Source organism: Entelurus aequoreus, linkage group LG14 (assembly GCF_033978785.1).
Source record: "Entelurus aequoreus isolate RoL-2023_Sb linkage group LG14, RoL_Eaeq_v1.1, whole genome shotgun sequence".
NCBI lineage: Eukaryota > Metazoa > Chordata > Actinopteri > Syngnathiformes > Syngnathidae > Entelurus > Entelurus aequoreus.
The window spans coordinates 57,168,738-57,240,826 of NC_084744.1; the positions used below are offsets into that span (position 1 = coordinate 57,168,738).

The window sequence follows — 72,089 nt, forward strand, 5'->3', positions numbered from 1 at the left end:
AACATGCTTTTGACAACGTTTATTCAATGTCAGATTGTACCGTTGATCTGACCATTGAACTTTGGACATTTTCCAACCAATATTCCACAACACAAATACAACATTGAAACAACATGCTTTTTGACAACGTTTAATCAATGTTGGGTTCTGACGTGGATTTGACCATTGAAATTTGGTCATTTTCCAAACACTATTTTACAACACAAATACAACGTCGAAACAACATGCTTTTTGACGTTTATTCAACGTCAGGTTGTGACGTTGATTTGACCATTGAATTTTGGTCATTTCCCAACCAATATTCTACAACACAAATACAACGTTGAAACAACATGCTTTTTGACAACGTTTAATCAATGTTGGGTTCTGACATGGATTTGACCATTGAAATTTGGTCATTTCCCAACCAATATTCTACAACACAAATACAACGTTGAAACATGCTTTTTAACGACGTTTATTGAACGTTAGGTTCTGACGTTGATCTGACCATTGACTTTTGGTCATTTTCTAACCGTTATTCTACAACACAAATACAACGTTGAAACAACATGCTTTTTAACGTTTATTCAACGTCAGGTTGTGACGTTGATCTGACCATTGAATTCTGGTAATTTCCCAACCAATATTCTACAACACAAATACAACGTTGAAACATGCTTTTTAACGTTTATTCAACGTCAGGTTGACCATTGAAATTTGGTCATTTTCCAAACACTGTTTTACAACACAAATACAACGTTGAAACAACGTGCTTTTTGGCGACGTTTACTCAATTTCAGGTTGTAACGTTGAGTTGACCGTTGAATTCTGGTCATTTTCCAACCAGTATTCTACAACTCAAATACAACGTTGAAACAACATGCTTTTTGACGACGTTGAATCAATGTTGTGTTGTGACGTGGATGTGACCATTGAAATGTGGTCATTTTCCAACCAATATTCTACAACACAAATACAACGTTGAAACAACATGCTTTTTAACGACATTTATTCAACGTCAGGTTGTGACGTTGATTTGACCATTGAGTTCTGGTCATTTTCTAACCAATATTCTACAACACAAATACAACGTTGAAACAACATGCTTTTTAACGTTTATTCAATGTCAGGTTGTGACGTTGATTTGACCATTGAGTTCTGGTCATTTCCCAACCAATATTCTACAACACAAATACAACGTTGAAACACGCTTTTTAACATTTATTCAACATCAGGTTGACCATTGAAATTTGGTCATTTTCCAAACACTGTTTTACAACACAAATACAACGTTGAAACAACATGCTTTTTGGCGACGTTTACTCAATGTCAGGTTGTGACGTTGAGTTGACCGTTGAATTCTGGTCATTTTCCAACCAATATTCTACAACACAAATACAACGTTGAAACAACATGCTTTCTAACGACGTTTAATCAATGTTGGATTCTGACGTTGATTTGACCATTGAATTTTGGTCATTCCCCAACCAATATTCTACAACACAAATACAACGTTGAAACAACATGCTTTTTGACGACGTTTATTCAATGTCAGGTTGCGACGTTGATTTGACCATTGAAATTTGGTAATTTTCCAACCAATACAACACAAATACAACGTTGAAACAACATGCTTTTTGACGACGTTTATTCAACGTCAGGTTGTGACGTTTATTTGACCATTGAAATTTGGTCATTTTCCAACCAATATTCTACAACACAAATACAACGTTGAAACAACATGCTTTTTAACGTTTATTCAACGTCAGGTTGACCATTGAAATTTGGTCATTTTCCAAACACTGTTTTACAACACAAATACAACGTTGAAACAACATGCTTTTTGACGACGTTGAATCAATGTTGGGTTGTGACATGGATCTGACCATTGAATTTTGGTCATTTTCCAACCAATATTCTACTACACAAATACAACGTTGAAACAACATTCTTTTTAACGTTTAGTCAACGTCAGGTTGTGACATTGATTCACCATCAAATTCTGGTAATTTTCCAACCGATGTTCCACAACATAAATACAACGTTGAAATAACATGCTTAATAACATTTGTTCAACGTCAGGTTTTGATGTTGATTTGACCATTGAATTTTGGTCATTTTTCAACCAATATTCTACAACACAAATACAACGTTGAAACAACATGCTTTTTACCGTTTATTCAACGTCAGGTTGTGACGTTGATTTGACCATTTAATTTTGGTCATTTTCCAACCAATACAACACAAATACAACGTTGAAACAACATGCTTTTTGACGACGTTGAATCAATGTGTTGTGACATGGATTTGACCATTGAATTTTGGTCATTTCCCAACCAATATTCTACAACACAAATACAACGTTGAAACAACATGCTTTTAATTGTTTATTCAACGTCAAGTTGTGACGTTGATTTGACCATTGAGTTCTGGTAATTTCCCAACCAATATTCTACAACACAAATACAACGTTGAAACAACATGCTTTTTGACAACATTTAATCAATGTTGGGTTCTGACGTGGCTTTGACCATTGAATTTTGGTCATTTTCCAACACAAATACAACGTTGAAACATGCTTTTTAACGTTTATTCAACGTCAGGTTGACCATTGAAATTTGGTCATTTTCCAAACACTATTCTACAACACAAATACAACGTTGAAACAACATGCTTTTTAACGACGTTTATTCAACGTCAGGTTCTGACGTTGCTTGGACCATCGAAATTCGGTCATTTCCCAACCAACTACCTGGTCTCAATTTAGAAACACAACTATTTTGCAACATTGTTTCAAAGTCAGTTTTAAATAACACATAATCAACGTTGTATCAATGTCTGGGATACGCCCCACTCTTTGGGAAAATTGCAGTCTCCAAACCAACCTAAGATTCTGATCCGGACTGAGATTTGGAACCCAGAACCAGGTGGTAGTGCGGTACACATGCCCCACCTAGCAAGACCTTGGACAACGATCTGTTTGGAGAACTAAGACAAGCAGTAGTCACTAAGTAGAGTGATGATGCAGTGATGATGTGGGGGCGATGCCGTGACATTGTTTCAAAGCACGCGGCCTTCCTCTAATATCTCCATCATTCTTACCATAGGGCGTGATGTGTGCACTTAAAACCTCATTCTCATTATTTCAACTCGGCAGCTGGAATCTTGCAGAGTTCGTGTACAACCGAGGTAATTGTAGTTCCTCGTTGATGTTGCCGGTTGTAATGTTTGCTTCCGACTTTGAAACTGAGTTGGCCAAACTCTCTCCGTACACAGCTGGGGTTTATGGTGCGTTTTGTCGTCTGTTGCGCCCTAAAAAGTGTTAATACTATAAATATTGTAGTTATTGCACAGCAGCTGTTTGATTCTAGAATACATCTGAGTTGTAGTTTTCATTAACACAGTCGCGATCAAAAGTTTACATACACTTGTAAAGAAGTTCCCAATCATTTCTACAACTCTTGTTTTTTTTGTGATAGAGTGATTGGAGCACATACTTGTTGGTCATGAAAAACATTCATGAAGTTTGCTTCTTTTATGAATTTATTATGTGACCAAATCTGCTAGGTCAAAAGTATACATACAGCAATGTTAATATTTGCAGGTTTCACTGCAATAAGGCACTTTTGGTAGCCGTCCACAAGCTTCTGGTTGAATTGTTGACCACTCTTGACAAAATTGGTACAAACAGCTACATTTTTGTTTCATCCGACGTCACATGGACAAAGATAAAACCTTCTGGAGGAACGTTCTGTGGTCAGATGAAACACAAATTGAGCATCTAATGTCAATTAATTTTTATTGACAATCTAATGTCAAAGTATTTTATTGACAATTTGTAATGCCAATGTATTTTATTGACAATCTGTAAGGTTAATGTATTTTATTGACAATCTGTAATGTCAATATATTTTATTGACAATCTGTAATGTCAATATATTTTATTGACAATCTGTAAGGTTAATGTATTTTATTGACAATCTGTAATGTCAATATATTTTATTGACAATCTGTAAGGTTAATGTATTTTATTGACAATCTGTAATGTCAATATATTTTATTGACAATCTGTAAGGTTAATGTATTTTATTGACAATCTGTAAGGTTAATGTATTTTATTGACAATCTGTAATGTCAATATATTTTATTGACAATCTGTAAGGTTAATGTATTTTATTGACAATCTGTAAGGTTAATGTATTTTATTGACAATCTGTAATGTCAATATATTTTATTAAAAATCTGTAATGTCAATATATTTTATTGACAAACTGTAAGGTTAATGTATTTTATTGACAATCTGTAAGGTTAATGTATTTTATTGACAATCTGTAATGTCAATATATTTTATTGACAATCTGTAAGGTTAATGTATTTTATTGACAATCTGTAATGTCAATATATTTTATTGACAATCTGTAAGGTTAATGTATTTTATTGACAATCTGTAAGGTTAATATATTTTATTGACAATCTGTAATGTCAATATATTTTATTAAAAATCTGTAATGTCAATATATTTTATTGACAAACTGTAAGGTTAATGTATTTTATTGACAATCTGTAAGGTTAATGTATTTTATTGACAATCTGTAATGTCAATATATTTTATTGACACACTGTAAGGTTAATGTATTTTATTGACAATCTGTAAGGTTAATGTATTTTATTGACAATCTGTAATGTCAATATATTTTATTGACAATCTGTAATGTCAATATATTTTATTGACAATCTGCATTGTCAATGTATTTTATTGACAATCTGTAATGTCAATGTATTTTATTGACAATCTGTAATGTCAATATATTTTATTGACAATCTGTAATGTCAATATATTTTATTGACAATCTGCATTGTCAATGTATTTTATTGACAATCTGTAATGTCAATGTATTTTATTGACAATCTGTAATGTCAATATATTTTATTGACAATCTGTAATGTCAATATATTTTATTGACAATCTGTAATGTCAATATATTTTATTGACAATCTGCATTGTCAATGTATTTTATTGACAATCCGTCACGTTTCACGTGTCAGGTAAATCGTAATAAATGGGGCCATATTAATCCCCTTCCTACTGTAGTTCACAAATGCTCTTAATGTGTGGGAGTAAATGTGTTGTTTACAACTTTTACTGACATCGAGTTTATATGCTTTTAGGTCTGTGCTATAAAACGAGTAAAACACCACTATTTGCTGTTCTAAATTTGGTTGCAATCCTGTGCTTTTTGAGGTTAAGGTTACAAGGACCACTGAAAAAATGTATCACTAATTCATAAAGTAACGAGGTGAACTACTTATTTGAAAAGAAAATAATAATAAATGAATGCTTTGTTTTTATAAGTATGTTACGATTGCCTCCACTGACAGAGAGTGACCCCGGAGGAGGGAGCCAGGACCTCCAATGGGCTCCGAGTGTCTTCCAGCAGATCTTCCAGATACTCATCGGGTGAGTTGTCGTCCGTAGCCACATAAATGTGTCATCCCACGTCACCCCCAGATCTGTCCTATCACGTGTTTTTCTATATTAAACTAATCCATCTCCGAGCCCTCCAAAAAGTTGAAAGTGCACATCACCGTCGGGCTCGGCAATGTTGCGTCGCCCTTGGGCGGGCTAAAAAAAGATGAGGAAGGGGCATAACTATGTGTGTTGGCACACCTGCTTAAGATAGGAGTGACGCTGGTACCGACGGTTCTCGCTGCGTGACGCAGACCTCGGCCCTGGGAGGTTCTGGAGCTCGTATCATAGCACCGCTGTTGCTCAACGGCCGTACTGAGACTTTAGTCACAATTTATTATGTCTTTTTTTATTTAACTGTTTGACCGCTTGTCAACAGTTTCTTGAAAACCAGAATTTATCAACCATCAATGAATTTTAGCGAAAATCTATTGTCAATGTATTTTATTGACAATCTAATGTCAATGTATTTTATTGACAATCTGGAATGTCAATGTATTTTATTGACAATCTAATGTCAATGTATTTTATTGACACTGTCATGCCAATGTATTTTATTGACATTCTGTAAGGTAAATGTATTTTATTGACATTCTGTAAGGTAAATGTATTTTATTGACAATCTGGAATGTCAATGTATTTTATTGACAATCTAATGTCAATGTATTTTATTGACAATATAATGTCAATGTATTTTATTGACAATCTAATGTCAATGTATTTTATTGACAATCTAATGTCAATGTATTTTATTGACAATCTAATGTCAATGTATTTTATTGACAATCTAATGTCAATGTATTTTATTGACAATCTAATGTCAATGTATTTTATTGACAATCTAATGTCAATGTATTTTATTGACAATCTGGAATGTCAATGTATTTTATTGACAATCTGGAATGTCAATGTATTTTATTGACAATCTAATGTCAATGTATTTTATTGACAATCTAATGTCAATGTATTTTATTGACAATCTAATGTCAATGTATTTTATTGACAATCTGGAATGTCAATGTATTTTATTGACAATCTGGAATGTCAATGTATTTTATTGACAATCTAATGTCAATGTATTTTTATTGACACTGTCATGCCAATGTATTTTATTGACATTCTGTAAGGTAAATGTATTTTATTGACAATCTGGAATGTCAATGTATTTTATTGACAATCTAATGTCAATGTATTTTATTGACAATCTAATGTCAATGTATTTTATTGACAATCTGGAATGTCAATGTATTTTATTGACAATCTAATGTCAATGTATTTTATTGACAATCTGCGATGTCAATTTATTTTATTGACAATCTAATGTCAATGTATTTTATTGACAATCTAATGTCAATGTATTTTATTGACATTCTGTAAGGTAAATGTATTTTATTGACAATCTGGAATGTCAATGTATTTTATTGACAATCTAATGTCAATGTATTTTATTGACAATCTGCGATGTCAATTTATTTTATTGACAATCTAATGTCAATGTATTTTATTGACAATCTGTATCGTCAATGTATTTTATTGAAAATCTGCAAAGTCAAAGTATTTTATTGACAATCTGTAGTGTTGATGTATTTTATTGACAATCTGTAATGTCAATGTATTTTATTGACAATCTGTATTGTCAATGTATTTTATTGAAAATCTGCAAAGTCAAAGTATTTTATTGACAATCTGTAGTGTTGATGTATTTTATTGACAATCTGTAATGTCAATGTATTTTATTGACAATGTCCAGGTATTTTATTGACAATATAATGTCAATGTCATTTATTGACAATCTGTAATATGTCAATGTATTTTATTGACAAATTGTAATGTCAATGTATTTTATTGACAATCTAATGTAAATGTATTTTATTGACAATCTGCAAAGTCAATGTATCTTATTGACAATTTGTAATGTCAATGTATTTATTGACATTTTGTAATGTCAATGTATTTTATTGACAATCTAATGTCAATGTATTTTATTGACAATCTAATGTCAATGTATTTTATTGACAATCTGTAATGTCAATGTATTTTATTGACAATCTGCAATGTCAATGTATTTTATTGACAATCTGCAATGTAAACATATTTTATTGACAATCAGCAATGTCAATGTATTTTATAAAAAAAAATATCTGTCCCTATTTTGATCGGCGTGTGTGTGTAAAAATTTTTTTCATGTGCGTATTTAGATGTGTATGAAGCCGGGACCCTCTACTGGCAAATATACTTTATCAAAATTTTATATTTACCGCTTTTATTTTGCGAAAAACGGCAATGGAAACGCAGCTACAGACAAATCCTTTTACACGTTCAAATCGCTGTACAGACAGACAAGTCGTACACAGTAGGAGTGTCGCAAAAGTCACGTGTGACGCAACCGCCAGTAGAGGGTTCCGGCTTCACACACATTTAAATACAAAAACACTTCTTTTTTTTTTTTACACTCACGTCGTTTGAAATACGGACAAACATATTTTTTTTACACACACACAAATCATAATATGGACACACAGATATTTTTTTACACACAAATAAATCAATACGGACAGGCAGATATTTTTTTTTACACAAACTAAATCATAATACGGACAGAGATATTTTTGGTACACACAGACAAATCATAATACGGACAGGCAGATATTTTTTTACACACCGACAAATCGTAACACGGACGGACATTTTTTTTTTTTACACACAAACAAATCATAATACGGACAGACATTTCTTTTTACACACAAACAAATCATAATACGGACAGACAGATATTTTTTTACACACAAACAAATCATAATACGGACAGACAGATATTTTTTTACATATAGACAAATCATACTACGGACAGACAGATATTTTTTTACACACAGACAAACCATAATACGGACAGACAGATATTTTTTTTTACACAAAAAACAAATTATAATACGAACGGACATATTTTTTTTTTTTACACACAAATAAATCATACTATGGACAGACATATTTTTTTACACACAGACAAATCATACTACGGACAGACAGATGTTATAACACACAAACAAATCATAGTACGGACAGACATATTTTTTTTTACACACAAACCAATCATAATACGGACAGACAGATATTTTTTTACACAAAAACAAATCATAATTCGGACAGACATATATTTTTTACACACAGACAAATCATAATACGGACATACAGATATGTTTTTACACACAAACAATTCATAGTACGGACAGACATTTTTTTTTACACACAAACAAATCATAATACGGACAGACAGATATTTTTTTACATACAGACAAATCATACTACGGACAGACAGATATTTTTTTACACACAGACAAATCATAATACGGACAGACAGATATTTTTTTTTACACAAAAAAACAAATCACAATACGGACAGACTTATTTTTTTTTACACACAGACAAATCATAATACGGACATACAGATATTTTTTTACACACACAAAAATTCTAATATGGACAGACATATATTTTTTTTACACACAAACAAATCATATTACGGACAGACATTTATTTTACACACAAACATATAATAAGGACAGACAAAAAATGTTTTACACACAGACAAATTATAATACGGACACACAGATATTTTTTGTACACACAAAGAAATCATACTATGGACAGACATATTTTTTTACACACAGACAAATCATAATACGGACAGACGGATATTTTTTTTACACAAAAAAAAATCATAATACGGACAGACATATTTTTTGTACACACAGACAAATCATAATATGGACAGAGAGATATTTTTTTTTACACACAGACTAAATCATAATAGGTAAAAACAGATTTTTTTTTTTCACACAAACAAATCATAATACGGACAGACAGATATTTTTTTACTACAAAGACTAAATTATAATACGGAAAAACTGATATTTTTTTACACACAAACAAATCATAATACAGACAGACAGATATTTTTCTACACACAGAAAAATCATAATACGGACAGACAGATATTTTTTTACATATAGACAAATCATACTACGGACAGACAGATATTTTTTTACACACAGACAAACCATAATACGGACAGACAGATATTTTTTTTACACAAAAAACAAATTATAAAACGGACGGACATTTTTTTTTTTTTTTTACACACAAACAAATCATAATATGGACAGACATATTTTTTACACACAGACAAATCATACTACGGACAGACAGATGTTATACCACACAAACAAATCATAGTACGGACAGACATATTTTTTTTTACACACAAACAAATCATAATACGGACAGACAGATATTTTTTTACACAAAAACAAATCATAATTCGGACAGACATATTTTTTTTACACACAGACAAATCATAATACGGACATACAGATATGTTTTTACACACAAACAAATCATAGTACGGACAGACATTTTTTTTTTTTACACACAAACAAATCATAATACGGACAGACAGATATTTTTTTACATACAGACAAATCATACTACGGACAGACAGATATTTTTTTACACACAGACAAATCATAATACGGACAGACAGATATTTTTTTTACACAAAAAAACAAATCATAATACGGACAGACTAATTTTTTTTACACACAGACAAATCATAATACGGACATACAGATATTTTTTTACACACACAAAAATTCTAATATGGACAGACAGATATTTTTTTTACACACAAACAAATCATAGTACGGACAGACATTTATTTTACACACAAACATATAATAAGGACAGACAAAAAATGTTTTACACACAGACAAATTATAATACGGACACACAGATATTTTTTGTACACACAAAGAAATCATACTATGGACAGACATATTTTTTTACACACAGACAAATCATAATATGGACAGAGAGATTTTTTTTTTTTACACACAGACTAAATCATAATAGGTAAAAACAGATTTTTTTTTTTCACACCAACAAATCATAATACGGACAGACAGATATTTTTTTACTACAAAGACTAAATTATAATACGGAAAAACTGATATTTTTTTTACACACAAACAAATCATAATACAGACGGACAGATATTTTTCTACACACAGAAAAATCATAATAGGGACAGATATTTTTTTTACACACAGACAAATCATAATAACAACACACAACATAAAACACACCCACACGACTCTGATTACACACACACAGACACACACTTTAGCACACACACACACACACACACACACACGTGAATTAGATTACACACGCACAGATTGAGATACACATTTGCAAATAACTTTGCTACAATAATAATAATAGTCCGGAAATTACAAAACCCAAAACCAGTGAAGTTGGCACGTTGTGTAATTCGTAAATAAAAACAGAATATAATTGAATAGACTGCAAAGACAAGATATTTAATGTTTGAAATAATTAGATAATTATTAACTTAGAATTTAATGGCAGCAACACATTGCAAAAAAGTTGTCACAGGGGCATTTTTACCACTGTGTTACATGGCCTTTCCTTTTAACAACACTCAGTAAACGTTTGGGAACTGAGGAGACCAAATTTTGAAGCTTTTCAGCTGGAATTCTTTCCCATTCTTGCTTGATGTACAGCTTAAGTTGTTCAACAGTCCGGGGGTCTCCGTTGTGCTATTTTAGGCTTCATAATGCGCCACACATTTTCAAAGGGGGGGGGCAGGTCTGGACTACCGGGTACTACCGCACTCTTTTACTACGAAGGCATCGTTTTGCTGAAATAAGCAGGGGCGTCCATGATAACGTCGCTTGGATGGCAACATATGTTGCTCCAAAACCTCCGCATTAATGGTGCCTTCACAGATGTGTAAGTTGGGCACTAATACACCCCCATACCATCACAGATGCTGGCTTTTCAACTTTGCGCCTTGAACAATCCGGATGGTTCTTTTCCTCTTTGGTCCGGAGGACACGACGTCCCCAAACAACTTGAAACGTGTACTCGTCAGACCACAAATGCACAATATTGAAATATTCTGACACACAAACGGACCGTAATAGAGGATGACAAACTACCAGTGGGAACCGGAGATGAAGGGGGGTGCCCCCGTCGTTTAGGGGACCAACATAGGTGATTGACTCAGTGGGATAGCAGCCGCCAGCCACCCTCCTAAAATAGCCGCCCCAACGTGGGGGGGCGGCAGCTCTGATAAAAATCAGCTGTCACGGGCCGAGGCCATCGGAGTGGCGAGTGTCAGAGTGGAGTGAAAAGGCAGAGAGAAGGCAGGCAAATACCAACACAGAGCCATCACCCGATTGAGCTTCAGTGAGTATTTTTTATATATTTTGAGTATTAACCATTATAATGTATTTTTTTTACTAAACCAAACATAATTGTTGTTTTCCTAAAGTATACTATAGTTACAATTATTATATTTTGTTCTTTTTTTGTCATTCATCACTGCTTGATCTTCATGCCGCATATTATTTTTTACTGCATCATCTACAGTATTTGTTTATTTTTCCTTAATAACTTTACGTATTCTAACTTATTTTATATTATTTACTTATTACCAATCCATCCAGCTGACTTCGAGCCATCACAGTTAATACTTATTGTATTTTTTTCTTATTTTATCAATCCAATCCAATCCACTTTGTTTATATAGCACATTTAAACAACAAAAATGTTTCCAAAGTACTGCACAACAATATTAAAAACAATATTAAAAACAATAATCAAATATTATCCTTAGCTCCACCAATGACTGAATAAAAACAATAAATAAATAAATATAGAACCAATATAAAAACAATATAAAAATAAATATTATTTAAAACGATTTTAAAGGGAAAAACCAATTAAAACAGTAAATAGAAATCAAAATTTATTAAAAAAAACAAAAAAAAACAAAAAACACATCAAGTCTTATTAAATTTTATTTGTCATCTATATTTTAGCATAGTTATCTATTTTTCCTCTTTTTTCATTCCTATTTCCTTACATATTAGTATTTTATTTTTCTCAATTTTATTTAAATTTTTTCTTCATCCATTCATTGGTACACAATCTATATATATATTTTTCTCTAAAGCGTGATGACACCAAAACACAGGAAGTGAACAATCTCTAAATAACAACATGTAAACAAATAAAAGATTTCGGTGTCAACTAGGGCTGTATTAGTATAGTACCGTGATACAAATTACTCATATTCGGTACTATACCGCCTCTGAAAACACCGGTACAATTTTTCGTGGTCCCCTTTATTTAGAAAAGTATCGAAAAGTACCGAAAAGTATCGAAATAATTTTTGTACCGGTACCAAAACTATTTGCTTACATATTAGAATTTTATTTTTCTCAATTTTATTTTTCTTTTTTCTTCATCCATTCATTGAGACACAATTATTTTTTTCTCTAGAGAGTGATGACACTAAAACACAGGAAGTGAACAATCTTTAAATAACAACATGTAAACAAAAAAAAATGTTGGTGTCAACTAGGGCTGTATCAGTATATTACCGCGATACTAATTAATCATATTCGGTACTATACCGCCTCTGAAAAATACCGGTACAATTTTTCGTGGTCCCCTTTATTTAGAAAAGTATCGAAAAGTACCGAAAAGTATCGAAATAATTTTTGTACCGGTACCAAAACTATTTGCTTACATATTAGTATTTTATTTTTCTCAATTTTATTTTTATTTTTTCTTCATCCATTCATTGAGACACAATTATTTTTTTTCTCTAGAGAGTGATGACACTAAAACACAGGAAGTGAACAATCTTTAAATAACAACATGTAAACAAAAAAAAATTTAGGTGTCAACTAGAACTGTATCAGTATATTACCGCGATACTAATTAATCATATTCGGTACTATACCGCCTCCGAAAAATACCGGTACAATTTTTCGTGGTCCCCTTTATTTAGAAAAGTATCGAAAAGTACCGAAAAGTATCGAAATAATTTTTGTACCGGTACCAAAACTATTTGCTTACATATTAGTATTTTATTTTTCTCAATTTTATTTTTATTTTTTCTTCATCCATTCATTGAGACACAATTATTTTTTTCTCTAGAGAGTGATGACACCAAAACACAGGAAGTGAACAATCTTTAAATAACAACATGTAAACAAATAAAAGATTTCGGTGTCAACTAGGGCTGTATTAGTATAGTACCGCGATACAAATTAATCATATTCGGTACTATACCGCCTCGGAAAATACCGGTACAATTTTTCGTGGTCCCCTTTATTTAGAAAAGTATCGAAAAGTACCGAAAAGTATCGAAATAATTTTTGTACCGGTACCAAAACTATTTGCTTACATATTAGAATTTTATTTTTCTCAATTTTATTTTTATTTTTTCTTCATCCATTCATTGAGACACAATTATTTTTTTCTCTAGTGAGTGATGACACTAAAACACAGGAAGTGAACAATCTTTAAATAACAACATGTAAACAAAAAAAAATGTAGGTGTCAACTAGGGCTGTATCAATATATTACCGCGATACTAATTAATCATATTCGGTACTATACCGCCTCTGAAAAATACCGGTACAATTTTTCGTGGTCCCCTTTATTTAGAAAGGTATCGAAAAGTACCGAAAAGTATCGAAATAATTTTTGTACCGGTACCAAAACTATTTGCTTACATATTAGTATTTTATTTTTCTCAATTTTATTTTTTCTTTTTTCTTCATCCATTCATTGAGACACAATTATTTTTTTTCTCTAGAGAGTGATGACACTAAAACACAGGAAGTGAACAATCTTTAAATAACAACATGTAAACAAAAAAAAATTTAGGTGTCAACTAGGGCTGTATCAGTATATTACCGCGATACTAATGAATCATATTCGGTACTATACCGCCTCTGAAAATACCGGTACAATTTTTCGTGGTCCCCTTTATTTAGAAAAGTATCGAAAAGTACCGAAAAGTATCGAAATAATTTTTGTACCGGTACCAAAACTATTTGCTTACATATTAGAATTTTATTTTTCTCAATTTTATTTTCATTTTTTCTTCATCCATTCATTGAGACACAATTATTTTTTTCTCTAGAGAGTGATGACACCAAAACACAGGAAGTGAACAATCTTTAAATAACAACATGTAAACAAAAAAAAATGTAGGTGTCAACTAGGGCTGTATCAGTATATTACCGCGATACTAATTAATCATATTCGGTACTATACCGCCTCTGAAAAATACCGGTGCAATTTTTCGTGGTCCCCTTTATTTAGAAAAGTATCGAAAAGTACCGAAAAGTATCGAAATAATTTTTGTACCGGTACCAAAACTATTTGCTTACATATTAGAATTTTATTTTAATCAATTTTATTTTTATTTTTTCTTCATCCATTCATTGAGACACAATTATTTTTTTCTCTAGAGAGTGATGACACTAAAACACAGGAAGTGAACAATCTTTAAATAACAAAATTAAAACAAAAAAAAATTTAGGTGTCAACTAGGGCTGTATCAGTATATTACCGCGATACTAATGAATCATATTCGGTACTATACCGCCTCTGAAAATACCGGTACAATTTTTCGTGGTCCCCTTTATTTAGAAAAGTATCGAAAAGTACCGAAAAGTATCGAAATAATTTTTGTACCGGTACCAAAACTATTTGCTTACATATTAGAATTTTATTTTAATCAATTTTATTTTTATTTTTTCTTCATCCATTCATTGAGACACAATTATTTTTTTCTCTAGAGAGTGATGACACTAAAACACAGGAAGTGAACAATCTTTAAATAACAACATGTAAACAAAAAAAAATGTAGGTGTCAACTAGGGCTGTATCAGTATATTACCGCGATACTAATTAATCATATTCGGTACTATACCGCCTCTGAAAAATACCGGTACAATTTTTCGTGGTCCCCTTTATTTAGAAAAGTATCGAAAAGTACCGAAAAGTATCGAAATAATTTTTGTACCGGTACCAAAACTTTGCGCACATATTAGTATTTTATTTTTCTCAATTTTATTTTTATTTTTTCTTCATCCATTCATTGAGACACAATAATTTTTTTTCTCTAGAGAGTGATGACACTAAAACACAGGAAGTGAACAATCTTTAAATGACAACATGTAAACAAAAAATTTTTTAGGTGTCAACTAGGACTGTATCAGTATATTACCGCGATACTAATTAATCATATTCGGTACTATACCGCCTCCGAAAAATACCGGTACAATTTTTCGTGGTCCCCTTTATTTAGAAAAGTATCGAAAAGTACCGAAAAGTATCGAAATAATTTTTGTACCGGTACCAAAACTATTTGCTTACATATTAGTATTTTATTTTCCTCAATTTTATTTTTATTTTTTCTTCATCCATTCATTGAGACACAATTATTTTTTTCTCTAGAGAGTGATGACACTAAAACACAGGAAGTGAACAATCTTTAAATAACAACATGTAAACAAATAAAAGATTTCGGTGTCAACTAGGGCTGTATTAGTATAGTACCGCGATACAAATTAATCATATTCGGTACTATACCGCCTCTGAAAATACCGGTACAATTTTTCGTGGTCCCCTTTATTTAGAAAAGTATCGAAAAGTACCGAAAAGTATCGAAATAATTTTTGTACCGGTACCAAAACTATTTGCTTACATATTAGAATTTTATTTTTCTCAATTTTATTTTTATTTTTTCTTCATCCATTCATTGAGACACAATTATTTTTTTCTCTAGAGAGTGATGACACTAAAACACAGGAAGTGAACAATCTTTAAATAACAACATGTAAACAAATAAAATATTTAGGTGTCAACTAGGGCTGTATTAGTATAGTACCGGGATACTAATTAATCATATTCGGTACTATACCGCCTCTGAAAATACCGGTACAATTTTTCGTGGTCCCCTTTATTTAGAAAAGTATCGAAAAGTACCGAAAAGTATCGAACATTTTTTTGTACCGGTACCAAAATATTGGTATCGGGACAACACTAGTGTCAACATTCAAAGAGCTTGATGTGAATGCGTTATCGGTAAAGGAAAGTATTACTGACCAGGGGTTTCGAACTTGCAGCCTTGCAACTTTGTGTAAGGTTTGCTTAATTTACACTTATATAGCCCAATTTAAAAACAGCCACTGACTCAAAGTACTGTACAAAAATAAAAATAAGTAAAGAATATTCTATATACAGCATAAAACACAGCTAAATAAACCAACCATTATAAATTAAATGAAATAAGGAAAATCTACAAAAATAATTAAAGCATATATCAATATAAACAAAAAAATTTCCAAAAATGTGTTCAGCATAGCTTGTGCAAAACGCCCCGTGCAAATAAGATCTAAAAGTCTCGAGAGATGTTAGATGTGTAAGTTTGATGCCTGAAACCTGGGTGATTTTGACGATAACATTCTTTTTCTATGACACCGTGATTGTTCCAAACATGACTTTAACCACAGCAAACACTAGGAGCGGGAAGAACTGTAAGGGGGAGCACAAAAGAGGAAGGACGAGATGTAAGATGTGTAAGTTCGACACCTGAAACCTGGGTGATTTGACGATTGAATGTGGCGAGCTTGAATCCCGCGAGACAAAAAACGCTAACTACAATCACACCTTTTAGTAAATAGTAACTTAAAGTACATTATCATCCTCCACTAGTAGTAGTAGTAGTAGTAGCCCTGGGTATGTGTTATCTACCCTTTGTATTTTAATTTGCTGTCTGATAGTTGTAGTATTATTTTTTTCTATGATTGTTAAAAAAAAATGTATAAGCCCAATATGACTCTACCAACAGCAAAAACTAGGAGCGGGAAGAACTGTAAGGGGGAGCGCAATAGAGGAAGGAATCATATCACGCATTCGATTAGGACACACCAGCATGAATAAGACATTGCACCTTATGAACAAACACCCAACAGCATTCCTCAACTTTCTCAGCCTTTTTTTGCCACTTGTGCCAGCTTTTTTTAAACATGTTGCAGGCATCAAACTCCAAATGAGCTAATATTTGCAAAAGATAAAAACGTTTTCCAGTTCGAATGTTAAGTATCTTGTCTTTGCAGTCTATTCAACAGAATATAGGTTGAAAAGGATTTGCCAAATCGTTGTATTCTGTTTTTATTCACCATTTACACAACGTGCCAACTTCACCGGTTTTGGGGTTTGTACAATGCTTACAGTGTAAACACTTTGTAGGACTCAACAAAAACAAACAAAAAACACCATAAACTATGCACTACTGCCATCTAACGTCTTGGACTTGCTACTGTCATCGCAACTTAATGTCATACTCAGAAATGTGACAATGTCGGGTTGCGGGTGCAGCAGCCTAAGCCGGGAAGCCCAGACTTCCCTCTCCCCAGCCACCTTGTCGAGCTCCTCCCGGGGGATCCCAAGGCGCTGCCAGGCCAGCCGGGAGACAAAGTCTTCCCAACGTGACCTGGGTCTTCCCCGTGGCCTCCTACCGGTCGGACATGCCTGAAACACCTCCCTAGGGAGGCGTTCAGGTGGCATCCTGACCAGATGCCCGAACCACCTCATCTGGCTCCTGTCGATGTGGAGGAGCAGCGGCTTTACTTTGAGCTCCCCCCGGATGGCAGAGCTTCTCACCCTATCTCTAAGGGAGAGCCCCGCCACCCGGCCGCTTGTACCCGTGATCTTGTCCTTTCGGTCATAACCCAAAGCTCATGACCATAGGTGAGGATGGGGAAAGTAGATCGACCGGTAAATTGAGAGCTTTGCCTTCCGGCTCAGCTCCTTCAACGGATCGATACAGCATCCGCACCACTGAAGACGTCGCACCGATCCGCCTGTCGATCTCACGATCCACTCTTCCCTCACTCGTGAACAAGACTCCGAGGTACTTGAACTCCTCTACTTGGGGAAAGATCTCCTCCGCATCCCAGAGATGGTGCTCCACCCTTTTCCGGGCGAGAACCATGGACTCTGACTTGGAGGTGCTGATTCTCATCCCAGTCGCTTCACACTGGGCTGCGAACCGATCCAGTGAGAGCTGAAGATCCTGGCCAGATGAAGCCATCAGGACCACATCATCTGCAAAAAGCAGAGACCTAATCCTGCAGCCACCAAACCGGATCCCTAGAAATTCTGTCCATGAAAGTTATGAACAGAATCGGTCGGCGCAGTCCAACCCTCACTGGAAACGTGTCCGACTTACTGCCGGCAATGCGGACCAAGCTCTGACACTGATCGTACAGGGAGTGGACCGCCACAATCAGTCAGTCCGATACCCCTTACTCTCTGAGCACTCCCCACAGGACCTCCCGAGGGACACGGTCGAATGCCTTCTCCAAGTCCACAAAGCACATGTAGACCGGTTGGGCAAACGCCCATGCACCCTCAAGGACCCTGCCGAGAGTATAAAGCTGGTCCACAGTTCCACGACCAGGCCGAAAACCACACTGTTCCTCCTGAATCCGAGGTTCGACTATCAGTACACCTGAATAGACCTTACCGGGAAGGCTGAGGAGAACAGTGCCCATCCCTAATTATAATGAAATAATTGTTCTGTCAGAATGTTTTTTAGTAAATGTGAATTTTAACCTCGAGGGTAACGCGATATCACAAATGCAACTTTTGTGATTATGAATCGGTAAAAAAAACAACCTAAACTGTAAAAGTCAAGTCAAAGGTTACTTCAGGTGTCTGGTTTGACGCGCCACGTTTAAGGGTTGGGTTTTGGGTTGGGCCAACACTCTACCGGCCCTTTTGGCAAAGCGGTTTTCATTACCGTCTGCGAATGTGGAAACAATCACCGACAGCTGATGGCGGAGAAGGCGGTGGCACGGAGCGAATACCAAGCGCATTCCCCCGTCATTTGTACAGCTGTTTGTGGGCCACAACGCCCTCACATTACTGCACCAGTAATAGCTCTTCCGCATTCCTGGGGGATTACCGCTGATCAGAGTGTGTCGATCATTCCCCCCAAAAATTATTGATTTATGAGCATACTTCCCAAATACGTGTTTCGATCAGTTAGTCAATACTATTTATAATACAATGCTAAAGTTGAACTGAATGTAAGAATAGTTTGAATGTTGGAATGGTTTAAATAGGTTGAAAAATGTGGGGATTGTGCAACTTGGAAAAACGGCCAATTCATTTCAATGGGAACTTCCTGGAAATTTGGGATTTTGGGGAAATGCGGAATTTTGGGAAAATGATTAAGAGCATGAATGTCCTGAATGAGCTGAATTGGTTGGTGTTAGAATTGCTTTAATCGGGCAAGAAATGTTGAAGTAGTAAATGGTATTAGGGAATTTTGGGAAAATCTGGAATTTTCCAGAATGGTGGAATGTGTTGAAGGTGGAAGGGTTTGAATGGGTTGAAGAATGTGGGAGTTGTTGATCTTTGAAAAATGGCTAATTCATTTTGAATAGGGAAAATGCCAAAAAAAAAAAGGAATTATGGGAAATCCGGGATTTTTTTTTTAGAATGGTTAAAGTACAGCACACAATTCCTGAACAGGGTGAATATTTTGGATTTGAAGTTGGATCAGTTTGAATCAGATGAAAAATTTGGGATTTTGAAGAATGTCCCATTGATTTCAATGGGAATTTCAGAAAAAATCGGGAATTTCGGGAAAAGCGGGAAATTTTTTCGAAAATGGTAAAAAACTTGAATGGTCTGAATGAGTTGAAATAGTTGGTGTTGAAATGTTTCAAATCGGTGGAGAAATGTCGAAGTAGTGACATGTTGAAATGAGAAATGGTATTCCTGGAATTTCGGGAAAATTGAATTTTTTCAGTTTAAAAAAAAAAAGTTTTTGTCCTGATTAAGAGGAATGTTTGGACTGTGGAACGGTTGAAATGCATTGAAAAATATGAAATAGGCCTTCGGAAAACCAGCAAATCTGGAAAATCCTGGAATTTTTTTTATCTTGAAAAAAGGGGAAGTTTGAATTTCCATAATAGTGGAATGTGTTGAAGGTGCAATGGTTTTAAAACTGTGGAAATTGTGGAAGTTTGGAATAAATGGCCAATTCATTTTGAATAGGGAAAATGCAAAAAAAAAAGAAGGAATTATAGGAAATCCGGGAAATCCGGGAATTTTTTTTTTAGAATTGTTGAAGTAGAGCACACAATTCCTGAACAGGCTGAATATTTTGAAATTGGAACAGTTTGAATCAGATGAAAAATGTGGGATTATTAAGAATGTCCCATTGATTTCAATGGGAATTTCAGAAAAAATCGGGAGTTTTGGGAAAAGCGGAATTTTTTTGAAAATGGTAAAAAAAAACTTGAATGGTCTGAATGAGTTGAAATAGTTGGTGTTTAAATTTTTCAAATCGGTGGAGAATAGTTGAAGTAGTAACATGTTGAAATGAGGAATGGTATTACGGAATTCCTGGAATTTCCGGAAAACGGGGGAATTTTTTCAGTTTAAAATTTTTTTTTTTTGTCCTGATTAAGAGGAATGTTTTGACGGTTGGAATGGTTGAAATGCAGTGAAAAATGTGAAAGGAGTAGTCGCCAGAAAAAAGGGTGGATATAGGGCTTTGTAAAACCAGGAATTCTGGAAAATCCTGGAATTTTTTTTAACTTGAAAAAAGGGGAAGTTTGAATTTCCAGAATGGTGGAATGTGTTGAAGGTAGAATGGTTTCAAAAATGTGGAAATGGTGTAAGTTTGAAAAAATGGTCAATTCATTTTGAATAGGGAAAATGCAAAAAAAAAAGAAGGAATTATGGGAAATCCGGGATTTTTTTTTTTTTTAGAATTGTTGAAGTAGAGCACACAATTCCTGAACAGGCTGAATATTTTGAAGTTGGAACAGTTTGAATCAGATGAAAAATGTGGGATTTTTAACAATGTCCCATTGACTTCAATGGGAATTTCAGAAAAAATCGGGAGTTTTGGGAAAAGTGGGAATTTTTTAGAAAATGGTAAAAAACTTGAATGGTCTGAATGAGTTGAAATAGTTGGTGTTTCAATTTTTCAAATCGGTGGGGAATAGTTGAAGTAGTAACATGTTGAAATGAGAAATGGTATTACGGAATTCCTGGAATTTCAGGAAAACAGGGAATTTTTCCAGTTCAAAAAACAACTTTGTTTTTTTTTTCTGATTAAGAGGAATGTTTTGACGGTGGAACAGTTGAAGTGCGTTGGAAAAATGTGGAAGGAAAAAAGGTTGGAAATAGGGCTTTGGAAAACCAGGAATCCTGGAAAATCCTGGAATTTTTTGGAACTTAAAAAAAGGGGAAGTTTGAATTTCCAGAATGGTGGAATGTGTTGAAGGTGGAATGGTTTGAAAAATGTGGAAACGGTGGAAGTTTGAAAAAATGGCCAATTCATTTTGAATAGGGAAAATGGGAAAAAAAAAAGGAATTATGGGAAATCCGGGATTTTTTTTTTTTAGAATTGTTGAAGTAGAGCACACAATTCCTGAACAGGCTGAATATTTTGAAGTTGGAAAAGTTTGAATCAGATGAAAAATGTGGGAATTGTGGAACTTTGAAGGATGTCCCATTGATTTCAATGAGAATTTTAGAAAAAATCGGGAATTTCGGAAAAAGCGGGAATTTTTTTGAAATTGGTAAAAAAAAATTGAATGGTCTGAATGAGTTGAAATAGTTGGTGTTGAAATTTTTCCAATCGGTGGAGAATGGTTGAAGTAGTAACATGTTGAAATGAGAAATGGTATTACGGAATTCCTGGAATTTCTGGGACACGGGGGAATTTTTTCAGTTTAAAATTTTTTTTTTTTTTCCTGATTAAAAGGAATGTTTTGACGGTGGAAACGGTTGAAATGCAGTGAAAAATGTGAAAGGAGTCACAAAAAAGGGTGAAAATAGGGCTTTGGAAAACCAGGAATTCTGGAAAATCCTGGAATTTTTTTTAACTTGAAAAAAGGGGAAGTTTGAATTTCCAGAATAATGTGTTGGAGGTGGAATGGTTTGAAAAATGTGGAAATGGTGGAAGTTTGAAAAAATGGCCAATTCATTCTGAATAGGGAAAATGCGGAAAAAAAAGGAATTGTGGGAAATCCGGGATTTTTTTTTTAAGAATTGTTGGAGTATAGCATACAATTCCTGAACAGGGTGTATATTTTGAGGTTGGAAAAGTTTGAATCAGATGAAAAATGTGGGGAATGTGGGATTTTTAAGAATGTCCCATTGATTTCAATGGGAATTTCAGAAAAATTGGGAGTTTTGGGAAAAGTGGGAATTTTTTAGAAAATAGTAAAAAACTTGGATGGTCTGAATTAGTTGGTGTTGAAATCGGTGGAGAATAGTTGAAGTAGTAACATGTTGAAATGAGAAATGGTATTATGGAATTCCTGGAATTTCGAGAAAACAGGGAATTTTTCCAGTTAAAAAAACAACTTAGTTGTTTTTTTTCCTGATTAAGAGGAACAGTTGAAATGCATTGAAAAATGTGAAAGGAGTAGTTGCCAGAAAAAAGGGTGGATGGAAATAGGGCTCCGGAAAACCAGGAATTCTGGAAAATCCTGGAATTTTTTTGAACTTGAAAAAAGAAGAAGTTTGAATTTACAGAATGGTGGAATGTGTTGAAGGTGGAATGGTTTGAAAAATGTGGAAATGGTAGAAGTTTGAAAAAAATGGCCAATTCATTTTGAATGGGAAAAATGTCCCGGAAAACCTGGAATTCTGGGAATTCTGGGAATTTGGGGAAAATTGTCAAGGGCTTTTAGGGCTGAACAGTTTGAAGTTGGAATGGAACTGTCATAGGATGCCACCTGTGCAACAAATCCAGTCGTGAAATGTCCTCGCTCCTAAACATTCCAAAGTCAACTGTCGGCTTTATTATAAGACAATGGAAGAGTTTAGGGAACAACAGCAACTCAGCCACCGGGTGAAAAATGCGGAAGGTAGAGTGCGGCAAAATCTGGAGAAGAAGAATAATAAGTTGAAGGATAAATAGCGAATAAATAGATGCATTTTGGTGTAGAAAAGGATGAAGTTGACCTCTCAGCTGCACGCAGGGCTTCATTTTGTCTGCTCGGCCATCCGTGGAAATGTTTTAAGTCCGGACTAGGGAGCGGCGCCAGCTTGCTGCTCAGACTATTGTCCAGTCTGTGACAAAGCCAGGCGTGTACTTACAGCTGTAAATCATGCACATGAGCACGCACTCTCCAGCTGTACGTGTCTGAATATGAATTTTAACACCCCAAGTGTTGCGTAGGGGCGAGGACGGGGTGTTTCACCGGGTCGGGTCGGGTGGTGGCATTCTTTGGGGGTCAGGTGTTGATGGTCTAATGGCGGGGAGCTCACGTGAACAATGTGCAAACAATCTGCGGTCGCCCCCCCGCTGAGCTGGCAGTTGCTTTTTGTCTGGGTTTTTTTTGTTTTTTTTAACTTCTTCTCGGGGGTCAGGGGATTGTTGGTGGCCAGCGTGTGTGTGTGTGTGTGTGTGTGTGTGTGTGTGTGTGTGTGTGTGTGTGTGTGTGGGCTGTTTGGACTCGGCCAATCCTGATGAGCTCCCCTGGACGGAAAGTGAGTGGAAGAACAATATTCTTGCACTAAAGTTCTATTTATTTATTGTATATTCATTTTCTTTTGCTTTTCTACACCAAAATTCAAATTTTTATTCAACTTATTGTGTGAATGCCTTGTAGCATTCACATATATGGTTTTCTACACAAAAATGTATCTAATTATTCAAGTTATTGTGTGAATGTTTTGTTTTTTTTACACCAAAATTCATCTATTTATTCAACTTATTATTCTGTGAATGCTTTGGTTTTCTACACCAAAATTCATCTTTTTATTCAACTTATTTTTCTGTGAATGCTTTGTTTTTCTACACCAAAATTCATCTATTTATTCAACTTATTATTGTGTGAATGCTTTGGTTTTCTACACCAAAATTCATCTATTTATTCAACTTATTATTCTGTGAATGCTTTGGTTTTCTACACCAAAATTAATCTGTTTATTCATTTCATTGTTCTGTGAATGCTTTGGTTTTCTACACCAAAATTCATCTATTTATTCAATTTATTATTCTGTGAATGCTTTGGTTTTCTACACCAAAATTCATCTATTTATTCAACTTATTATTGTGTGAATGCTTTGGTTTTCTACACCAAAATTCATCTATTTATTCAACTTATTATTCTGTGAATGCTTTGGTTTTCTACACCAAAATTCATCTGTTTATTCATTTCATTGTTCTGTGAATGCTTTGGTTTTCTACACCAAAATTCATCTATTTATTCAACTTATTATTGTGTGAATGCTTTGGTTTTCTACACCAAAATTCATCTATTTATTCAACTTATTATTCTGTGAATGCTTTGGTTTTCTACACCAAAATTCATCTATTTTTTAACTTATTATTGTATGAATTCCTTTGGTTTTCTACACAAAAATGCGTCTATTTATTCAACTTATTATTGTGTGAAGGTTTTGGTTTTCTACACCAAAATTCATCTATTTTTTAACTTATTATTGTATGAATTCCTTTGGTTGTCTACCCAAAAATTCATCTATTTATTCAACTTATTATGTGAAGGTTTTGGTTTTCTACACCAAAATTCATCTATTTATTTAACTTATTATTGTGTGAATTCCTTTGGTTTTCTACACCAATATTCATCTATTTATTGAACTTATTGTGTGAATGCTTTGGTTTTCTACACCAAAATTCATCTATTTATTTAACTTATTATTGTAGGAATTCCTTTGGTTTTCTACACCAAAATTCATCTATTTATTCAACTTATTGTGTGAATGCTTTGGTTTTCTACACAAATTCATCTATTTATTGAACTTATTATTCTGTGAATGCTTTTGTTTTCTACACCAAAATTTATCTTTTTATTCAACTTATTATTGTGTGAATGCTTTGGTTTTCTACACCAAAATTCCTCTATTAATTCAACTTATTGTGTGAATGCTTTGGTTTTCTACACCAAAATTCATCTACTTATTCAACTTATTATTCTGTGAATGCTTTTGTTTTCTACACCAAAATTCATCTATTAATTCAACTTATTATTGTGTGAATTCCTTTGGTTTTCTACACCAAAATTCATCTACTTATTCAACTTATTATTCTGTGAATGCTTTTGTTTTCTACACCAAAATTCATCTATTAATTCAACTTATTATTGTGTGAATTCCTTTGGTTTTCTACACCAAAATTCATCTATTCCTTTGGTTTTCTACACAAATTCATCTATTTATTCAACTTATTATTCTGTGAATGCTTTTGTTTTCTACACCAAAATGTATCGTTTTATTCAACTTATTATTGTGTGAATGCTTTGGTTTTCTACACCAAAATTCATGTATTTATTCAACTTATTGTGTGAATGCTTTGGTTTTCTACACCAAAATTCATCTAACATGGGTTTTGATGTATTTATTATTTTTGTCTTTGCAGATGACAGACATCAGACATCACTGACCAAGGCGGGCATCCTATCCACACAATTGACTCACTCCTCTGTTAGAGAAAGGTCAGCTCTCTATCTGTCAAGAGCGGCATCCATTGACTCCATTGGAGGTTCAACACAACCGGTAAGTTCCTGAAATGCCTCGCATTCCTCAACACGCTCTGGGCCCTATAGGGCTTCAATAGGACAGGGCCACCGTTATCTGTCAAAGGGAGCTGGACGGCAAATTAGAGGTTAACTTTTGAGAAGTTAACATTTTTCTAAAACAGATTCATTACAAAAAGATGGAAGTGGAAGTGCGTATTTTTCTTTAAATTATGAAAGTTGAGGATATTTGTGGCCCTAAACAAAAATGCAGTTCAATCACGTTTATAATTAGATATTAAAAAATAATGTACAAACCCCAAAACCAGTGAAGTTGGCAAATGGTAAATAAAAACAGATCCTGCTCACTAAACTTTGTGGATATTATAAAAAACGTCTATGCGCCAAAAAAAATTCTAATTATTCATCTAAAAAATGTGCAGCATTTACTTATATGACCCAATGCAAACAACCTTCCCTAGTCATGGTGCAACAACAACAACAAAAAAAGAGTAATGGTCGCACGTAACACAACCTGCTCACTGAACTTTGTGGATATTATAAAAAAAATGTCCATGCACCAAAAAAAAAATTCTAATTATTCATCTAAAAAATTTGAAGCATTTACTTATATGACCCAATGCAAACAACCTTCCCTAGTCATGGTGCAACAACAACAACAAAAAAAAAGAGTCGCGGTCGTACGTAACACAACGTGCTCACTGAACTTTGTGGATATTATATAAAAACGTCTATGCGCCAAAAAAAAAAAAGTAATTATTCATCTAAAAAAATTTGCAGCATTCACTTATATGACCCAATGCAAACAACCTTCCCTAGTCATGGTGCAAAAAAAAAAAAAAGTCATGGTCGCATGTAACACAACCTGCTCACTGAACTTTGTGGATATTATGAAAAAAAACGTCCATGCGCCAAAAAAAAAAAGTAATTATTCATCTAAAAAATTTGCAGCATTTACTTATATGACCCAATGCAAACAACCTTCTCTAGTCATGGAGCAACAACAACAACAAAAAAAGAGTCATGATCGCACGTAACACAACCTGCTCACTGAACTTTGTGGATATTATAAAAAAAAACGTCCATGCGCCAAAATTTTTTTCTAATTATTCATCTAAAAAATTTGCAGCAAATTACTTATATGACCCAATGCAAACAACCTTCCCTAGTCATGGTGCAACAACAACAACAAAAAAAGAGTCATGATCGCACGTAACACAACCTGCTCACTGAACTTTGTGGATATTATAAAAAAACGTCCATGCGCCAAAAAAAAATTCTAATTATTCATCTAAAAAATTTGCAGCATTCACTTATATGACCCAATGCAAACAACCTTCCCTAGTCATGGTGCAAAAAAAAGAAGAAAAAAAGAGTCATGGTCGCACGTAACACAACCTGCTCACTGAACTTTGTGGATATTATAAAAAAAACGTCCATGCGCCAAAATTAAAATCTAATTATTCATCTAAAAAATTTGCAGCATTTACTTATATGACCCAATGCAAACAACCTTCCCTATTCATGGTACAACAACAACAAAAAAGAGTCATGGTCGCACGTAACACAACCTGCTCACTGAACTTTGTGGATATTATAAACCACGTCCATGCGTCAAAAAAAATTTCAAATTATTCATCTAAAAAAATTGCAGCATTTACTTATATGACCCAATGCAAACAACCTTCCCTAGTCATGGTGCAAAAAAAAAAAAAAAGAGTCATGGTTGCACGTAACACAACCTGCTCACTGAACTTTGGATATTATAAATTATACCCATTTAAATCCATTACAAAGCATGCCGTGCCAGCAACCCGAGGGTTCCAGGTTCGATCCCCGCTTCTGCCATCCTAGTCACAGCTGTTGTGTCCTTGGGCAAGACACTTTACCCACTTTCTCCCAGTGCCACCCACACTGGTTTAAAAATGTAACTTAGATATCGGGTTTCACTACGTTAACGCTTTGAGTCACTAGAGAAAAGCGCTATATAAATAATAAATAAATGATAAATGGGTTATACTTGTATAGCGCTTTTCTACCTTCAAGGTACTCAAAGCGCTTTGACAGTATTTCCACATTTACCCATTCACACACACATTCACACACTGATGGCGGGAGCTGCCATGCAAGGCGCTAACCAGCAGCCATCAGAGGCAAAGGGTGAAGTGTCTTGCCCAAGGACACAACGGACGTGACTAGGAAGGTAGAAGGTGGGAATTGAACCCCAGTAACCAGCAACACTCCGATTGCTGGCACAGCCACTCTACCAATTCACTTCTTCACTTCACAACTTCTGTGCAGGACTTTGGCAAACTTTTTTTTTAAAAATGTGCTATATAATAAATAAAGTGGATTGGATTGGGTATAGGGGGATTATGCCAGGGACCGGCCCAGGATCGAAGCTAACCCAGTTGTCACTTTTCTGGTCCTGAACAGGGACCGACTGGTACTTCAGGTGCGAGGATTCAAGGACCAAGGACTAAAAGCAACAAGGTAATTGACTCTTTATTTACAATCTGTGTTTGTGTGCAGTGTAACTCACTCTTTGCTTGCCTGACATGCAACTTCACATATAGCATCATGCGCAGACTGATATGAAATATGACAATTATAAATATTATTATGCTTACATTTTTACAAATAATGTCCCGCTTTGACGTAACATGCGACTAGAGAAAACTCATTCCTCAATTCAATTCATTAATTTCACATTTGAAGTCGAATCGCTGACATTAAATGAACTTTTGCGGGGTATTCGAATTTTTCAGGTCCCACCTGTAGATCCATAGCGCTATACAAGCTGTACACGGACTACTCTAAAGCAGTGTTTTTCAACATTTTTTGCGTTGAAAAATTCCGGAGGCACACCACCAGCAGAAATCATTAAAAAAAACGAAACTCTGTTGACAGTAAAAAGTCGTTGTCGCAATTTTTGGACATGACTTTAAACCATAACTAAGCATGCATCACTATAGCTCTTGTCTCAAAGTAGGTGTAGAGTCACCACCTGTCACATCACGCCGTGACTTATTTGGAGTTTTTTGCTGTTTTCCTGTGTGTAGTGTTTTAGTTCTTGTCTTGCGCTCCTATTTTGGTGACTTTTTCTCTTTTTTTGGTATTTTCCTGTAGCAGTTTCATGTCTTCCTTTGAGCGATATTTCCCGCATCTACTTTGTTTTAGCAATCAAGAATATTTCAGTTGTTTTTATCCTTCTTCGAGGGGACATTGTTGATTGTCACGTCATGTTCGGATGTACATTGTGGACGCCGTCTTTGCTCCACAGTAAGTCTTTGCTGTCGTCCAGCATTCTGTTTTTGTTTACTTTGTAGCCAGTTCTGCATAGCCTTCCCTAAGCTTCAATGCCTTTTCTTAAGGGCACTCACCTTTTGTTTATTTTTTATTTAAGCATTAGACGTCTTTTTACCTGCACCCTGCCTCCCGCTGTTTCCGACATCTACAAAGAAATTAGCTACCGGCTGCCACCTACTGATACGGAAGAGTATTACACGGCTACTCTGCCGAGCTCTAGATAGCACAACAACAACACATCATTTGCAGACTATAATTACTGGTTTGCAAAAAAATATTTTTACCTCAAATAGGTGAAATTAGATAATCTCCCACGGCACACCAGACAGTATCTCACGGTACACTTTGAAAAACACTGCTCTAAAGTATATCCAAGCCTCATTTCAATAGTCCTGTCTCTTGAAAATGAAAAATGGATTGATTGATTGTGATTGAGTGCTTTCATTTGATTTAAAAATATTCCGGACAAAACAGCACTACTAAAACAAACCAAAAGAGAGACACAAAAAAAAGCTCAACCCTTATAAAAATGAAAAATAATGGCAGTAATTCTACATCGATAGTTTCGCAACAATACGACATGCTGACAATAGTGTTGTCCCGATACCAAAATTATTTAGATACTTTTCTAAATAAAGGGGACCACAAAAAATTGCATTATTGGCTTTATTTTAGCAAAAAATATTAGGGTACATGAAACATGTGTTTATTATTGCAATTTTGTATTTAAATAAAATAGTGAACATACTAGACAACTTGTCTTTTAGTAGTAAGTAAACAAACAAAGACTCCTAATTAGTCTGCTGACATATGCAGTAACATATTGTGTCATTTATCTACCTATTATTTTGTCAAAATCATAAAGGACAAGTGGTAGAAAATGAATTATTCATCTACTTGTTCATTTACTGTTAATATCTGCTTACTTTCTCTTTTAACATGTTCTATCTACACTTTTGTTAAAATTTAATAATCACTTATTCTTCTCTTCTTTGATACTTTACATTAGTTTTGGATGATACCACACATTTAGGCATCAATCCGATACCAAGTCGTTACAGGATCATACATTGGTCATATTCAAAGTCCTCATGTGTACAGGGACGTTTTTACTGACCTAATAAACATGATATACATTTAAAAAAAACGAAAGAAGATGTTGTGATGGCAAAAAATATCGACGTAATCATAGAAGTATCGACTAGATACGATCCTGTACTTGGTATCATTACAGTGGATGTCAGGTGTAGATCCACCAATGGCGTTTGTTTACATTTTGATGTCGGTGAGCCTGTTGAGCTATTCCTCGTCCTTCAGGGATGACACTTGTAAGAAACATACTTTATTTGTCGCCATGGAGGCGAGGATTAGTGATTTAGAAGTAGCTGCAAACCGACTGGGGCCGGACTTTAGCCGCTAGCTAGCTAGCCATGTCTTAAAGCACCGCTTCCCGAGGGCGTTTCAGTGTTATAACTTCACCTTTATCGTCAGTTTTTACGCCAAAATGCATCCGTTCTGCCTTTTATGTCTACACACTGTGTCTGCTTGTAAGTACTCTGTGCGTGTGCGCTGCCGAACATGCTCCTCTGCTCGTAAAACCAGCAATGACAGCAATGATACTAATTCATTAGTATCGCGGTGCTATACTAATACCGGTATACCGTACAACCCTGGTTGACAAAATAACTTTTGTGAATAGAGCAAAAAGACAGAGCACTTTTGAATACACCCATGATCAACTAACAGCTGTGTGTAGTTTTTTTTTCTTAACCTTGGTGTGGCAGAGGATGGTTTGCAGTGAAAAACATCAAGTGAGCTTAGAAAAAGGTAATGTATAGATTCACATATAAATGCATGCCATCCAAACATATGCATGTCGTTTAAGTTTGGTCCTACTGACTGATTACTGACATTGTTGCATGTTCTGTTGTGTTTCTCATTCAAAGATGGCTGAGGCAGCCAGGAAAGTCACAGTTTCGCAATCATCTCATGATGACGATGACCTGCCTCTCCCACCACCTCCCCCTCCTGTGCCAGCCAGGCCCCTTGACTATGAAGGGCCCTCGGCATTAAATAGCCTCCCCTTACCGCCACCTAGGGAAACCTTCTCCACATACTACCAGCAAAGGCAGAAGACGGAACTGAAGAGGATCTTCAAACACATCCACCCGGACATCCTGGGAGATCTGGGTGATGGTGTGGACGATGAGATCATGAAGGCGGTGCAGCTAGAAGACACTGACGCAGCGGATGCAGCTAATCAGTGTGAAGTGCAATCAATGAGGTGGATCTTTGAAAACTGGAACCTGGATAGTATTGGGGATCCTCACGCGACCAAGAAGTTGCTGGATGAGGAGGACATAACAGGCGGAAATGTCCGAGGGACCTCCTCCATGTTTGAGCACAGCGATAGAGGACAGCAGAAACGTGCAGAAAGGCAGAACTCTGTCCGGGGGGATGTAAGAACATCCACCTGGTTGTTTGAAACCCAGCCCTTAGATTCCCTTCGTAGAACAGAAGACGGAGAGCTTGTTGAAGCCGTGCTGAAAGAGGCCATCCAGCCGGGAGATGTTTGCGGGACTCGGCTGCTCTTTGAGACTAAACCACTCAGTGACTTGGGACGCTGCAACTCAATAGAGGACCAGAATTTCTTGAAACTGAAGTCTGAGCTCCAGGAACAAAAAGGAGATGTCCAGAAGACTGTGAAACTCTTCCAGGCAGAACCTCGCTGTGCCATCAGGGACAAAAGTGGCAATATCCATTCAATCAAATCCATCTGCAGGGAGGAGATCAGAAACGGCAACACGAGCTCGACCCGTTGGTTATTTGAAACTCAGCCTTTGGACCTGATTAGTAAGGGAACCGATGGAGTGAAAATAATTCGGGGTATTTCCCTGGAGGAGGGGCACAGAGGTGGAACGGACAGAAAAAGGTGGATGTTTGAAACTCAGTCCTTCGACGCCATAGAAGAAGTTGTCGTGGACAAGTTTGAGGGATCAATAGCTGAGTGCACGGGAGAAGTGGATGTCACCAACAAGACGAAGCTCTTTGAGATGCAACCGTTGGCAACACTAAGAGGAAATGCAGAGGAAAAGAGTTTGGAAAGGGAAAATATCATTGGGGGAGATGTAAAGACCTCCCTGTGGCTGTTTGAAACCCAACCAATGGAGACTCTGAATGATAGCTACGAAGTTGGCTGTTTGGAAAAAGTTACCCTTTCAGCCGATGAAAAGGGAGCGGTAAAAGACAAAAAGATCATATTTGAGAGCGGCAGCGCCGGAAAGAGCATCTCAGTCAAAGAACAAGAGATTGAAAAGGGTGATGTTCGAGGTTTCAAGCAACTTTTTGAAACAATCCCATTGAGTAGAATCGCTCCTTCTGATGAGAACTGTGACAAAGAAAATGTCACACCAGAAAATGCCATGCAGGAAGATGCTCCTTTGTATGCCATAAAAGACAGCTCTGGAAACTTCTACAAGATAACAACTGTCAACCGTGAGGAATTCATCAAGGGCAAGGTTCAGAACTACAAGTGGATGTTTGAGACCAAGCTTTTGAATGAGCTCACAGAAGGAAAGGAAAATGTTGAGGTAATCAAAGGCATCACAAGAGAGGAGGACACAATGGGGGATGTCAAGTTGGCAAAGTGGCTTTTTGAAACCCAGACAATAGATGGGATTCATTCCAAGTTCAACCAGACGGAGCCAAGTCGCTCTCTTGAAACGGAGCCCCGGAAAGGCAATGTCAAGACATGCAAATGGCTTTTTGAGACACGACCAATGGACATCCTGTACGACAAATCAGAAAAAGTTAAGGACACAGAGGCCATCGACAACCCCAGTGTCAAGTCCATTACATGGCTTTTTGAATCCCAGCCATTAGACACCATCAAAGAGGATGGCGAGTACAATCTGAAGCTCTGTGACACCATACAGAATTCAGTCAAATCTGAGGCGGGTGGTCAAACAGTCAAACATCTGATTGAGACAGAGACCCTGGACAAAATTGGAAATGGCACATACTCAGACCAAGATGTAAGATGTGTCAGTCAAGTTAACGTTCAATCAGGAGATGTCTCGAGAGTCAAAGAACTTTTTGAATCCCGGTCCCTTGATGAAATCGGATCAGAGATGGCATGCGATGAACAAAATGATGATAACATCCAAAAGGGATCAGTACATAAATTTACATGGTTGTTTGAGAACTGTCCCATGAACACGTTCAATAAGGACAATGATGATGCAAACATCCAGAGAGTAATTGAAGATGTGAGTGGGGACGTGAAGAACAAGAAGTTTATATTTGAAACCTCCTCACTGGATAAAATCCACGACCAACCTCTTGAACAAAAATCAATCGGTGTGGAAGAGCCTATGGGGGATATTGACGTGAAGTCTAGCACCATGATGTTCGAGTCCCTGCCACTGTATGCCATTAGGGACAAAGAGGGAGAGTTTCATGAGGTGACGACTGTGCAAAAAGAGGAGATATTGAGCGGTGATGTAAGAGGAGCCAGATGGATGTTTGAGACTAAGCCCCTTGAGTCTATCAAAGCAGAGAATGAAGTTTATGTGATCAGAGCTGTCACTCAAGAGGATGTCGAGAAGGGAGATGTCAAATCAGCCAGATGGAAATTTGAAACACAACCACTGGACTCCCTTACCTGTCGAGAGGAACCTTCTGTCAAGGTCATTGACGACTTTGGGAGCTGTAATGTGCAGCTCAATAAAAAGATATTTGAATCTGAGGAATCCAACAAGTTTGTAAGGATGGTTAGTGTCACCGACATTCAGCGTGGAGATGTCAGGACCTCCACCTGGCTCTTCGAGAATCAAAACGTCGACACGCTAAGGGGTGAACATCAAGAGCAAGGTCCAGTCAAAACGGTCTACAGAGAAGACAGCCAGAAAGGAGATGTGAAACGCTGTACTTGGATGTTTGAATCACAGCCACTGGACAAAATCAAGCAGCAAGAAGAAACTTCATTCCAAGGTACTGAGGAGACGATACCAAAAGCTGATGTGAAGTGCACGACCTGGCTCTTTGAGACAACCCCACTGGACAAGATCACCTCCAGTAGTGTCACTGACACAGTGGTATACTTAAGTGAACTGCATTTAATTCACTCAGGTGGTATCATAGTTGAAGCAAATGAAGGTCGAAACGTTACCATGGCGAAATTCCAACTCGGAAACACAAATGAAGTCCAAATTCAGAAGGAGGAGGTTGTTGAGGGCAACCTTAGAAACATCATGCTACAGCTCCTACTCAAACCAACCAACCCACAGGTTACTCTTCTCAAAGAAGCGGAGAAAGGACAAGTGACTTCCACCAAAGTTGAACTTCCAGTCTATCATTCATCTACAACTATTACCCTTGAGCGAGATCAAATAATACAGGACATAGTTCAGATGATCGACGAAATGCTTGTTCACGATAAAAACTTCAAGAAAGGGATCCTCATGCAAGAGACTGCTGGGGGACAAGCGGAGATGTCTGTCTATTTACTCAGCAGCCACAGTGAAGCTAAAGCTCAAAGTCCTGCTATTGAAAGAGGAGATGTGAAGTCGACTATTGGAAATTTGTTAGCCACTGCCAACAGTCAAAAAACAGCAGCGTCATGCAGAATTGACGAAAACGAAAAGGGGAATGTCAACCTGTACAAAAGTTGCATTGAGAAAGGAGATCTGCACTACCTGAAAAGTCTTCATTCTGCGGTATCAGAAGATGAAACGGATTGTAATACTCTTAGCAAGGAGCAAACTGAAATCGTACAGGGCGATGTGAGGGAAGCTAAGAGGAGTCTATGTCAGCAAAAGGAGCTGGTGGAGCGAACTATTTCTGATGTCCTACCAGGCGATGTGAAGAACACCAAAAAGGTATTCATATCAGAGTGTGCCTTCAATGCTGAAAACTCTGTTCCTAAGGATGAAATCATTCCTGGCGACGTTTCAACAGCCAAACAACAACTTGCCGCAAAGCAAGAAATCGTAGTCGAGAAAGAGAACATTGTGGCGGGAGATGTCAAGGCAACAATGCAGTCTTTAGAACGTGCAAAGCAACAAAGCATGTGCGTAGAGCGGGAGGTATTTACACCCGGAACTATTTATGATATGGACTTGTCAAGTAAATGCCCTGAAGCAGATGAAGCCCAAGTCCAAAAAGAGATGATCATATGTGGGGATGTGAAAGCGGCTAAAAAGTCCCTGGAACTGGCCAAGCAGCAAAGCATGCATCTGGAGCGGGAAGTCATTGTTCCTGGAAAAATATACAATCTGGAAGTCTCTGCACAAAAAGAAAGGTCGTCAGTGGTTACGCAATCGTCTTCCTCCAGGAGTCAACAAGTCAAGACTTATTCAAAGGTTAGTGATACTATGAAAGATTTGGAAAATTGTTCCTTAGAGGCTTGCCAACAGGGAGATGTATCTCATTTTAGTGCAGTTATAGTCAGTAATAATGTACCTTTTGTAAGCTATGAATGCAATGGTCTAATAACAGGACACGATGAGACAGAAGATGTTATTAAAGGAGATATAAAGGCAGCAATTAGATCTCTGCAAAGTGCTGCAACCGAGCAGAGGCTCCCAGATAAAGAAGACATTGTAGGCGGTAATGTTCACCTAGCGCTGCAATCGCTTGAGAGGTCTAGTGTAAATGTCTCCAAGGGAGACTTTAAATCTGCAATGCTATACAGGAAGTCAGAAAGAGCTTGTTCAGAGAGGGGTGTTGTGGTGTCTGTGCCTCCATCTGACACAACATTGTCTCCTTCAATTTCAGTAACCTGTCAAGGGAAACCATCCATCACAGCACGGAAACCCACATGCTACCCAGTAGAAAACAAAGGCTCTAGAAGGTCCAGTTCTGAGGTTGAGGCTCCACTCCTGCAAAAGACACCACAGGACCTGAAGCCGGCATTGCCACCAAAGCCACACTTGACTAAACCTGTGTTTGTAGACGATGTGAACGTGACGCCAGCAAAGAAAAACACTGCAGGGACTCATCCTGATGCAAAGCAATGCACACAACTTCCCACTAATCGGTTAATTGAGAGCGCAGGGGCCACAACTGCGCATAAACCCGACTACCAAGTGACAAAGTCAAACACACCTGAATTGGAGATGGAGAGAAATGTCATCCAGAGAATTAATGCAGCAGAGGAGATACAAAAGTGCATGAAGGATTATGACGACAATGCAAAGCATGAAATGAACATGAGCTTGCAGGCTGCTTTAAAGAACTTTGAAAGAACGGGGAGTGAGACCCTGAATAAAAAAGCAGAGTTCTTACCCACAAAGATTGTTAAAAACGACATGGTTGAATTGGGGAAACAGACCTCAAAGACAGCCCCAGCTCAAAACTGCAGACCAATGCTCTCACAGGGTGAAAATGAAAATAAAGTTGTTTTGAGAGAGAAGAAAGGTAAAGAGACGGAGGTTGAGCGACGACAGAGGCTCTCTGTGCACAAGGATGAGATCATGAAGGGCAACGTAAAGGCAGCCATGGAAATCTTTGAGAATATCAGGAAACGAGAGGAACTCAAGGGAATCTTATCTCAGGTGCAGGAGATTGAAGGAGCAACCAGCAATGCGGACGACAGCTCTTTGAAGACAGTTTGTGATAGTGTCCCCGCTTGGGTGGCATCACCAAATAAAAATTCAAAGCAAAGCAAACAACTGGAAAAGAAAGTTGAAACTGAGACACGGGATGATGATCTAGAAAGTATTTCTTCGGTCGAAACTGCGTACGAGGATTTGGAAAAAGCAAGTAAAGAGATATTAAATCTGAAGGAGCAGACTTTGGCGAAACTCCTTGACATCGAAGAGGCGATCAAAAAGGCTCTCTACTCGGTCTCTAACCTGAAATCGGAGTCAGACATTGCTGGGTTGTCAGGACTGTTTGATGAGTCTTTAATAGCGGAGCAACATATTCAACCTGCCAACAAGGTCAGGAAAATCAGCATTGCGTCAACCAGGGCTAAATCAGGTCAAGGCAAAGAAACGACAAACCCACGCAGCAACTCAAGTCTTCCAAAGAAAGAAGGGTCTGGACAAGTCAACAACAGGCTCATTAGACAGTCCTCTTCCCCGTCGTCCCCGTCATTTATCTCCATTCATTCCGCTGCCAGAAGGCCTGCTGAACAACAGAAGCCCACTATGTCCACATTTAAACCAGCACTGGAGGAAAAAGGTCAAAGTTGCGAAGGCCATTCGGCCCATGAGTCTGGTAACAGCCCAGCAAAGCATAAGGTTAGCATGCTTGAGGTGCAAACAGTTCCCAAGGAACCTGCAGGAATCATCGGGACAAAGACTGTCAGTGAAACCTACGAAGAGACCGATGGCTTTGGAAACGTTTTTGTATCCTCTGTGAAGTCTACATTTGTTACCAAACAGTCTGACAGTATGCCAGCTGCCCTGTTTGAGGTGGTCGGGAGCCCAACCAGATACGAAGTCATGACATCCCCATTAGTGCAAAGATCTAGTTTCCCCCCTAAGGACGAGAAGCTGAGTAAGACGGACAAGAAAGGGAAAGTGTTTGTAGCGTTTAGCCAACCCAACAAAGGACACTGAACAAACCTGCTCCTTAGCGGTCTTTAGGGGACTACGTACTGCATTTGTGTTATCAAGTTTTGTTCATTATAAAATCTGATGTCATGTAGTGATGGATATGTTCAATTTTTATTTAAAAAAAAATTTGTCTTATGGATTTTATACTGTACTTATATTATATAGAATGTACAATTATTTTAAATGAAACAAAATAGCTGTAAGGTGTTGTGTAAATTGTTTAATAAATTACAATGTTAGAAAGAAAGTGTGTTCTTAATGTGTTCTATGGTATTTCATTTATGAATGGGTATTCAAAGAACTTTAAAAACAAATCTTAATTATAATATTGCTGATTCATAGGGAATGGATTTACTAGTTTCTGCAAAAAAGTTTAGTTTTTTCTGCAGACTAAGGGCAGAAAACTAGACCAAATGACTTGCACTACCAGCTGCTCCGCTTGTGGCTGCAAAATAGTGAAAGGTAAAGACTTTTCATTTGCAAAGGGTGAGGCTTGCCTCCTACAGGGGGCGCCAAAGGATTACAATGGAGACGCAGCAGTTCAAGAAAATGTAAATCAACATATTGATCCATCCATCCATCCATCTTCCGCTTATCCGAGGTCGGGTCGCGGGGGCAGCCACTTTGCCCAGCTCTTCCCGGGGGATCCCCAGGCGTTCCCAGGCCAGCCGGGAGACATAGTCTTCCCAACGTGTCCTGGGTCTTCCCTGTGGCCTCCTACCGGTCGGAAAGTGCCATAAACACCTCCCTAGGGAGGCGTTTGGGTGGCATCCTGACCAGATGCCCAAACCACCTCATCTGGCTCCTCTCCATGTGGAGGAGCAGCGGCTTTACTTTGAGCTTCCCCCGGATGGCAGAGCTTCTCACCCTATCTCTAAGGGAGAGCCCTGTCACCCGACGGAGGAAACTCATTTCGTCCGCATGTACCCGTGATCTTGTCCTTTCAGTCATAACCCAAAGCTCATGACCATAGGTGAGGATGGGAACGTAGATCGACCGGTAAATTGAGAGCTTTGCCTTCCGGCTCAGCTCCTTCTTCACCACAAGGGATCGATACAGCGTCCGCATTACTGAAGACGCCGCACCGATCCGCCTGTCGATCTCACGATCCACTCTTCCCCCACTCGTGAACAAGACTCCGAGCTACTTGAACTCCTCCACTTGGGGCAGGGTCTCCTCCCCAACCCGGAGATGGCACTCCACCCTTTTCCGGGTTGGGGAGGAGACCCTGCCCCAAAAATTCCAAAAATCATTCTAGTGATTTTATATTGGGTGTTAAATTAAGTTAGTTTAGTGCCCACAGTTTAAGGGTCAATGTATGTTATTTAGTATTGAGTAGTATAGTAGGTTTTTTAAATCAAATTGTAAACAAATTATTATTTGATTCGTATCAAGAAGAAATCAAATTTGATACAAACATACAAGAATATACATACATACAACCAAACATACACTAACTGTGCAACGTTTAGGTCTTATCATGTTGTGTCAAAAACCATGTTCAGTGTGTCACCATGTTACATTAATTCGTCTCCATCGTTGTAGTTTTTGCCACCCGTCAAGGAAATGTGTTCAGCCTGTATGACGCCAGTGTATCCAATGGAAAAAATGGTGGCCAATAAACTTATCCTGCACAAGAAGTGTTTCTGCTGCAAACACTGCCAGAAGAAGCTGAGGTGAGATGTTTGCGGAATATTTATGCACACAATTCAGAATCAACCAAATCAACTTTCTATTACATCTCTGTTGATTCATAGGTTCCGATTAAAAAAATACATCACATATATCTTGTTATTTTTCTGATTTAAAAATGATATATATTTTTTTATTACAGCATCCACAACTACTCCTCTCTTTATGGCGAGTTCTACTGCATGTCTCACTACCAGCAGCTTTTCAAACGAAAGGGAAATTATGATGAGGGGTTTGGGCACATGCAGCATAAAGACCGCTGGCTTAGGAAAGATAAAGGAAGCGATGAAACCGACAAGACAGCTAGCCCCAAATCGACAAAAAGCCGCTTAAGCAATCCTGCAGCCCGTGGAAAGTTGTCCGCGACCGAGATGAGTTACGGCAGTAATGTTGATGTCAAGGGCAAACTGAAAGTGAAATGGCCTCCAGAGAAGAAGAAGCCACTTCTGAATGTAAACACAACAGGTTTGAAACCAATAGATAGAGTCAAACAGTCTACACATGCCCTTGTGTCAGGAGTCAGGGAGAAACCTCCGACAATAGCCCATAACTCATATGAGAAGCCAAAATCCAAAAGTTATCTCTCAAAACCTGCACATTTTCAAGTCAACATACCTCCAACATCTCCCCATTCTTCTTCTTCGCTTCTAGAAGGTGGGAAAAAAGTCATGGAAACAAACCTGGATAAAGCTTCAAACAAACTGGATGCCAGTTCTAAAAAAACAAGGAAGTCTGTACGTTTTGCGCCAAATGCTGATGATGTTCCTCACCGCGATCAGCCTCAACTGACCTCAGGTGCGACAAAGGGGGATCTCACTGGTTTGGTGTCTTCATCAGGCCAAACGAAGCAGCTTTGCAATGATACAGTCAATAGTGCAAATGATAACTGTGGAAAAAATTACTTAGATCAGAAATTACAGCGTACACATAAGCCCAGAAGAGACACCAGCACTACAGAGTCTGGTGTTGAGATGGAGAAAAGTAAAGAAATCCTACAAACCAATGACACAATTGTTCCTACTGTTTTGAATGGAGGTGTGCAGACACTTGAAACGGTTGAAGATGTCAGTTTTGTCCAAGATAACTCAAATCAAGTTCTTATGACACAGGAGCCATTTAAAAATGCAACTCCTCCGACAAAACCTGATAGGACATCCGAAGGCAACCGAAGTAAGGATGACAAGATAAACTCAGCACAAGAAAACGAGCGGAGCAGCAGTGAACAGGTTCTTGCAAAAACACATGCTCTTAAGGGCTATGCGAAACAGACTGACAGGTCCAAAGTCCGGCTGGGATCTTGGTCCAAAGGAAAGAGTCCTTTGTCAAAGCTCTTCCCGGTGAGTGGGACAGAGAAAACAAACAAGGTTGAAGCAAAAAATGTCAGGAAAGCAAACGAGAAGCCTGGCAGTAGACTCATGGTAAAACTCTTTCAGACCTCCTTAGACAAGAACAGTAAAGACAAAATACACGGTGATGACAAAATGAAAGAGCTCAATGAGGGTGAAGTCCAACCTCTGGAACAGGAAGATAACGGCGTAGTTCAAGACCGGGCTCTACCTTCCAACTCAAACACACTGCAGAGCATCAATGAGGATACTTTGATCACAGAGTCAGTGACCCTGGGCCACATATTAACTAGTGAAACAAATGATATTCTGACAGAACCTGTCCAAACAGATCATACTGAAGATCAGAACCGTGGGGCTACCATTAAAGCATCAGCTGATTCTAGAGCAGCTGACTCTGAAGACTTTCTTTCTCCTGACGATCATGGCTATCAGGAGTCAACCCATGAATTGACCATTGAAAACAGTGAGGTTTTTGAGGTCGGGGTTGATCCACCCATCATTCAGGTCTTTGAAGCTCAGCCAGAAGAAAGGCATATTGACCACAACACAATTGTTGATCTCAACCAAGAACCTCTGCAAGAGACACCTATTGATCAGTTTGTTTCTCATGAGCTTTTTGGGGCCGACCCTGTAAATACGACGGTTTCAGTTCCTACTGAAAGCTTTAGCCTGCTTGACTCTCAACCAGGACTGACGGAAAACGGAGAGCTCGGCTTGACAGAGCAACTGATCGCCCCAGACTTTATCAACCAGTCTGATAATCAAAGCCTGGTGGAGACTACAAATAGCCTAACGTACATTCAGGAGTCAGATCTGGATATATTCAGCCCAAATAGCAGTTTATGCACCCGGCAACCTGTTCAAACTGAAACGTCCACTGACCAATCATCCACCTTCTCTGATGACCGGGCTCTCGCTTACAACTCAAACACACTGCAGAGCATCAATGAGGATACTTTGATCACAGAGTCAGTGACCCTGAACCACAAATTAACTAGTGAAACAAATGATAGCCTGACAGAACCAGCCCAAACAGATCATACTGATGATCAGAACAGTGGTGCTACCATTAAAGCATCAGCTGATTCTAGAGCAGCTGACTCTGAAGACTTTCTTTCTCCTGACGATCATGGCTCTCAGGAGTCAACCCATGAAATGACCATTGAAAACAGTGAGGTTGTTGAGGTCAGTGTTGATCCACCCATCATTCAGGTCTTTGAAGCTGAGCCAGAAGAAAGGCATATTGATCACAACACAATTATTGATCTCAACCAAGAACCTCTGCAGGAGACACCTATTGATCAGTTTGTTTCTCAGGAGCTTTTTGGGGACAACCCTGTAAATATGACGGTTTCAGTTCCTACTGAAAGCTTTAGCCTGCTTGATTCTCAACCAGGATTGACGGAAAATGGAGAGCTCGGCTTGACAGAGCAACTGATCGCCCCAGATTTTATCAACCAGGCTGATAATCAAAGCCTGGTGGAGACACCAAACAGCCTAACGTACATTCAGGAGTCAGATCTGGATATATTCAGCCCAGATAGCAGTTTATGCACCCAGCAACCTGTTCAAACTGAAACGTCCACTAACCAATCATCCACCTTCCCTGATGATATCTTTGCAGTGGGTGATGTTCTTGGTGCTGATCTACTGAATGGGTCGCTTGGGTCCCAGGCAACACCCTCTCTAGCTCCTTCAGCACAGGGAGATCCTTTCTCTCTTGATATCTTTGGCTCAGAGTTGTCGCCAAAGGCGGAGTTGCAAAATGCATCTTCACCTTTGGACGGTCTGACGGAGTCGGACAACAACAATCCCGAGCGAGTGGCGGAAAACACGGTCACACAAGGCAACTGGATGGATGATTTGCTGGGTTAAAAGATGAGGGACAGAATGAAGGCTAGAGAAAATTAAACCAATGTACCAATTCATGTGTATATACATTTTAAGCCCATTCCAAATGAAATGCAACTTTTTATGTCAATAAAGCAATTTTTGTGTTCAGATGTTTTACAAACTACATAATGATGACATGATGATCTTAAGTGACTACATGGGAAGGGAACCATTGAGATGGATTGGCTGGAACTGTTAGCTGGTTGTCACTGTCGGCAAAGTCAAAAAGTGCAATTACCGGTAATCAATATCGCTGCATTGTCTCAGATTTGCAAATAAAAATATTAACTTGTGGCTTGAAATGTTTGTGTAAAACTTCTTTACTGTGACCACTGTTAAAATCCCAAGGAAACACATGCACATCAAGTTCTTCGAACGTAGTCCCGAGTATTTGTCATTTACTGGTGACCAGTTCAGGGTTCTGGGACCAGTTCTGCGATGAGGTGGCGACTTGTCCAGGGTGTAACCCCGCCTTCCGGCCGAATGCAGCTGAGATAGGCTCCAGCACCCCCCGCGATAGAAAATGGATGGATGGATGGATGGATGGATAGTTCAGGGGGTACCCAGCCTCACCCAGGTCAGCTGGGAGAGACATCAACTCACCTGTTAGATGTTTGATCTAAATGTTAATTCTAAATACTAAATCTGAATGTCAAGTCTGAATGTTAGATCTAAATATTACATTTAAATACTAAATCTAAATGTCAAGTCTGAATGTTAGATCTAAATGTTAAATGTAAATACTAATTCTCAATCCAGAGTCCGAATGTTAGATCTAAATGTTAAAAGTTAAAGTTAAAGTACCATTGTCACACACACACACTAGGTGTGGCGAAATTATTCTCTGCATTTGACCCATCACCCTTTATCACCCCCTGGGAGGTGAGGGGAGCAGTGAGCAGCAGCGGTGGCCCCGCCCGGGAATCATTTTTGGTGATTTAACCCCCAATTCCAACCCTTGATGCTGAGTGCCAAGCAGGGAGGTAATGGGTCCCATTCTTATAGTCTTTGGTATGACTCGGCCGGGGTTTGACCTCACGACCTACCGATCTCAGGGCGGACACTCTAACCACTAGGCCACTGTTAAATGTTAAATCTAAATACTAAATCCAAATGTCAAGTCTAAATGTTAGATCAGGACAAGCTAAAATCATCAGCCCGGAGGTTGGGTCTTGGGCGCAGTTGGGTGTTCCAACAGGACAATGACCCCAAACACACGTCAAAAGTGGTAAAGGAATGGCTAAATCAGGCTAGGATTAAGGTTTTAGAATGGCCTTCTGTCAGGTTCAAACACTAATGACATCTATTAAACAAGACAAGAGGCAAAGAATTAAACAGAGACAGAGTTTAACTTGGACTCAATATACTGAGGAGAGTCGCCCGGACATTGTATCCTTCTACAATCTCCAGCACGCTTTCCCAAAAGATTGCACTCCTTCTTTATTTGACTTTCTCCCCCCACCTGACCACAGCTGCTTCCAGAGGGAAGTGGGTCGTAAACAGCCTTGCCTTTGGTTACCAAACAGTTCAAAAGAAGAGGTCGTAAAATAGTTCAAAAAGAGTTCCATAAAATAGTTCAAAAAGACTTCGTACTATACTTCAAAAAGAGTTTGTCTGGAAATCGGGCAGATCCTGCCATCTGTCCGCTTTGAAGTCCTTGGGACAGAACAACATCCTTCTGTTGATTACCATACATGAAAGAACACAGGAACACCATTGTGTATACAAACGACGACTTACTGGTATCTCAGAGAACATTCCGACCCTTGATTAAACGGGTAGTTTTTGTTTATTGTATACTTCAAAAATATTGTCTTATTTCAGTTTCTGTATCTTTAATTTGTACGACTGTTGGCGTAAACACCCAATCTGAGTGTGTTAATTTCATTAAAAAAACACAATCATTTTCGATGTCTCAGGCAGTACTGCATCAAAAACTGGCATCGGTGTGTAAAGGATATCACCACAAGGGCTCAGGACCACTTCAGAAAACCACTGTCAGTAACCACAGTCGGTCGCTACATCTGTAAGTGGAAGTAAAAACTCTACTATGCAAAGCCAAAGCAATTTATCAACAACACCCAGAAACGTCGCGGGCTTCGGGTTTGTGCACTAATGAGGTTTTCTTTAGTGCATGTAAACGGACTGTTCCTGATCTACTGTACTTAATGTGCATGTGCTGAGGTCTAAGGGTTTCAGTCATCTGCAGACTGTTTGACGGTAATAAACTGTATAAAGGTAATAAACTGCTCAAGTTTCATGTCTTTATTTCAAGCATCCAGTCATCTAAATACAGTCTTCAATACATTTATAAAACATTTTATTCACATGACAAAAGTACATACATACATACATACATACACTTACAAAACTGACAACAAATATACACGACGTTAAACACTGATATCAAAGGAATATCATTTTTGGGAAACAAAAACGACAAACATTTCACGTTATAAAGGTAAAAAACACTAACTTAGAAAATGTGTAATGTTATTATTACATACAAACTGTAAAGAGAAAGTATTTTATAACTACAATTCTTTTTTTTTTTTTAAGGAATGGACCAATACAAAATAAAGTAGCATTAGCTTTTGGAATGAGAGTGAAAATATTTTTGTGCATTTCAGTCTTCCAGCTCAGTCCCAAATTGTTTTTTACTCAAATATTCCGGATATTGTTTGGACCCATAGACCAGCTTAAAAAAGGTGTTGGTGGTGGAGCGGACATTACAGTCTACTTGATGGGATGTGTGTATTCGATTCACATTCGTTCTTCATTTTCTTCTTATTTCTGCAAAAAAATAAATAAAAATAAATTAAAGCTTAAAAGTACAATACCGTAAATTCCGGACTTTAAGCCGCTACTTTTTTCCTACGCTCTGAACCCTGCGGCTTATAAAAATGGCGCGGCTGATTTGTGGATTTTTGTTCGGTGACGGCCATACTGCAAATATTTTAAGAAATATAAGCAAAGACACTGAAAAAGTGTATTTTTGTTTGTGCTATGGCGCCATCTTTTGGACGATATCGCTCACTGCAGAGTAAAATACCTCTGGCAACAAATGTGTGTTCCTACGTCCGGAAACAAACACGATTGTGTTCTAATCATGGCAGAGTTGGTAACAGACAACAACTATTTTTGGACTCATAAGGATTCAAATCAATATTTTTTTAAGCTGAATATACTGAGGAGGAACTACTGCTTCTAGAAGCGAGAACAAAGAGTGTGTGAAACGTTGACTTCAGGCAACAAATGTGTGTTCCTACGTCCGGAAACAAACACGATTGTGTTCTAATCATGGCAGAGTTGGTAACAGAAAACGACTATTTTTGGATACATGAGGATTCAAATCCTTATTTTTTTTAAGCTGAATATACTGAGGAAGAACTACTGCTTCTAGAAGCGAGAACAAAGAGATTCTGAAATTTTGACTTCTGGCAACAAATGTGTGTTCCTACGTCCGGAAACAAACACGATTGTGTTCTGATCATGGCAGAGTTGTTAAGAGACAACGACTATTTTTGGACACATGAGGATTCAAATCTTTATTTTTTTAAGCTGAATATACTGAGGAGGAACTACTGCTTCTAGAAGCGAGAACGAAGAGAGTGTGAAACTTCGACTTCTGGCAACAAATGTGTGTTTTTACGTCTGGAAACAAACACGATTGTGTTCTAATCATGGCAGAGTTGTTAACAGACAACGACTATTTTTTAGACACATGAGGATTAAAATCATTATTTTTTAAGCTGAATATACTGAGGAGGAACTACTGCTTCTAGAAGCGAAAACGAAGAGAGTGTGAAACGTTGACTTCTGGCAACAAATGTGTGTTCCTACGTCCGGAAACAACCATGATTGTGTTCTAATCATGGCAGAGTTGGTAACAGAAAACGACTATTTTTGGACACCTGAGGATTCAAATCCTTATTTTTTTTAAGCTGAACATACTGAGGAGGAACTACTGCTTCTAAAAGTGAGAACGAAGAGAGTGTGAAACGTTGACTTGTGGCAACAAATGTGTGTTCCTACGTCCGGAAACAAACACGATTGTGTTCTAATCATGGCAGAGTTGGTAACAGACAACGACAATTTTACACACATTTGGATTCAAATCTTAATTTTTTGAAGCTGAATATACTGAGGAGGAACTATTGCTTCTAGAAGCGAGAACGAAGAGATTGTGAAATTTTGACTTCTGGCAACAAATGTGTGTTTTTACGTCTAGAAACAAACACGATTGTGTTCTGATCACGGCAGAGTTGCTAACAGACTATTTTTGGACACATGGGGATTCAAATCCTTATTTTTTGAAGGTGAATATACTGAGGAGGACTAATTAGGAGCCTTTGTTTGTTTACTTACTACTAAAAGACAAGTTGTCTAGTATGTTCACTATTTTATTTAAGGACTAAATTGCAATAATAAACATATGTTTAATTTACCCTAAGATTTTTGGTTAAAATAAAGCCAATAATGCCATTTTCTGTTCCATCCCTTTCCAAAAATGCTTACCTGTTTCTCTCCACCTCCTCCGTCGTCTCCGGTAGCTCAGTCCCGCGGGTCTCGGGAAGCAGGAAGCTGAGACCAGCGCTGATCAATATGAGGACGCTGAAACTTACGGTGGGTATTGACCAGTGGTACATCGCCAACATGTTGATCAACGGAGCAATAAGACTGCCAACCCGGCACATGATGGTGCCCAAACCGAAGGCTGTTTGCCTGAAACAAGGACAAGTAGTAGAACTTCGGTCCGAGAATGTAATCTGAAGTTCCGTCAGCATTTTTGTACAAACCCTAAAACCAGTGAAATTGGCACGTTCGAACTGGAAAACATTGTTATTTTTGGCAAATATTAGCTCATTTGGAATTTGATGCCTGCAACATGTTTCAAAAAAGCTGGCACAAGTGGCAAAAAAGACTGAGAAAGTTGTGGAATGCTCATCAAACACTTATTTGGAACATCCCACAGGTGAACGGGCTAATTTGGAACAGGTGGGTGCCATGAAATGCTCAGTCATTCACAAACAAGGACGGGCGAGGGTCACCACTTTGTCAACAAATGCGTGAGCAAATTGTCCAACAGTTTAACAACAACATTTCCCAACCAACAATTGTAAGGAATTTAGGGATTTCACCATCATTTCACCATAATATTATCAAAAAGGTTCAGAGAATCTGCAGAAATCACTGCACATAAGCGATGATATCACAGACCTTGGATCCCTCAGGCGGCACTGCATCAAAAAGCGACATCAGTGTGTAAAGGATATCACCACTGAAAACTTCAGAAAACCACTGTCAGTAACTACAGTTGGTCGCCACAACTGTAAAGTGCAAGTTAAAACTCTACTATGCAAAGCCAAAGCCATTTATCAACAACACCCAGAAACGCCGCCGGCTTCGCTGGGCCTGAGCTCATCTCAGATGGACTGATGCAAAGTGGAAAAGTGTTCCGTGGTCTGACGAGTCTACATTTCAAATTGCTTTTGGAAACTGTGGACCAAAGAGGAAAAGAACCATCCGGATTGTTCTAGGCGCAAAGTTGAAAAGCCAGCATCAGTGATGGTATGGGGGTGTATTAGTGCCCAAGACATGGGTAACTTACACATCTGTGAAGGCGCCATTAATGCTGAAAGGTACCTACAGGTTTTGGAGCAACATGTGTTGCCATCCAAGCAACGTTATCATGACCGCCCCTGCTTATTTCAGCAAGACAATGCCAAGCCACGTGTTACAACAGCGTGGCTTCATAGTAAAAGAGAGCGGGTACTAGACTGGCCTTTTTTTGCAATGTGTTGCTGCCATTAAATTCTAAGTTAATGATAATTTGCAAAATAAAATGAAGTTTATTAGTGTGAACATTAAATATATTGTCTTTGCAGTCTATTCAATTGAATATAAGTTGAAAAGGATTTGGCAAATTCTGCTTTTATTTACGATTTACACAACGCGCCAACTTCACTGGTTTTGGGTTTTGTATTTGTATTTGGGTGTTGCCTTGTGCAACTCCAGGAAAATACATGCAGTGTTCATGGGGGAGGGTCTTACCGACAAGACGTTGGGAATAACTCCTGAAGATAAACATTGCATATGCTTAGCGCCCAGAAGAAGGTGAAGCGTCCTAACGTTGCCAGTGTGGTCACGGCAACGGCATTTCCTTGAACAGAAGAAGGCATCATCACAAAACTGAACGCATCATAGTTAGCCACCTCAGTACAATTCATAAAGTCATCTGCTGAGTGGGTGGAGCTACTGGGAGGAGTCCCTTGTTGGGTTAGCGATGCTACTGTACTAAACAAAAATTTAGGATCATTTTTGTTGAGGTGGATGAGATTTGAGTAATATTTAGCTTTAGCTGAGGTAAGCATGCGTTTATAAGTTATTAAACTATCACTCCATGCTTGATGGAAAACCTCAAGTTTAGTCGCACGCCATTTGCGTTCCAGCTTTCTACATGATCATTTCTGGGCTTTAGTTTCTTGTGTAAACCATGGGGTACGCCTTTTAGGGGCCCTTTTTAGCTTTAGCGGTGCTACACTATCAATGGTGTCGCGCAGGGCGTCGTTAAAGTTGTTAGTGAGGTTATCAATAGAGCCCACATAATTTGGGAAGGGTGCCATTACCGAAGGCAGTAGGTCAGTAAGAGTCGTCGTTGTGGCAGCATTAATGTTGCAACTGCTATAGTAGTTATTATTATTATTATTAGTTTGTTGACAATGAGTCAGAACTTCGAATTTTATAAGGTAATGATCGGACATTACTTTAGTGTACGGGAGTATCGTAACTTTAGAGGTGGTGACACCCCTGACAAACACTAGATCTATCGTATTACCGTTGCGATGCGTGGGTTCATTTATTATTTGTGTAAGACCACAGCTATCAATTATAGTCTGGAGCGCCACGCATGGAGGGTCCGATGGGGTATTCATATGGATATTAAAGTCCCCCATTATGATTATATTGTCGGCGTGCGTCACTAGATCAGCAACAAACTGAAAATTCACTGATGAAGTCCGAATAGGGCCCAGGGCGGCGGTAGATAACAGCCAGGTGGAGAGGCAGCGGTGTGACAAACCTCATAGTGAGCACCTCAAACGAGTTATATTTATTATTTAGGTTAGGTGTAAAATTATAGTTTTCATTGTATATTAGTGCGACACCCCCTCCCCTTTTAAGAGGACGGGCAACATGTGCATTCGTATAGTTAGGAGGAGATGCCTCATTTAGCGCAAAAAAATCGTCTAGTTTGAGCCAGGTCTCGGAGAGACCAACGACGTCAAGTTTGTTGTCTCTAATGACCTCATTAACTAATAACGTTTTGGAAGATAATGATCTTATGTTTAAAAAAGCCCATATTATAGGTAGTGGGCTGTTTTGAGGATTGTTTGTTGAAATTATCCGAAGTAGCAATATTAATAATGTTGCGTTTATTATGCGTAGTGCACTTTAAATAGTTTCGACCATATCTAGGAATTGATACGACGGGAATTTTCAGATTGTTTGCTTGATGCTGCGATAAACTGAACGCATTATAGTTAGCCACCTCAGTATAAGAGGCTTTAGAAATGGACAAACAGACATTTTTTCATGCTAAGTGCAAAAAAAACACACTAACTTATTGACCCTATTGTAAACAAACCCTCTCAATTAAGGCCCAAGCTGTTTGTTTACATGCTTTTTTTTATTTCTCTTTGCTATTTGGGCTTATTGGACCCTAATTAGAATAAAAACTAAGAATCATCTTTTGGTATGATGTACTTAGTCCATAAGTACACAAACGTGTACTTCATGTTTAGTGACATGCTAATTCTTATTTTTACACTTTTTTTTCTCCAAATTCCATTGTATATTATACTCTTCTGACACCACCAGATGGCAGTATAAGTGTCCACATAAGTGGCCACAAGACCCCAATTCAGTAGTGTACACAATTCTGGAAATAAGAGCTAAAAGGTGCTGTCCACGCATGTGGCCAAGTAAGGCTTTTAAGCCTCTTAAGCATGACAGTGATCACTAGTTTTTTGTATTTTGTGTCATTTCCTGTCCAGCACTCCTATTTTTTCGTTCCGTTAGCCTCCATTTACCCACTAAAAGAAATTGGGTTAAAAAATAACCCAATTTCAACCCAACTGCTGGTTCAGAAAAGGACAAACCCCTTATTTGAGTTATTTTAACTCAACATTTTGGGTTAATGTTTTTCAACCCAACTTTTGCGTTGAATTATTTAACCCAAAAGTTGAGTTATGCTAACTCAACGTTGGGTGATTTTAAATAACATTAATGAGATTAATCCATAATATTCCCTTAAAAAAAAAAAGCAACTTTTTGATTAAAAAAAAGCCTTTTACCCAAAAATGCATTACTCGTTGAAAAACAACCCAAAAATGCTTCTTAATTTTGAAAACCCAGAAATGTGGTTAAAATAATACCATTGTAACCCAAAAATAGATTGCTATTCACAAAAATAACTTCAAAATGTAACCCAACACTAGCAACCCATAAATTGGGTTATCAAAATAACCCAGTATTTTTTTGTGTGTGCCTTCCTGGTCTGAGCGCTGGCTCCCTCGCCTATCCCTGGTGGCCAATCAGGATGCTTCTTATACCAGCTGTTTTACTTTCTATGCTCTTTGTGCACTTCACAGCTGCACGTCCTTGTTTTTTGTGTCATCTGCGGTCTTACTGCACCTGCCTACCATCCCTGCATCCTGGGGTCCATACATACAGTACAGACCAGAACGATGCAATGATGTGGACAAAAGGTTTTTGTTTACTTTTTTTAATTTTTTAGGACAACTGCAAAAACACCCAATATGGGGCCAAAGAAAGTTGTGACTCAAAAGCACATTGATAAAGAAGGTTCAGTTCAGTTTATTTCGAACATGCATACGATACAATTTAATGCAAAACTCGTACCAAAGTACAAAGACACCACTTCATTTTATTGACACAATTATTGCATTGTTTTATTCTTCAAAACTCTAATTATTCTCTCCAAAATGTGTTTTGGGTGTCTTGTGCGGATTAATTTAATTGACATTGTTACTTATGGGAAAAATTGTTTAACATTTTTATTTTATCAAATTTATTGATATTATTATTAATATTACTCTAACTATTTTATGTTTTTATTTATATAGCACTTTGTTATTAATATATATATATATATATTATTAAAAAGTTTTATATTGAAGTGAATTAATTAATTCATATTATGTTTTGCATATGGTGAATGTTTATATTCATCTTAGAGAAAGCAAACCACCAGGTTGAATTAAATAGTGGTACTTCAGTTTGAGCACATAATAAGATAAGGCTCCTTAGTTTGATATTCGCAGGTGGATTGGAACGAGGCCCTAATTGGGACTTTGGAATGCAAACGTGATAGCCCTATCCTTGAGAAGAGACTACTGCGCTCTCCTGTCTTAGCACACACACAGAGACAGGAAGGAGGAATATAAAAACTGATGGTTTGGCTTCTCCAAGTTAAAGTTAAAGTCCCAACGATGGTCACACACACACACTAGGTGTGGTGAAATTATCCTCTGCATTTGACCCATCCCCTTGTTCCACCCCCTGGGAGGTGAGGGGAGCAGTGAGCAGCAGCGGTGGCCGCGCTCGGGAATTATTTTGGTGATTTAACCCCCAATTCCAACCCTTGATGCTGAGTGCCAAGCAGGGAGGTAATGGCTCCCATTTTTATAGTCTTTGGTATGACTCGGCTGGGGTTTGAACTCACAACCTTCCAGTCTCAGGGCGGACACTCTAACCACAAGGCCACTGAGCAGGTTAGTTAGTTAGCAAGTTAGGAGTGACTAATTTTTTCTGACCTGACCTCCTCCAGGTACTGCAGTCCTGTATAATGACGCTTGCTTGTAATAAAGCAACGTTTAGGTTAGTTAGTTAGCAAGTTAGGAGTGACTCATTTTTTCTGACCTGACCTCCTCCAGGTACTGCAGTCCTGTTTAATGACGCTCACTTGTAATAAAGCAACTTTTAGGTTAGTTAGTTAGTTAGCAAATTAGGAGTGACTCATTTTTCTGACCTGACCTCCTCCAGGTACTGCAGTCCTGTATAATGACGCTCACTTGTAATAAAGCAACTTTTAGGTTTCTTAGTTAGCAAGTTAGGAGTGCCTAATTTTTTCTGACCCGACCTCCTCCAGGTACTGCAGCCCTGTTTAATGATGCTCGCTTGTAATAAAGCAACTTTTAGGTTAGTAAGTTAGCAAGTTAGGAGTGCCTCATTTTTCTGACCTGACCTCCTCCTGGTACTACAGTCCTGTATACTGACGCTTGCTTGTAATAAAGCAACTTTTAGGTTAGTTAGTTAGCCAGTTAGGAGTGCCTCATTTTTCTGACCTGACCTCCTCCAGGTACTGCAGTCCTGTATAATGACACTCGCTTGTAATAAAGCAACTTTTAGGTTAGTTAGTTAGCAAGTTAGGAGTGCCTCATTTTTCTGACCTGACCTCCTCCAGGTACTGCAGTCCTGTATAATGACACTCGCTTGTAATAAAGCAACTTTTAGGTTAGTTAGTTAGCAAGTTAGGAGTGTCTCATTTTTCTGACCTGACCTCCTCCAGGTACTGCAGTCCTGTTTAATGACGCTCACTTGTAATAAAGCAACTTTTAGGTTAGTTAGTTAGTTAGAAAATTAGGAGTGACTCATTTTTCTGACCTGACCTCCTCCAGGTACTGCAGCCCTGTTTAATGATGCTCGCTTGTAATAAAGCAACTTTTAGGTTTCTTAGTTAGCAAGTTAGGAGTGCCTAATTTTTTCTGACCCGACCTCCTCCAGGTACTGCAGCCCTGTTTAATGATGCTCGCTTGTAATAAAGCAACTTTTAGGTTAGTTAGTTAGTTAGCAAATTAGGAGTGAATAATTTTTCTGACCTGACCTCCTCCAGGTACTGCAGCCCTGTATAATGACGCTCGCTTGTAATAAAGCCACTTTTATGTTAGTTAGTTAGCTAGTTAGGAGTGCCTAATTTTTTCTGACCTGACCTCCTCCAGGTACTGCAGCCCTGTTTAATGATGCTCGCTTGTAATAAAGCAACTTTTAGGTTTCTTAGTTAGCAAGTTAGGAGTGCCTAATTTTTTCTGACCCGACCTCCTCCAGGTACTGCAGCCCTGTTTAATGATGCTCGCTTGTAATAAAGCAACTTTTAGGTTAGTTAGTTAGTTAGCAAATTAGGAGTGAATAATTTTTCTGACCTGACCTCCTCCAGGTACTGACCTCCTCCAGGTACTGCAGCCCTGTATAATGACGCTCGCTTGTAATAAAGCCACTTTTATGTTAGTTAGTTAGCAAGTTAGGAGTGCCTAATTTTTTCTGACCTGACCTCCTCCAGGTACTGCAGTCCTGTATAATGACATTCGCTTGTACGAAAGCAACTTTTAGTTCAGTAAAGCGTCTCCGGCGTCTCTTTTGATCAATATAATTTTTTGTAGATTACATTTTTAGAATTTTTTTCAGAAAAAATGTACTCTTTTTTTAAATGTTTGTTCTTTCTAACTATAGTATAACTTCACTGCAAATTGATCGCACCTGTAGAGGTGTGTTGCCATGGTTGTCAGAGGCTACGAAGTCCAATAATGTAATTAGCATAAAATTGTGATAAAACAGTGTCAGGGCCTGAAGAAAAGTATGTATTTTTTTCATATGGTAGCAGACACAAATATAACGTTTAAATGGGGGCTGCCTTACCTTGATTGAACACGAGCATCAGGATACACAAGAGCCCCCCAACCAGAAGTGTGGAGATGAAGGATATTCTTCTCCCCACGGCTTCCAGCAGCCACATACAAAGTATCTGAGCCGGCATCTCAGTCAGACCAAAGAACATCTGCGTCATGAAAACGTCCAAGCCAAAGTTCCCCACATTGAAGGTGATGCAAAAGTAGCCAATGTTCACTGAGAACCTAAAAAAGAGAACGAGTCATGACCATTATTATTATTTTCAGTCATCATATAGTTGTGTAATGTAACTTACCATATGAATACTACGATAAAGAAATACTTCTTTAGCAAAGATGACTGAAAAAGTATTAAAATGCCACTCTTTCTGTCGATTTTATTCACAACAACCTGCAACACAAAAGCAACATGTTAAATTATATATTGAACTCAAATATCTAAAACTTTTACTGTACACACAAAATACCTATTCCTCTCAAATATTGTTCACAAATCTGTCTAAATCTGTGTTAGTGAGCATTTCTTTTTTGCCGAGAAATTCCATCCCACCTCTCAGGTGTGACGTATCAAGATGCTGATTGCAGGAATGTCCACCAGAGTTGTTGCCAGTGAATAGAATGTTTATTTATCTACCAAAAGCCGTCTCCAAAGCCATTTCAGGGTATTTGGCAGTACATCCAACCGGCCTCACAATCGCTGACCATGTGTAACCACGCCAGCCCAGGACCTCCACTTCCAACAGGTGCTTTAACAATTGGTTTGCATAACCAAAGAATTTCTGCACAAAAACTGTGAGAAACCGTCTCAGGGAATCTCGTCTGCATGCTCGTCGTCCTCAACAGGGTCTCGACCTGACTGCAGTTCGTCCTCGTTACCGACTTGAGTGGGAAAATGCTCACATTCGATGGTGTCTGGCACGTTGGAAAGGTGTTCTTAACACGGATGAATCCCGGTTTTCAGTGTTCAGGACAGATGGCGGACAGTGTGTGTGGTGTCGTGTGGGAGAGCGGTTTGCTGATGTCAACGTTGTGAATCGTGTGGTCCTTGGCAAAGCAGAAATGCTCACTAACACAGATTTACACGGATTTGTGAACAATATCTGAAAGCAATAGGTCTTTTGTGTGTATAGTAAAGGTTGTAGATCTTTGAGTTCAGCTCATGAAAAATGGGAGCAAAAACAATAGTGTTTATTTTTTATTCAGTATATTTATTAGCTGTAGTTTTAAGTAACAGCTAACATTACCAGGTGTGCGTTGCAATGCCCATCAGACAACACAATATATGTTGATGGGCATTACATACATTTAAAGGGGCCCTATTCAACAGTTCCAGATTTTGAAGTATGTGTCTAAAATGTAGTGCTTCATGATGTGGAAGAGACAATTTTTATGCCACTCCAGATCTAACTTTCTTGACAGGTCGGGCACGAGAACTTCGCAAGATCTCTACAAGATCTCAAAACCTTTGATTACCTCCAGTAGGCTGGTTGTTTGTCAAAAATGCTTCTCGTTTCTCAAGGAACAAGACCAAAGTAGGTGAGGAAGAAAACGATATATATCTGATATGTATGCATATATATCAAGTCTGTCCGAGGAAACTTTACTCATGAGATAATTTTTACTTAACACAACATTTTGGTCTACTTCAAAGCTGGTAATCAGATCCTAAGGTACCTCAAAAACCGGACAGGCACCACATACCGAGAAAAACAATCTGGTGTATGCCGCCCAGTGCAGAGACGTATGCTCTGATTTATACAAATCAAGCAGTCATCGTCTCAACATCCATCCATCCATATTCTTCCGCTTATCCGAGGTCGGGTCGTGCTGGCAACAGCCTAAGCAGGGAAGCCAAGACTTCCCTCTCCCCAGCCACTTCGTCCAGCTCCCCCTGGAGGATCCCGAGGCGTTCCCAGGCCAGCCGGGAGACATAGTCTTCCCAACGTGTCCTGGGTCTTCCCCGTGGCCTCCTACCGGTCGGACGGGCCCTAAACACCTCCCTAGGGAGGCGTTCGGGTGGCATCATAACCAGATGCCCGAACCACCTCATCTGGCTCCTTTCGATGTGGAGGAGCAGCGGCTTTACCTCCTGGATGGCAGAGCTTCTCACCCTATCTCTAAGGGAGAGCCCCGCCACCCGGCGGAGGAAACTCATTTCGGCCGCTTGTACCCGTGATCTTGTCCTTTCGGTCATAACCCAAAGCTCATGACCATAGGTGAGGATGGGAACGTAGATCGACTGGTAAATTGAGAGCTTTGCCTTCCGACTCAGCTCCTTCTTCACCACAACGGATCAATACAGTGGCCGCATTACTGAAGACGCCGCACCGATCTTCCTGTCAATCTCACGATCCACTCTTGAACAAGACTCCGAGGTACTTGAACAAGATCTCTTCTCCAACCCAGAGATGGCACTCCACTGTTTTCCTGGCGAGAACCATGGACTCGGACTCGTCTCAACACAGACAAGCTAACTTATCAGGTTCTGAGAAACAGCGCTGTTTTAATGAAATAAATATTCTGGACGGAGAAGACAGACGGTTGGAAAGGAGAGTGAGGATGGGTGTAAGTCGGTATTAGGTAAAAATTACGGGATACAGGATACAGTAGCTACATACAGCGTAATGATGTGACGTCAGTCAATGCTACGCAACGCTACATTCTAAAATCTTGCCTCAAAACACAAAGAGATATGTGGTCCTAATTCATAACTGGAATCAAACAGGGAAGCAGTGAGTATTATGACCACGACACTGTGTAAGAAGCAGCTGTGTGCGCGGCTATCCGGTGTCGCTAGCTGTGACACTGGCTGCTATATTTAGCATCGAGAGTCAGTCAATTCAGCCTCAACTTGAAGCAAGGTGAATCCAGGTTAATATAGTGTTTATTATGTAGGCGGGGCTTAGATAAACACTTTGACTGGCATCTAGTTGGGGTCACCCAACAGCCTACTGCAGCGCAACAGTAAAGAGCCAGACTACGACTCCTACACCATCATTATAATTGATAACATTCTGTCTTTCAAAATGCCTTTAATAAGCGTGTGAGGTAATTTTAGGGCCTTGTGTTCGGATCTAGGATTTAGCTTATTAGCTGCCAAGGGGCGGTCTGGAGGGGTAGCATCGAGCCGTTTATGAAAAATTTAAATCTTTATGGGCATATCAATTACTCATGTAGTTTCGCTTGTTGCTGATGTCCAGAGAACAACCTTATCATATAGCGAGGATCTACTTTATATGTAATATCCAAGTCTTCTTTACTCTTAGCGAACACAACCGATTGAGGGGTTGTGTCTGGTCATGACTAAAGCCAACCCTACACCTCTGACCGATGGCGTTGGTCAGGGAGACGGCTGCGGAATGTTGGCATCCAATATCATTCTAAAAATCGCCAAAATGAGCAGGGTAGGGCCCCTTTAACAACTTTCCTACAACGAAAATATTTATAAATATTTCTGTAATTGAGGCCTCTAAAATGTTACTGCAGCTTTTGTACCTTTTCCAGGTGAGAGTCAGTGAAGGTGCGTTTATTGACAGCTGCCGCTTTAGACAGCAACTCTTTAGCTTCTTCTGTCCTCCCTCTGCCCAACAACCACCTGGCGGACTCTGGAAGGAACCTGGCCGTTTACAAGGACATGATGTAAGAAGAACAGGGAAGTTAAGATCCACAAATGGATAATCGGTTGATTCTTACCAGATATAAATACAAACGACGGCTTGTGGAACTGCACTGATGAGTTGAGCTAGTCTCCAGTCTCGAATGGCATAGATCAGACCAGCAAGGATGGCCTTTCCAGCTGCTCCACAGAGTTGAATTATGCAAGCTCCCCATGATCTTTTGGAAGGACCAATCCACTCTGTGGCTACAATAACAAAACAATGATACAGATATATTTATAAATTCATATTATCCTTTTTCCTGGCCGATTCATTCACCAGATATCACTCCCTGAACATCTTTTTATGAGGTTATGCTAAAGATATTGCATATCAAACTGATACTGATACAAGATTACGGATAACATTGATGAGGCTACAGCAAACAAGGGAAGAAATCTTGACATGCTTCATATATGCTTAATACATTTTTTAGTCTGGCTCTCAACGAAGGCGGACATTTCCCTTCCCTATCCCTTATCTCTGCTGCGTTTGCTTCTTTGTCTCGTCTTGTCTTAACTTTCTTGGTGCCTCTTTTTGCACTGCTCTCCAAAATCTAAACAATGGAATTGATCAACAATCGGGGTTCGGGGGAAACTGTTTGTCCTGATGGAACATTTGCCGCTGGAAACACCATGAACTCTCGGGAGAAGTGCAAAGTCCTGTGCCTGGAAATTTTTTTAGTAGAGGACGTTAAAGACATCTACCTATTCTGAATCATGATAACAAGACAATTGCTGAATGGAGTAAGGGTTTCCCTAGTGTATTGACAAATTCGGAAGATACCGTTGAAGGTACCACAAAGGGTTGATGGGATGGGCAGAGCTGTGGGCACTCAGACTATTGTGGTTTCTGAACTAAATCACAAACTGGATAACATTTCGGAGAAACAAAATTATGATCGATTTGAGTGACAGAACAGACAACTAGAGCAAACAAACTATTGGAACACATCTAATCTCCCTAAACAAAACAATCTTTATTTACAATTCGGCTTCCTCTCTACTGGCGTTGGCTAGGTCATGCTGTAAACACACCTAGTGAGAACATTGCAGCTCTGAAATCTGACTCTGTTGGGTGAGACCTTGAACGCCTTCATAGCAACCAGCTATGTCATCGTAATGTCACTCCGCGGAATGAGGCAAAAGGCTGCGACGATGAACGGAGCGACTTCCAGGCTTATGTACTCGCATGGAGCAGGGCCCCTGGTGGCTGCAGCTTCAGGCCGGATGCTCCACCGTTGCAAGTCTGGAGTTTAGTATGTCGTAATTTGTACTTATGTCGCTTGAGGTTTTTTTTTCTGGTCTCATACTGACACGCCTGTCCCTGGTTGCCATTCAGGATGCCCTAAAAGAACAGGGCTTATTTTCTGCACTTGCCTGATGTCTCGGCATGTCTGGGTCCAGGACAAACACCATAACGTTAAATGGAGCAAATACTTTAACATCTAATTTACTCACTTACGCCTAGTACCTCTTCTGGGGCATAGGCCGTCAACAAGTGATCTCCAGGCATTTCTGTCTTCGGCCGTTCTCTCCAGTTGGGTCCCGGTCATCTTAATGCTCTTCGTGTTGCCAGGTGTTTCTGGGACGGCCCCTTTTCCGCTTGCCCTGTGGGTTCCATATTAGGGCTCGTCTAGTAATGGTATTTGTGGGCTTACGCAGAGTGTGGCCTTTCCAGCGCCATCTGCGTTTCTTAATTTCCACTTCCGCGGGAAGCTGATTTGTTCTTTGCCAGAGTTCAGTATTGCTGATGGTGTCTGGCCATCGGATGTGGAGAATCTTCCGTTAGTGAATACCTGCACTTTTTTGACGGTGTCAGCTGTGGTTCTCCAGGTCTCTGCTCCATATAAGAGGACTGCTGTGATGTTGGAGTTAAAGAATCTGACTTTGGTGTTGAGGGTCAGTTCTTTCGAGATTGACAGAGGCAGATGATTACATATATCCATATTTGTGTGTTACTTCTTTACTTTCATAGTCATATTACAAATAGCTAATGTTCCATATTGTACTCTTTTCCCTTTTCTCATCATCTCATGAAAGTGTGCTTACATTGTGGGGCCACCTGGAGCTAGGAGGCAGAGAGGAGGAATCCTCCCTGCTTCCCTTCTCAGGCCGACTCTAGATAAGAAACACAATGGACATCTGTAGTCATTTCTGTAAGGTGGGGGCGAGGAACAACGAAAGTGGGGGCGAGAGACAGAGGAGCGAGGGCAACGCTGGCGTAGGGGAGTGGGGGGCGATCGATCTTAGCTGTGCTAGTGAACGCTTCTGTACTGGATTGGTCTCACGTTTATTTTCAAAGCTTTGAAAATAAATCACAAAATACCGATTCTGTCTGGTGGTCAAATTTGAGCTCAGCTTATGTCATCAAAAGAACTTGGGAGTGACCAGAAACCTAAATTCCCTGGAGGAACATCTGGTCGGACGCAACAAGATCCAAATGTTACGCAGTTGGGTAAACGCAACACGTGCCTTCCTGATTCGTGCTTTTGTGTCAGCGTCTTAACATTTACTCTACATTTTTGTATTTTTTTCCACAGATAGGCCCATCTATTGTGATAAATTGTAAAGGTACTTTATGTAAACCCTGTACTATTTCAAAATATCCATGAAGCATCAATGAAAGTGAAACATTTCCAATTTGAGTAGATATGAATGCAAATTGATGTCTTATTAGCTGTCTTAATCTGAGTTCCCATTATACTGCAATAACAAAATACAAGCTAATGCAGGACTTTACCTAATATGATCGCGTTTAGCCGAAAACCTCCGCTGCCAACGCCGGCCAAAAACAGGGAGAGCAGAAATAGTCCGTAGTATGGGCACAAAGCAGTGACGACAGTAAAAATGAGGGAAAAAACCATCGGAATTTGAGCCGCTCGTTTACGACCAATCCTGGAGAAAACAAGTGAGGTTAGAATTAGACTCAATTGTGAGGAAAACAACGAAACATCCAACACTTACGATTCAGCCACTGGTCCAAATAAGAGACAACCCAGCAGAACGCCCATCATACTTACTGATTGTGCCAGTTGAGGTAAATGAGCCCGATCACATACCAGATCAAACTACAAGCACAACAAAAAGGAATTTAAAAAATGCAATTTTAGGTAAAAGTATTAAGAGTCTGTACTTACATCAGTGACTATGGTGGCAGTATAAAGTTCACTGTTGTACACCCAACCATTTTGGCACACCGTGGTGTCGTTGAGTCCGTGTTCCCGGATGGTCCCGATGTCCCAGTCCACCGGAACAAACATGCGACACCTGCTGAAAGAACCGTCCTGCTCCAGAGGAACGGTCAGGTTCAGCTGCTCCTCCGAGGTCAGGTTAGCGTCGGCCTTCAGGATCCAGTCCGTGTTGCAATGCCGCTCCGGGTCCAACTGGATAAAAAGTAAGCAGGCGAATGTGAAAGTAATGATTGTACTCGGGAAAGAAACTGCGCAGATTAGGAGCTTCTGGAAGGTTCCAAACTCTCCAATGTTCCTAAGGATCTCCCCAAAGTCGGCCATGTTCAGACAGTAGAGCCAACTCAGTTGAAATGCGGCCCCATGATGACTTTTAAACAGCACGGGTTAATATTTAAACTCAAATTGTATTGTTTAACGAGGATGAGCCAGCAGTTCATGCAGGGTGATTGGTTTTGAGAGACCTTACGGCATGGCTCGTGGTAACGGTATTGAAATTTAGCTTGACGATGAGCATGCTTGAAACACACAGTTAAACTGGCATTATTATTAATAAGTAATTTCACAAAATTTTACATGCATCTTAAAATACAACAAATTGTTTAGAACTCCTGCTCCACCTAGTAAACTACCAAAGTGTCTGAGCCCTCCTAAAGACCTGGTACCTTGATTTGCAACCTTCATTATGATTTATTTATTTTTAAAAAACAACATTCATGCTGCCTTTTTGATTATTACAGTATTATGACAGTGTACTATGACTCCGGATTACATATAAAATACTGCTGATCATTCACTACAATTTACTGCATGCAGACTTATCACACATACATCCTCGGCGACCTCAGGTGTGGCTCACGTGTTGCATTGTTATTGTTATATAATATCTATGATTTATACAGTGTAGGGGTGTTCCGATACCAATAATATTTCGATACTTTCCAGAATAAAAGGGAACCACAAAAAAATGTCATAATTTGCTCTATTTTTACCAGAAATCTAATGATACATTTTACCATCCTATCTTGCCGATTGTATTGTACCATATGTGCCGGGAAGAAATCTGCGTTCAAAGAACTTCGGCTTATTAGTCATTCCCAGAACCCCCAAAAAAGTCTGCGGGGTATAGAGCGTTTTCTATTCGGGCTCCAGTACTATGGAATGCCCTCCCGGTAACAGTTAGAGATGCTACCTCATTTGTATACTCTAGCCTTTAAATAGACCCCCTTTTTAGACCAGTTGATCTGCCGTTTCTTTTCTTTTCTGCTCTGCCCCCCTCTCCCTTGTGGAAGGGGGGCACATGTCCGGTGGCCATGGATGAAGTGCTGGCTGTCCAGAATCGGGAGCCGGGGTGGACCGCTCGCCTGTGCATCGGTTGGGGACATCTCTGCGCTGCTGCTGACCCGTCTCCGCTCGGGATGGTCTCCTGCTGGCCCCATTATGGACTGGACTCTCACTATTATGTTAGATCTACTATGGACTGGACTCTCACTATTATGTTAGATCCACTATGGACTGGACTTTCACAATATTATGCTAGACCAGAGCGTCGCAAAAAAAATATCAGTTTCTAAGCTGTGGTCCGTACGGGCCGCTGTAATACACTTTTCCAACAAATATCCAACAAACAGAAAAAGTCCGGAGCTGAAGTCATCGAGAAGTTTCTTAAGTGCATAAATGACTAGGTGGTGAAGCTATATTTCCACTTGCACTTACATTTTATCCATCCATCCATCCATTTTCTTCCGCTTATCCTAGGTCGGGTCACGGGGGCAGAGAAGCCCAGACTTCCCTCTCCCCAGCCACTTCGTCCAGCTCCTCCCGGGGGATCCCGAGACGTTCCCAGGCCAGCCGGGAGACATAGTCTTCCCAACGTGTCTTGGGTCTTCCCCGTGGTCTCCTACGAGTCGGACGTGTCCTAAACACCTCCCTAGGGAGGCGTTTGGGTGGCATCCTGACCAGATGCCCTAACCACCTCCTCTGGCTCCTCTCGATGTGGAGGAGGAGCGGTTTTACTTCGAACTCCTACCGAATGAGAGCTTCTCATCCTATCTCTAAGGGAGAGCCCCGCCACCAGACGGAGGAAACTCATTTCGGCTGCTTGTACCCGTGATCTTGTCCTTTCGGTCATAACCCAAAGCTCATGACCATAGGTGAGGATGGGAACGTAGATCGACCCGTAAACTGAGAGCTTTGCCTTCCGGCTCAGCTCCTTCTTCACCACAACGGATCGATACAGCGTCCGCATTACTGAAGACGCCGCACCGATCCGCCTGTTGGTCTCACGATCCACTCTTCCCCCACTCGTGAACAAGAGTCCGAAGTACTTGAACTCCTCCACATGGGGCAAGATCTCTTCCCCAACTCGGACATGGCATTCCACCCTTTTCCGGGCGAGAACCGTGGACTTGGACTTGGAGGGGCTGATTCTCATCCCAGTCGCTTCACACTCGGCTGCGAACCGATCCAGCGAGAGCTGAAGATCCTGGCCAGATGAAGCCATCCCGACCACATCATCTGCACAAAGCAGAGACCTAATCCTGCAGCCACCAAACCGGATCACCTCAACGCCCTGACTGCGACTAGAAATTCTGTCCACTTGCATTTTAAGGACAGATTATTTAAGAAACATACTTATATGTATTAATAATTTATTCAGAAATTATTTTAGCACTGCATAATTATATAAATCACCAGTGTGCTCAAACGACCACCAGGTGGCATCTGTGAGCAGACAACACCGGATAATCTCTTTCTCTTTCAGACTTATCAGGTCTTGTCAGGTCAGTAGTGCCAATCTATACCAATGTATATATACCTGTTATATAACAATAACAATGCAACACGTGAACCACACCCGAGTTCACCGGTGGACTGGGACATCGGGACCATCCGGGAACACGGACTCAACGACACCACGGTCTGCCAAAATGGTTGGGTGTACAACAGTGAACTTTATACTGCCACCATAGTCACTGATGTAAGTGCAGACTTTTCTAACACTTTTACCTAAAATTAAAAAATTTTAATTCCTTTTTGTTGTGCTTTGTAGTTTGATCTGGTATGTGATCGGGCTCATTTACCTCAACTGGCACAATCGGTCGGAATGATGGGCGTTCTGTTTGGTTGTCTCTTGTTTGGACCTTTTGCTGAATCGTAAGTAATGGATGTTTGTTTTTGTTTGCACTAAATTAGTCTGATTTCTCAAATAGTATGTTTTTTATTACAAAACCCAAAACCAGTGAAGTTGGCACGTTGTGTAAATGGTAAATAAAAACAGAATACAATGATTTGCAAATCCTTTTCAACTTAGATTCAATTGAATAGACTGCAAAGACAAGGTACTTAACGTTCGAACTGGAAAACTTTGTTATTTTGTGCAAATATTAGCTCATTTGGAATTTGATGCCTGCAATATGTTTCAAAAAATCTGGCACAAGAGAATGTTGAGGAATGCTCATCAAAAACTTATTTGGAACATCCCAAAGGTGAACAGGCTCATTGGGAACATGTGGGTGCCATGATTGGGTTTAAAAGCAGCTTCCATGAAACGCTCAGTCATTCACTTTGTGAACAAATGCGTGAGCAAATTGTCCAACAGTTTAAGAACAACATTTGTCAACCAGCTATTGCAAGGAATTTAGGGATTTCACCATCTACGGTCCGTAATATCATCAAAAGGTTCAGAGAATCTGGAGAAATCACCGCACGTAAGCAATGATATCACAGACCTTCGATCCCTCAGGCGGTACTGCATCAAAAAGCGACACCAGTGTGTAAAGGATATCACCACATGGGCTGAGGAACACTTCATAAAACCACTGTCAGTAACTACAGTTCGTCGCTACATCTGTAAGTGCAAGTTAAAACTCTACTATGCAAAGCCAAAGCCATTTATCAACAACACCCAGAAACGCCGCCGGCTTCGCTGGGCCCAAGCTCATCTAAGATGGACTGATGCAAAGTGGAAAAGTGTTCTGTGGTATTTCAGCAAGACAATGCCAAGCCACGTGTTACAACAGCGTGGCTTCATAGTAAAAGAGTGTGGGTACTAGACTGGCCTGCCTGTAGTCCAGACCTGTCTCTCATTGAAAATGTGTGGTGCATTATGGCGCCTAAAATACCACAACGGAGACCCCGGACTGTTGAACAACTTAAGCTGTACATCAAGCAAGAATAGGAAAGAATTCCACCTGAAAAGCTTCAAAAATGTGTCTCCTCAGTTCCCAAACGTTTACGGAGTGTTGTTAAAAGGAAAGGCCATGTAACACAGTGGTAAAAAAGCCCCTGTGACAACTTTTGTGCAATGTGTTGCTACCATTAAATTCTAAATTAATGGTTATTTGCAAAAATAAATGTGTTCGAACATTAAATATCTTGTCTTTGCAGTCTATTCAATTGAATATAGGTTTAAAAGGATTTGCAAATCATTGTATTCTGTTTTTATTTACGAATTACACAACGTGCCAACTTCACTGGTTTTGGGTTTTGTATTTCCACACCTACTGTACATGTAACGTCTCAGTGTCAATGCATACTCTAATGCGACTGTCATACGCCTTGTGCCTTCCATACACCGGGGGGCGCTTGTTTCCTTTTAGCACAGGTTTATGTTGATCTATGACGTCACACCATGACTAGGCATCTGCGACTCCTTACAAGTCAACATCCCAGATCTTATTGTACCTGATGTCCACTTTAGTGTTAGCACATATTACAAATATTACGTCTATAATGGCTATGCTGATATTAAAAAACAGGCACCTTCGAAAAATTATTATAGATTGTGCAACGAACATGACGTTACAACCAAGAAGTTCTCGGAACGGATGCAGGTCCGAAGCAAAGAAAGACTGGCGAGAGAGAGTTATTTTGAAGGAATTTTCAGACAGAGAATCATAGAAAGAAAATGTTCAAATGTCTCGAGTTCATTCATAAAGCTCAGTGGATTGATTGCGTTACCCAGGGAACAAGGGACTAACAGCCCTATGCAGACAGAAGCCCAAAAGCTGGGCCAAGCCACGGGTGAAGCAGGAAACAACCAGCCCCAAACCAGCGAGAGACCACACCCCACGCAGGCAGAAAGACAGGGCGCTCCGCCCCGCCCCACAAGCAACCGGGCCCCCATGAGCCCAACCAGGAGACCATGGCGGGGCCAGCCCCAGTCTACGCCTCTCAAGTCGGCCGCAGCAGGACTCCCCAGCACAGGGCTACGAGGAACCACCTGCCCCACATTGCAGGGACCCCAAGGATGGAGATGGAACAGCAACCGCCCCGGCAGACTCTCCCCCTGAGGGAAGAAAAAATATAACAATTGAAAAAAACAAGAAATAAAGGAGATCACAGATACGCCGACAAACAGGGCCATTCCCCCAGCAGCTAGCCGCCGCGCAACAACACACCATACAACATACCGAGAAAAGGTAAAGGGGTGGGCGGCGGGATGCATAGGCCCCAGACACGCTAAACCCTGTGGGGCAGGTAAGGTCTGGGGGCGACACCAGTCCCCAACGTCCCTACCCTCCAAAATAAATAAAAAATATATACATATATATAAATAATAACAATTACATACATACACACAAACATGTATAAACAAACAAACAAACACATAAACCGGAGGAGCAGCGATCCACCATCCACCGAGGATCGGCCAATCTATTCCCCCACAGGCCTAGCCACGTGCCGCCTCCCCCCATCAGACTAATTTACCAGTAATGCATGGAAACGTAGTCTGTGTCTTTCCGACAAAAACATCACAATTGAGTCACAATCTAACCTAATTTGTTTTTTCCAGGATTGGTCGTAAACGAGCAGCTCAAATTCCGATGGTTCTGTCCCTCGTTTTTACTGTCACCAGTGCTTTGTGCCCATACTACGAACTATTTCTACTGTCACAGTTTTTGGTTGGCATTGGCAGCGGAGGTTTTCGGCTAAACGGCATCATAATAGGTAAAGTACTCACATTTGGTAATTGCAATGGGAATTTATATAAAAACAGATGATTACCCATTACATTACATTTATGTACGGTCAAATTGGAAATGTAAGCTATGTAATTGTATGTAATTTTCTGGTGGAGATGCAGAAAATAATCCCTTTTTATTAGGGAAAACACAGGTTATAGAAAAAACAGGCCTTCAATGTATCGTATCTCCATTCGAGTCAATATCTTTAACATAACCCCCTAAAAAGACATTAAGGGAGTGATATCTGGTGAACGAGGTGACCAGAGAAGAGGATGTTATGAACTTATGAATATGCTTTTATCATTCTGTTATTGTAGCCACAGAGTGGATTGGTCCTTCCAAAAGATCTTGGGCAACATGCATCATTCAAATATGCGGAGCAATCGGACAGGTTGTCATTGCCGGTCTGATCTATGCCGTCAGAGACTGGAGACTAGCTCAACTCATCACTGCAGTTCCACAAACGGTCATTTGTATTTATATCTGGTGAGAATTGACTTATTATTCATTTCTGGTTATTACCTTCCCCGTTCTTCTTACATCATGTCTTTGTGAACGGCCAGGTTCCTTCCAGAGTCCGCTAGGTGGCTGTTGGACAGAGGGAGGACAGAAGAAGCTAAAAAGTTGCTCTCTAAAGTGGCAGCTGTCAATAAACGCACCTTCACAGACTCTCTCCTGGAAAAGGTACTAAAGCTGTAGTAACATTTTAGAGGCTTCACTTACAGAAATGTTTGTAAAGTCTTAGTTTTCTCCTTTCTCTACTGTATTTCCCACAATGAATGCTTGCATGTTTCACTGACTCTACCTCATTCCAGTGGTCACATAATCCTGCTGGGTTGTTACTTATAAGGTGCAAGGTTTTATCCAGTCTGGTGCGTCCTAATCAAATATGTGATATGATTCCTTCCTCGTTTGTGCTCCCCCTTACAGTTCTTCCCACTCCTACTTTGTTCTGTCTTCCTGTTGTACTCATGTCCCAATGTGATTGCCACTCCTTTAATTAATGATGTTGCTTCTGTCTCACTGAGAGGTACCTCTCTGAGCTGCTGTAGTGTTAATTTCCTTGTAAGAAAGTTCTTAAAGGGGCCATATCCAGCTAAGTTTGGGGACTTTTTGCATGATATTGGATCCCAGTGGAGTACTAGAGTAAGTTAAATGAACATATATCAAGTTATGTACAGAATAAATCTGCGTTCTTCTCTTTTTGGCCAATATTTCGCAGCCTTCTCCCTTCCACCCATCCATCTTTTTACGCTTATCCGAGGTCGGGTCACAGGGGCAGCAGCCTAAGCAGGGAAGCCCAGAGTTACCTCTCCCCAGCCACTTCGTCCAGCTCCTCCCGGGGGATTCCGAGGCGAACCCAGGCCAGCCGGGAGACATAGTCTTCCCAACGTGTCCTGCGTCTTCCCGGCGTTCGGGTGGCATCCTAAACCAGATTCCCGAACCACCCCATCTGGCTCCTCTCGATGTGGAGGAGCAGCGGCTTTACTTTGAACTCCTCCCAGATGACAGAGCTTCTCACCCTATCTCTAAGGGAGAGCCCCGCCACCCGGCGGAGGAAACTCATTCCGGCCACCTCTACCCATGATCTTGTCCTTTCGGTCATAATCCAAAGCTCATGGCCGTAGGTGAGGATGGGAACATAGATCGACTGATTAATTGAGAGCTTTGCCTTCCGGTTCAGCTCCTTCTTCACCACAAGGGATCGATACGGCGTCCGCATTACTGAAGACGCCGTACCGATCCGCATGTCGATCTTACGATCCACTCTTCCCTCACTCGTGAACAAGACTCCGAGGTACTTGAACTCCTCCACTTGGGGCAAGATCTCCTCCCCAGCCTTCTCCCTGAACACGCCTATTCTGTTGTGATTGGTCAGGGGTGTAGGGTCGGGTTTTGCCACGACCAGACACCACCCCTCACTCGGTCAGAGTTTGGCTTTTGACAGTTGCTCTGCAGTGGGCTGTTGGATTGGCCAAGCTACCTAACCCACAATATGTTAACTTTGGTTCACCTTGCTTCAAGTTTTAAAGCCGAATTGTAGGAAGTCGATTGTCGAAGCTAAACATAGCAGCAGGTGCCACAGCTAGTGACACTGGCTAGCCTCACACATCTGCTTCTTACACAATGTCCTGTGTCCATAATACCCATCGCTTGCCTGTTTGATTCCAGAAATGATTTGAGACCATGGCCACCTTTTAATAAAACCATTAACCGGTCGAACCATTGCACCTTCGCCACCCCTTTAGGCTGGGGGCACAAGAAAGCACTGTTTGTGTTACCATCAGTCCAGAACAAACATTGTTCCCTTGGGAGACACCGTCTACTTGCCACTGCTCGGGCAATGAGCGCTCTTGCTATGTCTTTAAAAAATAGACAGCGCCTGTAGCACCTGGTGCTGTTCCATGCACGATCCACAGACGTAAAAAGTATGTATGCATTGTAACACGACATGTAGGGCCACATGGAGATGGGCCAGCTGAGTGACCTTCAGCGGCAGGAGTAAGTGGCACAAAACTGCAAAAAAAATATCAAATTACATCAGATTACATCGGATGACAAACATCCTTTTATCGCTTTGATACAAAAACCAGTCTACATCATACACCGACAGACTCATCAAGGTCAGCATTAATCGCTATTCAATATTTTAGGTCGCAAATATCCATCCATCCATTTTCTACCGCTTTTTCCCTTCGGGGTCGCGGGGGGCGCTGGAGCCTATCTCAGCTACAATCGGGCGGACGGCGGGGTACACCCTGGACAAGTCGCCACCTCATCGCAGGGCCAACACAGATAGACAGACAACATTCACACAAATATAGTTAATGAAATATAGTTTAGGCTTTAGAGGATGAATATCAGCGTAAGGTTCCTATGCCTTCCGGCTCACAGACATAAAGGGCAGTGAATTGGCAGATCAACTGGCAAAGCGGACTCTGGCGCTAGAGCAGCACAGAGAGGTACCTCTCAGTAAGGCAGAGGCAAAAACATTAATTAAAGGAAATCTTTTCAAAGAGTGGCAAGTACACTGGGACATGAGTACAGCAGGAATACACTTAGATACATTACAGAACACAGTAGGAGGGGGTAGAACTGTAAGGGGGAGCACAAGAGAGAAGGGAATCATCACATCACACCAGACTGAATAAGACATTGCACCTTATAAACAAACAACCAACAGGTTGCGGTAGAGTCAGTGGAACATGCAATCATTAGGCCCTTTTCCAGGAACTTTTTGTTACTGGAACCCTATAGTTCCTGAAACTGTAGTTTTCTGTAAAAGTGTGTGGTTTGTGTCTCCACCACGTTTCACAGTTTGGGGTAGTTTAAACAAATCACACTGATGAAGTATGGAGGAGTGGTTTAATTTATTTCTACACAGATACCAAGTAAATAAACAGACAATATTAGGTCAAAATTATTTTACAAAAATTTCAGTAAATGAAATACAAAGCAAGAATATAGAAAAGCGATGTGATGTCCTCAGCCTTCCTGGTAAGGTCTATTCAGGTGTACTGAAGAGGAGGCTACGCCGGATAGTTGAACCTCGGATTCAGGAGGAACAGTGTGGTTTTCAACCTGGTGGTGGAACTGTGGACCAGCTCTATACTCTCGGCAGGGTCCTTGAAGGTGCATGGGAGTTTGCCCAACCAGTCTACATGTGCTTTGTGGACTTGGAGAAGGCATTCGACCGTGTCCCTCGGGAAGTCCTGTGGGGAGTGCTCAGAGAGTATGGGGTATCGGACTGTCTGATTGTGGCGGTCCGCTCCCTGCACGATCAGTGTCAGAGCATTGCCGTCAGTAAGTCGGACATGTTTCCAGTGAGGGTTGGACTCCACCAAGGCTGCCCTTTGTCACAGATTCTGTTCATAACTTTTATGGACATAATTTCTAGGCGCAGTCAAGGCATTGAGGGGATCTGGTTTGGTGGCTGCAGGATTAGGTCTCTGCGTTTTGCAGATGATGTGGTCCTGATGGCTTCATCTGGCCAGGATCTTCAGCTCTCACTGCATCGGTTCGCAGCTGAGTGTGAAGCGACTGGAATGAGAATGAGCACCTCCAAGTCCGAGTCCATGGTTCTCGCCCGGAAAAGGGTGGAGTGCCATCTCCGGGTTGGGGAGGAGACCATGCCCCAGGGAGAGCTAAAGATCCTGGATCCAGATGAAGCCATCAGGACCACATCATCTGCAAAAAGCAGAGATCTAATCCTGCAACCACCAAACTGGATCCCCTAAATGCCCTGACTGCGCCTACAAATTCTGTCCATAAAAACAGAATTATTATTTTAAAGAAAACCTTTTTCGAAAACCATGTGGCCAGATTTCAGCTCTGTAACCTTTAAATGCAACAGATTCGTCAAAAATGGAAAACATAGTATGCAACAAATATTCGTTATTTGGTCAAGGCAGACTCAAGGGTTTTAGTCAAGTTTCTCAGATGGACCTAAAACTTGCACTTTTTGCTTTTGTGTTGCAGGTTGTCGTGAATAAAAAAGAGACAAAGAGTGGCTTTTTAATACTGTTTCAGTCATCAATTCTAAGGAAGTATTTCTTTACCATGATATTCATATGGTAAGTTACTTACACAACTATTTGATAATGATATGACTGAAATGTGTTTTGTGGGCGTGACTCGTTCATTTTGTTTTCTTTAGGTTCTCATTGAACATTGGCTACTTTTGCATCACCTTCAATGTGGGGAACTTTGGCTTGGATGTGTTCATGACGCAGCTTTTCTTTGGTCTGACCGAGATGCCGGCTCAGGTTCTTTGTATGTGGCTGCTGGAAGCGGTGGGGAGAAGAATATCCTTCATCTCCACACTTCTGGTTGGGGGGATCCTGTGTATCCTGATGCTCGTGTTCAATCAAGGTAAGG

At 39.5% G+C, this 72,089-nt stretch overlaps 3 protein-coding genes across 5 annotated transcripts in view; 2 read left to right on the plus strand and 1 right to left on the minus strand.

The window, feature by feature from the left end:
• Positions 1–3,176: 3,176 nt before the first annotated feature.
• Positions 3,177–37,991, plus strand: xirp1 (xin actin binding repeat containing 1). Of its 3 annotated transcripts, none has more exons than XM_062070298.1 (5): positions 3,177–3,270; positions 5,362–5,440; positions 25,767–25,903; positions 28,321–28,377; positions 31,140–37,991. In XM_062070298.1, exons 1-5 carry the CDS (start codon positions 3,268–3,270, stop codon positions 37,758–37,760), a joined length of 6,897 nt encoding a protein of 2,298 aa, XP_061926282.1. In that variant the 5' UTR covers positions 3,177–3,267; the 3' UTR covers positions 37,761–37,991. The 3 variants fall into 3 exon arrangements, with proteins under 3 accessions (XP_061926282.1, XP_061926284.1, XP_061926283.1); XM_062070300.1 differs by lacking the exons at positions 3,177–3,270; positions 5,362–5,440 and adding exons at positions 11,640–11,719; positions 30,950–31,020; XM_062070299.1 differs by lacking the exons at positions 3,177–3,270; positions 5,362–5,440 and adding an exon at positions 11,640–11,719.
• A 6,997-nt stretch (positions 37,992–44,988) lies between these two features.
• Positions 44,989–61,566, minus strand: LOC133665458 (solute carrier family 22 member 13-like). Its single transcript, XM_062070758.1, has 10 exons — positions 61,192–61,566; positions 61,019–61,122; positions 60,795–60,949; positions 58,090–58,258; positions 57,892–58,012; positions 54,693–54,787; positions 54,407–54,621; positions 48,746–48,854; positions 47,210–47,416; positions 44,989–45,484 (listed from the first exon to the last, which is right to left on the minus strand). Exons 1-10 carry the CDS (start codon positions 61,564–61,566, stop codon positions 45,421–45,423), a joined length of 1,614 nt encoding a protein of 537 aa, XP_061926742.1. The 3' UTR covers positions 44,989–45,420.
• Positions 61,567–61,714: 148 nt separating this feature from the next.
• Positions 61,715–72,089, plus strand: part of LOC133664303 (solute carrier family 22 member 13-like) — a 14,368-nt gene continuing 3,993 nt past the window's right edge. Inside the window, exons 1-9 of the mRNA XM_062068811.1 lie at positions 61,715–61,724; positions 64,007–64,025; positions 64,105–64,222; positions 64,295–64,398; positions 67,040–67,194; positions 67,529–67,697; positions 67,775–67,895; positions 71,691–71,785; positions 71,869–72,083. Of these exons, the coding sequence (XP_061924795.1) occupies positions 61,715–61,724; positions 64,007–64,025; positions 64,105–64,222; positions 64,295–64,398; positions 67,040–67,194; positions 67,529–67,697; positions 67,775–67,895; positions 71,691–71,785; positions 71,869–72,083 (1,006 nt within the window). The remainder of the gene's footprint in view (positions 61,725–64,006; positions 64,026–64,104; positions 64,223–64,294; positions 64,399–67,039; positions 67,195–67,528; positions 67,698–67,774; positions 67,896–71,690; positions 71,786–71,868; positions 72,084–72,089) is intronic.

Coding starts and splice junctions, on each gene's coding strand:
- xirp1 (XM_062070298.1), top strand. Junction 5,441..25,766: donor ATCTTCCAGATACTCATCGG/GTGAGTTGTCGT, acceptor TTGTCTTTGCAG/ATGACAGACATCAGACATCA. Junction 25,904..28,320: donor TTGGAGGTTCAACACAACCG/GTAAGTTCCTGA, acceptor GGTCCTGAACAG/GGACCGACTGGTACTTCAGG.
- LOC133665458 (XM_062070758.1), bottom strand. CDS start 61,566: ATGGCCGACTTTGGGGAGATCCTTAGGAACATTGGAGAGTTTGGAACC. Junction 61,123..61,191: donor CTGCCACCATAGTCACTGAT/GTAAGTACAGAC, acceptor TTGTGCTTGTAG/TTTGATCTGGTATGTGATCG. Junction 54,622..54,692: donor TTTATCGTAGTATTCATATG/GTAAGTTACATT, acceptor TCTCTTTTTTAG/GTTCTCAGTGAACATTGGCT.